A 72,089-nucleotide genomic window follows, 5' to 3' on the forward strand; every position below is an offset into this window, starting at 1 on the left:
AAATACTTAAAATGTTTCAAAAAAGAAAGTAGTAGCAGTAGTGCCGTAGCATTGTAATCATAACAATATGAATAACAATAATATACACACACATAATAATAATAATAATAATAATAATAATAATAATAATAATAATAATAATAATAATAATATTATTATTATTATTATTATTATTATTATTATTATTATTATCGCCACAAGTATCCTCATCAGCATTATCATCAACATCATCTTCGTAAATACCAGTTATATATCAATATGAATTTCCAAATAAATAAAAAAAACTTTTTTGATTACCCAGGAATTCCTCGCTCGTATTATTTTTTACTACAGCTGTAATTATAATCACTATAAACACGAATTTTATTATGGTGTGCATCCTGGCTCCAAAACAGAGAAAGGAGTGTGGAGAGCAAAATTCTGCTGGATAAAATCCAGACCTCAGTTTTTCTCACCTTATTATCCAACTTCTTTTTACAGCTTTTAGTACTGAGGACTGATTGAAACCAGAACAGAGACGTGCGAGACCTCAGCAGTTCTTAGCTGGGCTTATGAGGAAGCTACATCACAGTCTGTGAAGACGCTAGGTGCTGAGGTTCCCGCCCGCACAACAGAGCACTGCGAGAGCAGTGGTGGTTGCCTCGTGCAGCATCTTTCTCATTCCAGCACAAGGCTATATATTTGGCCTGTCTCACCACTTGGTATTCTGACATTCCAAATATCCATTTGTAACTGTGGATCTCTTTGCCATTGTAAACTTTGACGGACAGCAGTAGAACTGAGGTACAAATGGAAGAATAGCAGTAGCACAACCTTTGATTCCCCAGGTGAACATATATCACGCGATGATACAGCTAGCACGGCTCTATTAGGCCTACAGAGTTTTTTGTGTCTTTTCGTTAGGGGCTGACATCACAAGGCGCGGCCTTTACCAGGATTCCAGAAGACAACAAAAGGAAACGCTACACCTCTTGTCTCCTGTCAATTGTGGCCAAGTATATAGGCGCCAGTGCCAAATGCTTGGGTGCTGCTAAAACCAGGAGAAAGAAAGGGAAGAGAGCGAGACGAGATAATCTCATCCGCTCGCCATCAACAGAGTGCTGTTTAGATTAGAACAGCGTCTTCCTTCTCGGTCTCGAGCTGTATGTCTTCAAATGGGCAATTTGAGAGAGTGAGGCGGGCGGGGGTTTGGGGGGGCGGGGGTGCAACGAGTTTCACTTAACGTAAACACTTCGCTGCACTTATATTTCTTAAACAATGTGTTCTATTATTCTATAGTTTGTTTTTACCATGGTATTTTATATTCAAGGATTGATGACATAAAAACCACGTATAGGCCTAATGGTTCAGTGGCTTCGTTAATTAGGCTAATTAATTAATTAGTTAATACATTCGTTAATTGTATTGTTATGCAAAACTACTGTACGCTAGGCCTATTTCAAAGATACATGGATTTGAATTCAATCAATCGAATCGAGATCAGGTATGGTTACCAAGCATTGTCAAACCCTTGTTATATCATAACGCACCTTTAATCACTGAAACTACAACACGCGTGATGAGCCTCCAGACCGCGACTCTACCGATATCATGAATGGCCTCTGCGTAAGTATGTCCAGAACTTCCCATGCATTTCACAATGCGTGGATTGACTTGGTTAAATTTACACCATTACCTTAGGGTTTATGGATGCATTTCATAATACAATTGGATAAAAAATAGCATATTTAATGTCAGCACATTGGTGTGGGAGTAGGTCTTCCCTATCGTGTATGGCTGTACACACAGTCCATCGTCCTTCATTGAATCTGTTTTTAACTTGTCACATTTTTTTAACCTTCATTTAAATAATGGTTCTTGTTATCTTGTGGACTATATAACGCTGTGTATGTGGAAGGCTTACTAAGGCCTGAAGAAGGAGTAAGGGACGCTCTTATGTCATTTTTTTATTTTTCTCCCCCAAAATGGGTTGCTAATTAAAACAGAATACAGAATACTCTCTACCATGCTATACCAAGGTATGTTATTTATTCAGCACAAATGCAATTGTCTCATGATTGTAGAGACATATTCTTTGTAAATAACAGGCTTTTAACAAATACAATAACTCGAATATGCTTACAGGTGTGTGTGTGTGTGTGTGTGTGTGTGTGTGTGTGTGTGTGTGTGTGTGTGTGTGTGTGTGTGTGCTTTCACGTAGATTTTACGGTACACTGTATTTTCACACGGCATTTCACTATAAATTAAGTTTAATCATAATCGTAAACGTTCTGAAAGTAGTCGCTGGTAAAATGGCTTGACATTATGCGCCTACATTACATTATGCGCGAACAAAAAAAGTTGATGATTGGCACCTTAAATAATACAATCTTTAATGCGAGTATTTTGCTTAAATGTTTTATATCAAGTAGGGGATGTATGATTGTACCGAGTTCAAGAAGTTCGGCCAGTTTTGATAAGCATTTACATGTAGCTCCTGTCAATCAGACTATGCATTACCAGTACATGTACATTCAGATAATCTATAGATATTGTAACGTTGCTTTAACATTAGTTATACTATGTGATTTTGTTTCAGCTATCAGCTATTTGGACTGACTTGTTAGGTTAAAGTGGTTCTGTTTACATTACTTTGGGTTGTCTTTCTGGAAGAAGACCCTATATTTTTTCGTCCTGCATATTTCCTGCACTGCTCTGTATAATAATAACAGTAAAACAAATTGTAATAATAATAATAATAATAATAATAATAATAATAATAATCGCACGCTTAATACGTTTAGCAGCCAGGTGAAATAAGCAGCCAAGAAATATTAGCTGAAACGAGTTTTCTCTGTCATGATAAAATCTTCTCTGGAGAAATCGCCGATAAATTAGAGGGCCACTTTTATTGTATTATACAAAAAGGTTGGTTTATAATTATTTATTTGGTGGTTATGATCGATGTTTTATCACCAGTTACAATGATGTCATGCATCTTCCTATTTTTATGCCAGTGTACTCTTCTGTCTGTAAAGTTATACGATATAAACGATCGCTATAAATAATGTAATTGTGTGCCAGTGTCTATTTATGAAGTCTCTTAATTATATTTTGCTATCCCCTTCTGGTAAAAGGAGATTGTGAAACGGATTCTATCCTTGTTCGGGCAATTTACGTTTTGTGTCCTTGAACGCAGGCAGGGGGGTCAGAATTGCGCCTTTCACTGTTGAGCTACTGTTCTAGTGAAGAAGCACGTGAGGTGTGAGCGGCGTTCTGGGGTTTGTTTGGATAGCAAGGCAGCCGCCAGGACGCTAATAGCTCCATTAGCGTGAATGAGGTAGCCTATGCCTAGTGAACCGTGGAGTCTCTCTGACCAAAGCAGGCAGATACCTATTTCCTCCGGTAGTAACTGTAGGCATGCAAATGCAGACGAAAAAGAGCTGTTAACACTCGCAGAATAATTTTCGTAATATTATTTTATTAACTCCAACTGTGATTCAGTTAGGAGGGTGTGTGTACAACTTTATTATTTTACCACATATTGCATTTAAATTTTAATGATAAAATGAACCGGCATTTGCAGAAAGATAAAGATAATGTAAAATGTAAGTTTCCGCAGCATATAGGACAATTTATAGTAGCCTAAAGGAGCGACATATTGGTTGGCCATGTTTTTAACTGCAGTGAACCATATTTTCAGTTACAATGCGGAGGTCACAATTTTTTAAAACGCTATTGCTTTTAATTCAGCTATTGCATTGAGATTAAATCGATCTTCCCCCCTAAACTCAGATAAACTCAGAAAGTAGGCTAAATTATATTATACTATATATACGTTTTTTCAACACGTATATAGTTCTAACTAAACTATCATTGTTATGCTCTTATATATAATTTCATAAATTGCCACAAAATAACCAAAGGCAACCCGGATAGACTTATATTAAAAGGTTCATGAATTAATTTGCACAAGAGGACGGAGACATCTATTAATAGAACCGGAAACGCGAATTTGACCAGAATCGAAATGTGTGTCTAAAGTCCATAAATCTAAGTCTACCTCCAAAGAAATTAAGCTGAAAGCGACCTCGAAATTCATTTAAACAAACTGTAATAAATATATACTTCTTTTGTATAAACAAAGCGCGCATACACAGACATAGTCTGCACGTTTGTTTGAATAAAAAAACACTTGCCAATCTTCTTGGTAATGCTATTGCTTTAATACTTTTTAATTGTCACATAAATCAGGACTACCTCTAGCCAGTAAATACAACCATTTTTCACCACAGCTTGACGTACTCCCTGACTAAAAACGAGAAGCAGAAGCCCACTCACATAAACCATTCAACCCAACAATTTATACAAGCAAATTTACTTTTAGTATAATACGTTTTTGTGAGTCGTTAATATAATATGAATCACACGTTTACTTTAACATATACCTGATGTGTATGTAATGTAATCAGAAATATACTATATATCATAATAATAACTGCAATGAAATGCATAGTTTTCTATGGTAATGATCAAAAGAGTGGTATATTAGTTATTAAGTACCCGTGGTACAAGCAGGAAAAATTGGTATTTTACATTGCTGCATAGCTTTTAAATGTAATCTATAAATAATTTTTCTTAAATCGGTTAAACTATCAAGTAAACCAATCAATCAAAGTTATGTTTCAATCCATCAAATCTAACCTAAATCTATTTATATACACGCAAGCTGATTCCAGTGATTTAGACCTTGACACTTTGCTGCACTGTTTAAACACAATGATTTTGTATTTTTTAAATTTTATTTCAAAGGATGTTCAATGTCACCTGGCATTAAGAGAGAGAGAGATTCACAATAACAAACACTCACCTCGTGAGTCTATATATTTGTACCACCCCCCATCCCACATAGAAAGAAAACTAATAACATATAGAAAAAAATAATAACATTGATCATAACAGAATTAGAAAATGCACAAATATACAGTATCATATATAGATATTAAAGCGTTTATAATGTAAATAATACAAATGTAGGTAGCATCTTTTTTTTTGTTCCATGTTGTCATGAAAGAAAAAAAATGTATTACAATGGGCAATACAACTGATCTAAGCAACTTGGAAGTGATTGTTGGAGTCAGGTGTAATGGTTCACAGCCCTCCTGATTTCAATACAGCCCCTAAAGTTTACAGAGAATGGTGCAATAAACCAAAAACCATCCAGTGAGCAGTAGTTCTGTGGCCGCAAACACCTTGTTAATGAGAGAGGTCATATGCTCAAACAAGGCATCTCTGAACACACAACACATTGGCCCTTGAATTGGATGGGCTATAGCAGCAGGAAACCATGCCGGGTTCCACTCCGGTCAGCTAAGAACACAAAGTTGAGCTCACAGTGGGCATGTGATCACCTAGCCTGGGTGATTGAAGATTCAAATCTCAATTATTGCAGTGACATAGATATGGTAGGGTCAGAATTTGCCATAAACAACATACATCCGTGGATCCATTCTGCCTTGTGTCAGTGGTGCAGGCTGCTACTGGTGTAATGGTGTGGTTGCTTAATGTTGATTAGGTATCACTTAAATGCAACAGCATACCTAAGCATTGTTGATGACCCAGTGTATCCCTTTATGGCCACAGTCAATTAAAATAATTTTTTTAATTAAAATTTCCGGCAGCATAATGTGCCATGTCACAAAGCACACATTATCTCAAGTTAGTTCCATGAACTTGACAGTGACTTCAACTTCAGCGGTCTGTTCAGATCTCAATCCAATAGAGCACTTTTGGGATGAGATGGAATAATGTTCCAAAATTCAGAAGGAACTATATGATCCAAAACTCTAAGGCAGCATGGACCAGACTATTCTGAAACTACAAGGGGGGATAAGTGTGCCTAATAATATGGCCACTGTATTGAGGGGGGAGAGAGAGAGTGTGTGAGTGAGAGAGATGTTTTGTGGGCTTTATTTACTTTTTTAATGGTGCGTTATTGGGTATTTGCGCCTTAAGGTCACTCATTCAAAACAGAGACAACCGGATTCCCCCGCCTAGCGCCTATGTTTTGGAGAAACGTGAGTTTATCAGCTCTCTATCTCGTAAACAGCCCCTCGAGCTCCCCGCTTAGTGATGGTCTGGTTGTCTGTTTTACAACCTACAGCGAGCTTTGCCATTAATTATGTCGGCTGGAGTCAGGGTTCTTCTCTGGATCTCCTCTCCATCTGTGCTCTCCTGAAGTGCGGAGTTGCTGCCGGCCCGTGGCTGTAACCTACTTTATATATCCAAATTATGCAAAGAAACACCCATACGGGTTGAAATGACAATTTAATTATTGTCTCCCTGCTCCCTCTAAAACACCACATAAAACTTTACTGAATCATGCGTGAGCAATGCCTCTTCCTCCAGTAACATTTGGAATTGCACTATCCACTAAATCCCGACTTGAACGGGATAAATGTTTTACAGGGTCGTGCGTAAAATGGTTGTCACTTCTGATTCCACTTAAGATAGCAGTCATTAAAGCTCAATGCACATAACATCTTTAATTAGGTTAAGGATTCATCGATTTTACTTTATCTGATCCAGAATTTTCTTCCATTGTCTTTTATTTTGAAAAACGTGTTTTTCAACGATTTCAAGAATGGCGTAAATACATGATAGGCATTTAGGCACACACCCACTCTATGATATTCTGTATTCAGTCCAAAATATAATTGAATCTCAACTGGTTCAACTTTAAAAAACAGGCGTTGCCAGAAAACCTTTGTTTTTAATTACCGCAACACGCTTGACATTCAATATTTTAGAATTGTCATCGAAAAAGTAAACTAATTTCTAACATAGTTATGCTCATATCAATTTCCCGCAGGCTTTAAATGAATAAACGAAATTATTTGGCACAATCAATGTTGTGTGCCACAGATTTAGCCAAAGCACGACCTCCCAGGCTGGTCACGACAGTTCGCTTGTTCTGATTACAGTTAACGATCAGCTCAATGTACTCAGTGAATTATGTTCCGTTCCTTCCGATTGTTATCTTTCACTGTCATCCTGCTAGTCCGCAGTTTCTTCGTTATGCGTCTCCCATATGTCTTCCCTGACCCGCATTTTACCCCGACTGAGAAACTGTCTGACAGTGACCATAGCGTGCCAGTACCAGTCCGCAGGCCGCCTGACCAAGCTCAGTGTTTACACGGAGGAAGAGCCTGTTTCCTGGAGTGAACAAAACCCAGGCTCGTAGCGCAGTATTGGCGCGAGGCGACCGAAGCAGGAGGGACAAGCAAATTCATCATCTTAACCTTGACCTTGTGAAGGACAGGAGCTGAGCTCGCGAGAACCCCGGTTGATGGGTCAAGGACGCAAAGTGAATGGGAAAGTGTCTCTTACTAACAAACTATAACCTACTGTAGATCCCAGCTTGGCAAGGGCCTTTTCTCAGCGTTAGCCAACCTTAACCTTTTTTAAAACACCGTCAAGGAAGCAGCATTCCAGCTGTTTTTGTACTGTTAAGCGCTCCATAAATGCGATTGAAGCTGCACACCATTCACTTATTTTGAGGATACTTTGGTTTATATGGAGGTGATGGAATGCTGGTGTTCACCAAACATAAATAGCAACTATTTTGCTTTTAGATCAATAGAGTATATACATACATACATGAGGGTTTGCAGTCATGCTATTGCAAAATGTTGTTTTTCAGAAAAGACTGAATGTTCATGTGGATGTTCACATGGATTTCAGCAAAATTTGAGATTTATTCTCCCCCACCATTTATTTGTTTCCATCTTGGCTATGTAAAATATGGAAGTGTATCCCTCCCTCTTAGTTTAGAGCTTTGGTGTGACCCTGGATGACCAGCAGAGCTTCTCAGGACACATTACAGCAGTTACTCTGTGCTGCAAGTTCTGCCTTCACCAGATCAGGCGAATCAACTTCTCATCCAAGAAGCTACTTAGTTCCAAGCCCTTGTAATTTCTCAACTGGACTATTGCAATGCCTTGCTGGCTGACTTACCAGCCTATGTCATCAGGCCACTGCAGCTGGTCCAGCATGCTGCTACTTGCCTCATCTTCAACCTACCTAAGTTATTGCATTACATGTGAGTACACCCATTCACTGGCTTCTGGTGGCTGCCCAAATTCAGTTGGAGGTACTCACATTGGCATATCAAGCTGCACATGATACCATCTCCTCAAGCAACTGGTTCCCATGGTGCTGGCTCTTCATTGCCCTCAGCCCCTGCTGGTCATGAAATGAGGCCTTCCACCAATCAGGAAGGTAGATTCACTGGCTGTCTTCTAAAATCCCACCAATTCACTCTTCTCACCTTTATTAAATAAAGTACAGTGCATAAGCATTTGGAAAAATACTTTTTTTGTTGTTGTTTAGGCTCTATACTCCAGCACATTGGAATTTGAAATTAAACAGTGAATATGCGTGCAGACAGTGAACCCTATATTGAAGGCATTTACAAACATAAAAATGTGTAGAGGGGCCCCTTGTTAAACCCCTGGTCCCATTCTCCTATCTAAAGGCTCCCAAAAGCCTTGAATCTAGACTAGATACTGAAAGCTTGCACTAAAGAAGTGAATACACCTGACTAATCAGAAACAGCTGAGAAGACAACTGTCCAATTACTTTTTTATACTATGTATAACAATGGATGTAATTCCCTCAAGGATCACCCCATATTAATGCAAATACCCTCAAATTAAAGGTGTATGCATGTCTGTACTTTAACCTGATATTCATTGTTTCATCTCAGATACAATGTGCTGGAGTACAGTGCCAAAAAAACAGAAGTTGTACCACTGTCCAAATACTTATGGACTGCACTGTAGGTCTTCAGACATGCACCTTACCTTGCTTATCTCTACAGGCATTGCTTGCGAACCACATAGGTGTGGTGGTAACTGCAGTCACTGGAGGGCCAAAGTATCTGCTAGGTTTTGGCGGTTTTTTCATCACCACTGGTTGATTCAAGTCATTGATTGGATAAAGAGTCCACACACCGTATTGCCAGCTGATTGAAAGGAAACCAGAAAAACCCACAGACACTGAGGCCCCCAGGGAATGTAGTTTTACACCCCTGCCTCACCATGTTAAATGCACTTTTGGTCACTATGATAAAGAAAATCTGCCAACAGATTAAATTGTGAATTGTACCAAAAATATTAAAAACTTTCACAGGTCGTCTGGCCAATAAGCGTATGCTGCGGGTAGTTTTCATTTGCTGATTTGCGACCAAAACTCTTGGCAATCGGATCATCTGGATCATCCTCCACCCCTCCCTCCCTCACTCTTGAGGTGTAATGCCTTTTGCAGGTGTCCATATGCCACAGAACGTGCATTAACGTGAGTTCAGCCAGGAGCAAGGATATCTTGCAGTGATATTTGGGGTGAGAAGGTGTTTGGGTGGGCGGTATGGGATCTGCTGTTGGGTGGCAGTGCTGTTTGTATTGCGAATTTGTTTGAGAGGTTGGATCTGTGTAGGAAAAGTTTGTTTTGGTTATGTAATTGGGGAGGAGGCTAAGTAGTGGCTAGGGAGGTGATAACTGATGGAATTTGTGGTGTGCTGTCAGGGGTGGGGCAGGGATTGTTACAGAGTTGTTTTGGGTGTGCTCCAATAAGCAAGCAGTGCACAGTGGGAAAGGGATAAGGTAGGGCCCGTAATGATGGTATTTGCCGACTGTTGGTGATGGGCAGGGCAACTGTCATGTCAGGCTGAAAGTTTGATGCGTTGCTGCCATTTCTATTGCTGGATGGGTGTGGTTGGTTTCTTTAAGTGGCATTAAAATTATTGGATTTTTTGCTCTTGTGTCTAGTGTGATATTTGTGTCACAGTAGGATTCTCATGACATATTCCATAAAGATTTAATTAAAAGTACAGTGACCCCTTGTGTCACGCATATGAATGTACATAAAGACTTTATGAATGCTACATAAACCACATTTAAAGGTTACTGTGGGGTATATATACAATTCATTAGCAGTAAAAAGACTGGAAATTAAAACATCACCATATTATTACTGTTTGACATATTTTTTTATAAATGATTTTACCACAATTTTCTCCAAATTGGGAATGCCCAAACTGCCTGTTCTTTTTCATCACTGCAAACTTCCCTGTCAAGCACGCATTCCAAAACGATCAGTATATGTCAATCTGCTTCTTCCCTGTCCACCAGAAATTCAGTCTGAGGAAGGTGGAAAGTTCCTTTGTATTTTTGGGAGGCGGTCGGTGGACACCAGATTGATCAGGGGTCACTGCTGTGCAGTGAGATGCATTCCCTCCTTCCCCAGGCCATGCTACAAACAATTACTGTACACGCTTCCTTATTATATTATATGGAGTATGGCAGCAATAGTATTGCTTGTTTTTAGGCAAGACTGTGTAAGCTTTTCTGATATGATTGACAGCTGGACATAACTCATCTTTATGCAGAGGACAATGCTTCATCACTGAGGTGTGAGTGAGGTACTGCATATGCCATGGAGTCAACCCATCTCTGGCTGCATGAAGCAATTCATTGGTGGGTAAGTAACTCCATTCAACTCTGAGAAAAGGAAGGAGTTGAACAATGACCATTGAACTTGGAGGCAAACACTCAGACATGGTCACGTGAAGAAGACCTGCCCCTGCCACAGATGGTTCTAGAAGGTTTCTGGACATCCTGTAAAGAGATGCATTAATGTGTACACTGCCACCCACCTTGGCGGCTTGGGCTACGCTGACCATTTCATTGTGCTTCTGATCTGGCAGGCCAGCAGACAGACCTTGCGGCACTTTTCAAAAATGGTGTGTGTGTGTGTGTGTGTGTGTAAAGAATACGGGACCCTTGGCCACATCGGCAATGACAGAAGGACTTTCTCAGGTGTGTGTGTGTGTTTGTGTTTTGCCCCTTGCATGAGATCTGTGAGATCTGTTTATGTTTATAGTAGTGTTTTTGTCATTTTGTGATATATCTCAGAGAGAGATTGTTGGCTGTGTGGAAGGAAAACACCAGACCAGATATTCATCTTGTCTCCTACTGCTATGGTGTCCTGGCCTGAATTTCACCACACAAGAAAATAATGGGGGTTTGGGAGTTGTAAAAGAGCAATAGGTTGAATAACATTTAAGCAAGAAGGCCTTGGTTCACATTCCATCCTTATAACATCCCATTCATTTTACATGTGATTCAGATACTAAAACGAATAATATTTGCCCATAAAAACAAGAGAGGGGTTGTATCAAGTTCATCTGGCCAGCAGTATGTAAGCAATTGGGAAAACGTTTGTCTCGTTAATATCATTATAAGTCACTTTGGATGAATTGATAGTGTCGACCGTTAAAAAAAGAAAACAAATGTAAAGAGTTGACCTTTCCTTGAGTAAACTTCTTGCTGAGTGGGACTACAGTCCGTGTGGCATCTTAATCAAAATGACAATTTGTTTTCAGAAAAGGCAAGATGTCTCATACATAACTGGCCGCTTCTGTAAATAAGAGAGGTATGCTTGTTTTGGCTCATTTCCTCACAGAGGGACTGAGAGTACAGCGGTTTCTCTGCTGGGATAAGCAAAACCCCCGCCGCCCAAAGAAGGCGGGGTGTGTTCGGTCTTGTACATGGTGCTCTGTGCGGTCTTGGCTTTCTGCTGTCCTTGAGGAAGAACAAATGTGCCTTCCGTCCAGTGTGTGCAAGAGCACAGCTGGTCTGTCCTTCACTGTGTCTCACCAGTGGGAAGGGTATGGTGGAGGGGGGTTCCGGTGGCCCCGGGAATAAGAATTCCCAAGTTTCAATGCTAATTCTCACTACTGCCGTTTAACAGACAATTACGCCATTACAGAATACCCATTCTACATTTGATCCGTAGTTACTTGCATGTTCTTTCATCTATCTACCGAGTCATCGTATAACATTTTAAAAAATTGCTTCTGTTTGTACAACTACTTCATCTTTCCATTTAAAACAGAACAATTTTATAAAATACATTTTAGAACCCTCTAGCAAACTGTCAAAGTTTATCTTATTCATAAAATATGAATTGGCTGTATTAAACAGTATTTAATGAAGGTGTGTTGTTTGTCAGCTAGGTATTGTTTGAACAGTTGAAATTCAGCGAGGCAGGGCTTAGTATTGACCATGAGCTTTGATTCTGTTGACTAAAGTCACTTATACAAACAACAATATTAAACCATAGCATATATACAAATTGTACTTTTCAATTGCATGGAAAAAAGTGGAAAATTAAATAAATGCTTGAACATTAAATAAATGGGAAATATGAAATAAATCGCCTTTCAATCTTTTTGAAAATGGCATGATTTCCAGTGACTATATCCACATGTTTTCAACAGTACAAGAGAAATGACATTTACACAAAGGCTAGAAGATGCTGTGTCATCCCGAGGAATAAAGGAGGATTTAGACAATTATAATCATTTTTTTAACAAATGACTCCTCCTATTTTTACCATGCATGAGCACAGGGAAATAATTGTCTGATTAAAGTTTATGCAGGCCTTTTGTTAGTTATATTCTTCTGTGAAACTGACATACAGACCCAAAAGTAAGACTAGTTCTTCTAGTTCTAGTTCTGCCTCATGCAAAAAAAGTTGGCATGAAATTTTGTCCAGTATATTAATTTTATTATTTTCACAAAGCAATGACATTCACAACAAATTGGAAAACGGCAACATGGTTCTTTAATTTCTAGGCCTCCGTGCCTAATGTTAGCTTACACCTGTGCACATGTGTGAGTGTTTTTTTTTTGCATAACCCTTACCTTAACAGATGTAGAGAAAACTGGGTGATGCCATCTGGGTCGGCACAGGGTAAAGGGCAGCGTCTCTTACTAGCAGCTGCATTAGGATGTTTTTTTTTCCTTCCGAGTGTGTAGATAAGCCCGGTTTCTTGTACGGACCCGATGACACTGCTCACAGAAAACACACAACAGACACAGAGTTCAAAGGGCAATCCTTCAACACGTTTCTTCGACCTGGGAACTAGGAGGCTAATGTAGCGCTGATACACCGCGAAGGTCCCCCGACTGGAATGCTGTCTGTTTGTGTGCGTCTGCACGGATCACTGCCTCCCTGGACCCTGGCTTCTGTTAAACTAGACTCAACACACTCGCTCAAACATACCGTGGCCTCTCCTGTAGTTCTTTGAAGAGCAAAAAAATAAAAACATTTCAGGTTTTGCCGAATAAAGAAGGCTATTAAAATGAATTCAAAAAGAAGGGATTGAGTTGAACCAATGTCATGGCTGCATGGATCCGTACAATATTGCTGTTTGTATATTCAGGTTGTTCGGGGTGGGGTCAATTGAACGCAACTTTTTAAAATGGATTTGCGGCCTGAGTTACAGTGGTTGACCGCTCTTTCCCTAGGTTAACTTTGACCGTTCCTTATCTTCCAGCAGTATCCCAAACAGAACATATCAGAATGGAATCTGCACTGCTTTTTGTTTTTTTTATTAGTGTGGTTTTTAAAATAGAAGCTGCATATTACACAACTTCCTCTGCTAAGTGCCCAAACCCTGAGCCCATCCCCCCCAGCCAGCGGACACTTGTCATCTCCAGGCAGTGTGGTAATGCATGGCTGGAGGTGGGGCCTGGGGCTGGACGGAGGGTGGGGGAACGGAGGAGCGATCACTCCTGAACCTGGACAGCGTCTTCTTCTCTGGAGCCAGTGCTGTCAGCCTCGCTCAACCCCCCCCCCCCACCCATCCCACCCCCCAAGCACAGCCATGTTTGCCCCTAGCCAACCTCCCCACACACATCTTCGGGCCCTTTCGTTAGCTCAGTGAGCTCTGCAAATCTCATAATTGCAAAGCTGACAGGTGAGACGCGAGTTACCCTCACCCCTGTAGGCAGGAATGAAAACATCAATGGCAGTAGGCACACAAGGACTTGGGGGGGAGGGGAGGGGGGCACTGTGGGCGGGTGCTGAGTGTGGGGTACGCTCCCTGTGCAGGTGCAGAAGCTCTCTTCCTCCCCTCTCACATTGGGAATTCTCTTCCTGGGGCGATGATGACTGAGAACTAGCAGCTCATCAAGAGGCCAGTGGGCTCACGGCCAGCCATTCCATGCTACCCCACTGATTCTTGCTAACAGACAAAAACACTGCACGTGAACTTGCCTTGCCTTTTCAACTCTCCTGTCGTTTACCACATCTACCAGAGCCAGCGAAACATTTGTAACCCTGCTCTGTGTATTTCACTGATGTTTTCCAAGAAAGGAAGCACCTATCAGACCGCTGTAATTATCAGCTGTCCTGCCAACATTTGCTAATTGGTGCTACAGTCCACTAGTTGCAAGGCCATTCACTATTTTGCATCCTTTAACCAGCAGATCCTAATCTCAACTGCATTGTTGTGGACTGCTGCAGTGCCTAGTAGTAAAATGTTGCCATACCAGCAGCTGTGTGGATTGGAGTCTTAGTTTTGATGAATGTTTGTATGTTAGTGTATCACGGTTATCATTAAATAATTAATACAATTAGCAAAATGCTCATAAATATGATGCTGGCTATCTCTTGTTATGCAATACAGAGAGGAAATCTAACAGAAAGCATCATCTATTAATCACAAGGATCAGTAAACAATCTGATCTTAGACAAAAAATAACACATTAATTATTTAAAATGTGTTTAAACCAAAATTATATTATTGTTTGAAAGATTGGCTGAATCATAGTCTCAGCACAGCATGCATATTTTACTATTTGAGTTCCTATAAACATTTTTTTTTTTTAAAGTAGAACATTTTGTCCAATGCTGAGTAATTAATAAATGTAAAATCACAGATGCCAACAATTCAAACATTCATATGAGTTTGGTAGTCGTATTCAACATGAACCATCTCCCTAACACATACATTTTATTTTATCTGATGAGGGAATTAGGATTCTGAGACACATTACATTACGTTAATGGCATTTGGCAGACGCTTTTATCCAGAGCGATGTACAGTTGATTAGACTAAACAGGAGACAATCCTCCCCTAGAGCAATGCAAGGTTAAGGGCCTTGCTCAAGGGCCCAATGGCTGTGCGGATCTTATTGCAGCCAGGATTCGAACCACCGACCTTGTGGGTCATGTACCTTAACCATTACACTACAGGCCGCCCACACAGTTCTGAAACCAGTCATTCGGTGTCTGTGTAAAGAGATCAAAGATTCCAGAAATGAAGCATTGCATATGACAGACTCACTCAGTTGGCACTGACACAAACTACAGTACACTCCAGTGGTTTACAAGTGGAGATGCCAAAATGAGGAGGCATCAATTTATCAACCACTTCTGAGGAAAGCAAAAGAGAGGAGAGCAACCAAAATGCCTCCATGTTTACACAGTCTGAAGAGAAGAAATGTGGGTGGTTCACCTGGTAACTCTTCCCATGACTTGAAGCAATTTCCCTGTAAAAATATGTGTCAAGGTTTCCTTTTAGCATTGTACATTTCTGTCTGAATAATACATTTTTACATCTTGAGTGAAGTTTCAGAGAAATTTGAGATTTCAGGGGAAGTTTAATGTTTCTTAATACACATTATTTGATGGACAAAAAACCAAGCCAATGTTCTGATCCCATCTCAGCAGTTACAAACTCTCTAAATGGAGAAATACTGTTATTTGCTCGCTTTGTGTTCTGATAAAGTTAGCATGCTGCAAGGAGAGCAAGAGTGAGCCGAGAGAGAGGCCCAAAATACATCGCTGTCTCATTCTCAAATGCAAGCTTTGACTGCCACCTTGTGGAAGAAAATATGATGTACCTGACCAGACACTGAGATGGAAAGCTATAATTCAATAAGCCATTAGGCTATCAAACTGGGAATTAAATCCTATGATGAACCAGATGGAGAGAGAGAGAGAGAGAGAGAGAGAGAGAGAGAGAGAGAGAGAGAGTATAAGTAAAAAGTAAAACATGGATCTGGCAAGTTAATTGTAACTTGCAATGGCATAACAAATTAAAATGTTTATTGGCACCGCAAAGCAAAATGGCTGCAAAATGCCACCAACTGGTCACACTCTCGAGCCTCTCTTAAATATTTATCAAATGCTCCTTAAAAACGAACAAAACACATTAAAACATATATGGCAGCATTTCCACCGTTAATGTAATAAAAACAATTTTGGTATACTATAGATTTACAAAAATGATAAGTGATTCAATGTCATAATCGAACTAGATTGAGTCTACTGGCTTCCTCAATTTCAAAACCTAATGTAGTTCTATCCCTCTATAAGAACTGGAGCCAGCTTCCGCTTAGGCGCATGTAGGCTGCCATGTTTGAATATGGGCCTTTTTTGCACTGGCGCATGAGCACTTTTTGTTTGTTTGTTTTTGTTTTTTTTGACGAAGAAGAGTCAATTACGTTCCACGGTGGATGAACCAATGTTAAACGCTTGATCAATTACCAAACGAGAGCGCACTAGATTTTTACCTCAGAACATTTACTGGGAAATAAAACCATCTACATCTTAGTCTGTGTGCTAGGGGGAAAATAAAAATAAAATAAATAAAAATAAATTAATCAAAAACATGTATCATAGATGGAACATCAGTAGGCTATATGGGCGGAAATATATTTATTTACCCTCAAACATGAATGGAGTCCAATTATGCTTTTTTGAGCGAAAAGAGACCGACTATATCAACTGCCGAAACTAGTAGCTCGAAAGTTTCCCCCTTGATCCCAGTCATAGACTGTATGTCCCAATACTCCAAAAATGCATCTTCCTCTCCTCCACTCCACACTTACACAGTTCAACGTTTGCGCCGCTTTGCACACACAGCAGAGACATGCGCATTGCAGACTTCCGGGTGTTTCAACGTTCCGGGTGCTTCAACGTTTCCAGTTATTATATAAACACAAGGTCACTGCAATAGACTGTAAAAACTAGTGAGAGCTATGCACACTCGCTTGTCAGTCACTAACAGATACTTTTGGATGTATTAGCCATGTACGGTTTGTCCACGGTCCTAGCTCACCTTTGACCTTTATAAATGCGAAACTAGATTGGCCCGCGCTGAATGTTGTAGCGGTCGGTGAGCGCTTATTGGTTGACGTGTGACAGCCTATTCGACATTGTCCAAAACGTAGTTGAAGGTGAAAGTCGTCCCAACCACCAGTTCCAGCTTACTTTCGTGCTTGCGCTCCGGTTTTGGACAAGGTTGTCATCATGTCAGTGTTCAACGAAGTACCACAGGCCGCTCCAGTGGCTGTCTTTAAACTGACTGCAGATTTCCGAGAGGACAAAGATCCTAATAAAGTTAATCTGGGAGTCGGAGGTAAGAATCACGTAGCACTTCAGTCGGAAAGCTCATTGATTTATTGGCTTCTGCACAAATCTGCATTAGTTCATTTAACTAGCTACCTACTAAATGGTTAATTCATTTGTTGAGAACAATACGTTAATCATAACCTAATAACACTGCTCATGAGTAATGTTGTGCTTAACTTGTTAGCCACCTGTAAGAACGTATAGTTTAGGTTAAGTTAATTACTGGGACGTTTTGTCCCGGTCAGAAGTAATTTTATAGCACGTTAACTATTAGTTGGTAGTCGCGCTTTATTAGCTAATTAGTCAGTTTCTTCTTTGTCGGCATCTTTTTATTTCTTCAGAAAATTATGTTGGCTTTCACCGTCTAACTGAATTGCTTTTATTTCATTCTTAACTCAAATTCAGATTTGTAGTTTCATTTTGTGATCAATGTCAGCATCTGACCTTTTCAGAATAGCTATAGCTAGCTGGTTAGATATTACAAATGTGTAGAATACGACTTTAAGTTAATTTTAGAAGTCACGGGTGTGTGGAGTTAGTTAGGTTCACCCAATGTCTTATTCATCGCAAGGCTGTTCTTGACAATGTTCCATCATCACGATTTGATAAGTTAAAGAAATGATGCTTCGCTTTGAGTGCACCTAAATTCAATAATAATTGTGGTATTTTATGATACGTTTCATTGCAACAATGTTCCGCTTTTCGGGGTCTTGCAGCAGCGCTTTGACTCGCCACAATTTCAAACGTGCTTAGCTTTTGGAGACATGACTGCAGTCCTGCACCATAGATGTGAAGGAACCCAGACTAAACGCACTGATATCCTAATTTAAACGAGAGGGCAAAGGATGGCTCGTGAGCAAATTAGAGTGAGCATCTGGGGAACTTTATCTGTACCAGTTTAACTGTACGACTGTGAGATGTTTCCATACTCGGGTGAGGCACTGCAGCGACATGGTTCAGTTGGCCTCTGGTCTGTGTGTAGACGCCAGCCAAGTTAGGACAGCGGGTGATATGAGAGAAGGGCGCTCTGATGTCCTTGGCGTGTCAGATTATGTTTTAATGTTGCGAGAGCATTGCTGCATTGCCAGGAGAGGAGGAGTTAAAAAAAGAAGAAAAGAAAAGCCTTAAACATGCAATTATCACATGCCTTCCTGTGCGTCCTTCAGAAGCTGTTGCCAAATAAACACACTGTCCTTTTTTTGTAATGAACAGATCAAGTTGCTGCATATTCCTGAGCTTGTGAACTTTCTTGTGATCCTCACATTGCTCCAGAGGCCAGATGCATGCAAAGTTTATTCAGTGCTATAACTTTAAAGGTACAATAGGTAAGATTCTTGTGTTAAAACATTGTTACAAGACCATTGTAAATCCCTTCCTACCATTGAAAGTGGCTCACTGACATGTTGACTCACCCTCTGTCTGTGTTTATAGTCTTTAAATTCGGGTTTCAAACTATGCAGTTGACGGGCAGGCACTCTGCACAAAAGCATACAACTGTACAATAATTCAAGCTGATTGGTTGAAATTTAGAAACAGCCAATGGTGTTTCAATGTCAGCGTGTTCACAGAGAAGGGGTGGGATAAACAGTGTTGTGGTTTGAGCGTGTTTGTTGCTGCATTTACTGTCTTTGTCCATTAGAAGTTGGAAATTACCTTTTGTACCTTTCAAAGAAAGAACAGGAAGAAAAAAAGGCCTTATTTCACCAGCCCCAGTAAGACCCCTGCCCATATAGCAGCTATGGGACTGACTGAAGCAAAGTAAACTGACACCGAGACATTGCCGCCAACATGGCTGTGGATTGGCTAAGCAGTTTTTCAATGAACCACATTGACCTTCACATAACAGGAAACTTTACCCAGTGTGGCCTTTCACTATGAATGACATACATTACCATGTCACAGTGCTGTGCCGCTTGTAACTTTGTTCCTGTGCCGGCTGCCAGTTTGTTTTTCAGGCATTTTCACTGGTCAAGAGATGTTTGAGTACAATCATACTATGTAGTCCCACATACCAGGCATATATAATTTTTCTCCTCAGAGTCACAAGCCACAGTTGCCAATTGTGCTTCCGCTAGTACTAAATTAGCAAGTTAAGCTGTGAGAAGCCGTTCACTTCCACTTGACTATAACTTGCTTGCGCTACATCATGCTTGATCTTGAAGGGGAGTTGTCCTATACATGATTTTGGGGGCATCAGACGTGAACTGTTCTCATTAGGAAAATTATACTGGGTCTTTCCAGGTTCATGTTTTAAGTTCTTGGCTGTTGTTACTGGAACTGTAGCCTCAGATAAGGTAACTGGTTGATATGGTGTGAACTCAAGCCCTTCCATTGTCTTCAGCGTACAGGACTGATGACAACCAGCCATGGGTTCTGCCGGTGGTGAAGAAAGTGGAGCGGATGATCGTGGAGAACCAGAACCTCAATCACGAGTACCTGCCCATCCTGGGCCTGCCCGAATTCCGCTCCAGCGCCTCCAAGATCGCTCTGGGGGAAGACAGCCCCGCCATCCTGGAAAACAGGGTAGAGTTTTGCACTAACACTCTTTTTGGGGCTGGAGGGGTTGGTCATTCATTGAAATTCATTTTAATACCATTAGCTTACCGTCCCTGTGGAAATCGAGACTCTTGTCCATCCCTGAAAGGTCTGAGGGGAGATGTTCCTTTAATGGGCAGCGGTTGTACACTTGTTCAGCGGAGTTGGTCCTTTCTCACTCAGACCATTTTATTTATTTCAATGCAGCTTGTTTTTTTGGCATGGCAGAAACCGTGTTAAAGACGAACTGAAATGGAAGATATTGCAGAAGCTAGTGCTGCTTTATGATGTGTATGCGAGTGTAACGGCTCTTTTGGGGGGGGATTGGATCATGGAAATATTGGAAATGTAGATATTGAGGTCGTTATTCTAATAAGAACTAAGTTTATGCATGTTGCCCTGTGTCTCTGTTAGTGATGGTTGCGTTCTTCCTCTCTCTGTAGGTTGGAGGTGTGCAGGCACTCGGAGGGACCGGGGCACTGAAGATAGGAGCGGAGTTCCTGCGCCGTTGGTACAACGGCCAGAATAACACCGCCACCCCGGTGTACGTCTCCTCGCCAACATGGGGTGAGCTTGGTTGTCATAGGGTACTGTCTGGGGCTCTGTCGGAATGTCAGAGTCTGCCCTTTTGGGAATTCTAGCTAACGGTGCTGTCTGGTGGCAACAGTCACAACTTCAATTCACCAGCCTGAACCTGAAGTGTGTACCAGTTCAGAGCCCATCAAGTTAATATTATCTACATGCGAGAACAAAATTTAAGTTTCATTTTGCAGTTCACTGTACTTATAAAACAGTTTTGACTCATAAGTTGAATTTAACATTGAATTAAAAACTTTCAGTGCATAGTTTCAGTCATGCCTGTACATTTTCTGGTGCCTTTTTTAAAAGGTTGTAATTCCTTCTGTTACAACTACAGCTTCTGGAAAATCAACATGGAGGCTACATTATCATAGTATATATTGGGTGGTTGAAGGTTGGGTCCATTTGGTATGGCCGTGCTCTCATTGTTTTCAAAACTATTGAAAATGATGAGAGATTGCTTCTGTGTAAAATAAAGGCACCTTCTTGGCCCCTGTTCATATCCCACTCACTGCAACTGGGCGGTGTGTTAACCTGGCCTGTATTTTGGGAGGAGAGATCCAATTTGAGAATAATGTATTCATGTTGTTATTTTGAGCCCTGAAGGCGATCTATGACTAAAATGGAACGTTCCGGAGTTGCGGGACAGTCTGCCTACCTTCTGCCTGCTCTTGTTTGGCATCAAGTTTCATTGCCGTATGTTTCTAGTCCTTCAAAGAACGCTCATGGGGATTTCAAGGATTTCAGGAAGAAATGTATTGCATACTTTCTCCCCTTGGTCTATTACTATTATTTGGATTCAGATTCTACTACCTAAATCTTCCCACCTAAAGCTCAGCCTCTAAATGGACTTTTGGAACATACTGTGTCACAGGGCATACGTGATTGCAAAAATAATGTATCCCAGATTGATTTGTTTTTAAAAGTGGTATATTAAGTGTTTTCAAATGAATGGGAGGCACACTCTTTTCATAAATGGCAAGTACTTTGTGAGCTTGTTTTAATGCTGCTCTTTGCTAACTGGAGTGAAATGATTGTACAATCGTCATTGTTTTAGGAAAGAGAATCTCTAGCAATGTTCAAAACATTGAAACTTTCATCCTCAGTTCTAGAGAATGAATGCTTTTAACTTTGCCATCTTGCTATATGGCTGTTCCCCACTGAACTTTTGAAACAGAAATTTACCATTCATTATGTGATTTACGTACCATGAATAAACTCTTCATTCTATGTGATGTATAAATCTCTTTCAAAAGGATAGTATAGTAGTATACTAGTATAGTAACAGTAGAACGTGTGGTTGTATTCACTGTTCCGTCCCTGCTGTACTTTCAGAAAATCACAATGGTGTCTTCGCTGATGCCGGCTTCAAGGATATCCGGCCCTACAGGTACTGGGATGCTGAGAAACGTGGACTGGCATTGGCAGCCTACCTGGAAGACCTGGAGGTGAGGGAAGGAGCGTAGTTAGTCAATGAGGAATGAAGAGAATGAGTGAGTGTGTGAGGGAGCAGGTTAAGTGGTAAATGCACTGCATCCAAAGTGGTTTAGCCATGAAAGGCACCAACCAGTTTGTCAAGAGCAAATGCAGGTTAGGTGTCTTGCTCAGGGACACTTCAACACACCCAGGGCAGGGGAATGAGCCGGCAACCCTCCGACTGCCAGACGACCGGTCTTGCCTCCTAACGAAATTGGAGACTGAGATCGACAAGGGGAACAAGGTCCTTACAAACATGCCCTTAACTTTTGCCTGCATTCATTTGGCAGGTGCTCTGATCCAGTGTAACCAGTGTAGTAGTAATTATAATAATAATAATAATAATAATACAACCTGTAATAATTATAAAATGGTGCATATAGGGAGAATAACATAGTAGATGCTGAAATGTGTAGAAGCACAATTGAAACCAAGCATCATTCGATAAATGTACGGAAATAAAACTGCCATTTTAAGGTCTCATACTTGATGTCACTGATACTGCAAACATATTATTATCATGGACTACAATGAAGCGCTCTGAGATGTCCTCTCTTTGACTTCACCGGAAGATTGAAACCAGATACTGTCATCCTGTAATGCGAGCATTACTGCACAGTCCAAGCTATTTTAGGTTTCACGTCCATTTTAGCATACCAGTCTCCCACAGATTGAATCCTGAATCTAAATAAATATCACCTGAATATTGTGGCCATTGTTCTGCAGTTCTATAAGACAATCAGCAGGGAGGTTGTTCCAAGCATGTTGGAGCACTTGCCACAGTTCTTCTGCAGACTTTGGTTGGCTCCTTGCTTCTGATGTATGTAAAATGTAAAAAGTAGTCAATTGCTTACAGTAATGTTACTTTTTAAAATTACAATACAAAAATGTCTATGTACAATTAAATATTTTGGAAAATGAATATTTGGAAATGTCAAATGTGTTCTTTTATACTAACACACAAAAAAAGATCTATATTTTATATTTTATATTTTATTTATATACATAACTTTTTCCTATACATAGTAATACTATTTCTTTTCTTTCCCTGTATTTCTAGAACGCCCCGGAACGTTCCATCTTTGTGGTGCACGCCTGCGCTCACAACCCCACAGGCACTGACCCGAGGCCAGAAGAGTGGCAGAAGATCGCAGAGGTCATGAAGGTGAGGGTGGGGTCAGAGGTCACCTACGAGAACGTACAACCTGGCAGATGCATACATTCTTGCACATTCAGTATGTGACGATATTGCACCCTTTGTTTCCTCTTACATTGTCATTGTATAATGTTTGGAAAAACGCTGTCTCGTTACTGCACCTGCTCTCCACATTGTCTCCACTTGTAATTCCACAGAGGTTGGGTTTTTCCTTTTGCTTGTCACCCTCTTACCCTCACACTGTTCCACCTCTCCCTCCCTCTCTTTTCTCCATTTCTCCCTCCAGCGCAGGAACCATTTTGTCTTCTTCGACTCGGCGTACCAGGGCTTTGCCTCCGGGAGCCTGGCGAAGGACGCCTGGGCCGTGCGCTACTTTGTGTCCCAGGGCTTCGAGCTCTTCTGCGCTCAGTCCTTCTCCAAGAACTTCGGTCTTTACAGTGAGTCTCTTACCCCATGAAGGCTGTATGTTGGTGACTGGAAGCCAGATGGTCTACATTCCGATCTGATCCAACCAGAGTGTCTCCAGATGCAGTTGGAAACAAGATGTGGACAATTTAAAACCGTATTCCATTTCTTGCATTTAGACCACAATCTTGAAATGCGATGGTTTTGCATTAAATCTGATATGTCACCTAAAATGATTCCGCAGTGTGACTGCTGTCCTACAGTCTCTAAATGAGCTGGGTTCTGAAGTATTATGTCATTTTTATACAATTATTATATAAAAGTTGACGCTGTAATTAAAAACAACACCCTCATTCAACTGGTTGTTCCACTGTAGGGATTCAGGTTAAGTGCAATGCTTGAGCGCACATCAGCTGCAGCCTGCCCAGGACCAGCTGTGGATCTGAGCTCTGTGTGCTTTCCTTTCTTTTTTTTAAAGATATTTTTTAGGCCTTTTTCAGCTTTATTGGACAGTATATAGTATAGAGAGACAGGAAGAGTGGGAGCGACAGAGAGGGGAAGACATGCAACAAATGTCGGACGGTCGGATTCAAACCGCCGACGTCGCGGCTCGCAATGAGCATGCGGTCAGTGCTCTACAGGCTGCGCCACCGAGACACCCGTGCTTTCCTTTCTTTACCAGTAATTTTTCAGAGGTCCTAAAGCTCGCCGTTCTTTCACAGATGAGAGGGTGGGGAACCTCACCATCGTTGCCAAGGACGGTGAGAACCTGACCCGGGTCCTGTCCCAGATGGAGAAGATCGTCAGAACCACCTGGTCCAACCCCCCCTCGCAGGGAGCCCGCCTGGTGGCCATCACTCTGACCACCCCCGAGCTGTTCGCCGATTGGTACGGTTCGCCTTCTTCCGCCTTCTTCCGCCTCGTACTGCCACCTGGTGAATTTGTGTTCCTGTGTTCACCACACAGCTCTCTGCATGTCTAATCCTGGTGTCCAGGCCCTGAAGACCTGTTCGGTCCTCAGGCTGAGAACTGCTGGTTTTCCACCTTCCCTTTACCTGGTGTGAAGACAAGTTAATTACTCGAGACCTGGGGAGGGTTTGGATCTGAGGGCCAGATTTGATTAACCTTGCCCTCTAGTTAATCCAGGGGTGCACATTTCATGGCTGAACAATTTCAGGATTTAGTGCCAACTTCAGCTCTTAATTATTTAATTAGTTCAATCATATCTTCATCTGACACTTGTATAAGCTATAGCCACCGACTACAAATATGTCCTAAAGACTAAACTGTGCTCAAGTACAGGAGTGAACCAACATAGTGTGTAGTGTTGCCTTGCCATAAAACTAAAACTAAGATAACTGGTTGGAGCAAAAATCAGCCCGCACCCCTCCAGTACCGGAGTTGTGCACGTATGAGTTAAGCTTTCTAAACTGGTGTTACATTCAAGGATGTGTCCTGAGGTTCCCTATGTCCCATTATGCGCAAGCTAGGCTGCCAACCCTGTTACTGTCACTTGGCACGCCGGTTTTTACTAATCAGCAGCTCAACCAGATTTCTAACTGTGGAATGAGGTGTGCTTTGCTAGGGTCAGAGTGGCAACCTTTCAGTATGGTAAATCTCCTGGAACCGGTTTGGGTGGCCCTGTGTTATAGGATTCAGCTGGGCTGGGCTGGCTTGTATAGTCTTACTTTGAACGAAAGGGTATTTTGTTGCATGGCTGTGTTGCATATTCATGTTGAGTTGGTGAATGATTTGTATTGTGTGGAGCTTAGTTGTTGTGTATGGATGGTGTTTGTTTTGTTGCTTTGTGCTATATCATAGAGCTGAACTTGGACTCACCATTCTTGCTTCCAATTCATGACATGATATGACATGTCATGTCATAACTTGGCTGACTTGGCTATAGATATCTGTTGCTTTGTCTCTTATCTGACCTGTGTTCCGTAGTTGTTCAATGACCTTTGGCATGCACTTTGGATAAAAGTGTCACTTACAGCGTCATGTACAGTTTTTCTCAGCGATTTAATGCACCCGACAGAAAGGGCTTAAGCCAACTGTCCAATTACTTTTGGTCCCCTGAAATGGAGGGACTTTGTATAAAAAGGGATGCAATTCCTACATGGATAGCCCAATATGGACGTAAATAAAAGGTGACGATCTAGTCTGCACTTAAACCTAATTTCTCCAATGTGCTGGAGTATAGAGCCAAAAGAACAGAAAATGGACAACTGTGCAAATACATACGGACTGCACTGTTAATGACTGACTGGGCTGGGTTGCATTGTGTAGTTCTATCGGGTTGGGGTCTATGCTCTGAGCTGTTCCTCTTTTTGGCAGGCAGGGCAATGTGAAGACCATGGCGGACAGGGTGCTGCTGATGAGGGCAGAGCTGAAGGCCAAGCTGCAGGCATTGGGCACCCCAGGAACCTGGGACCACATCACCAACCAGATCGGCATGTTCAGCTTCACCGGCCTCAACCGTACGTCTCCCCCCACCGCGTAGAGCTGAGGTGGAAAATTCAGGTTCAGAAAGTAAAAGTCCTCCACAGTATTTTGTTCACCAAAATGTAGTAATTAGAGCTTTAGAATTGGGTGAAAATTTGAATTTACTAATTAGTTAACTAATTTAGAACTATTTAGTGAACTCATTAGTGAAGCTGGCTGAGTTTATGGGTGGAAGAAACACATGGCAGGACCTTTTTTTTTTTGCTTTCTGACTCCTTGACTTTCCACCTCTGTTGTAGAGCCACAGCCACGCTGTGCCCACCTTGCACTCACATCACATCACACCTCACCTCAACTCTTGTCTTGCTGTGTAGACTACAGGCTCTTGGAATGAACATGGAGGTTATTTCACAAAGCGGCTATCCTGCGGAAAAAATATCTATTTGCAGACAATTACTTTCTTTTGTCAAAATCAGTGGTCCTAACTCCTGGTCCTGGAGAGCTGAAGGGCATGCTGGTTTTTGTCGTTACTCAGTTGTAACAACAAACCTCACCTGGTTTCTTGGGTCTGAATGGGTTGCTGATATTAAGGCGAAAACAAAAACCAGCACTGTCCAGGACCTGGAGGGACGTGGTCTATTCTGTAAAAGATGTACCATTCGCTTCCTTTGTTAATGTCCACCCTTTGCTTTTTTTCCTTAGTTGTAGAACCTTCCTTCCTGTAGTTTGTTTAAAAGAAAGTTGTCTTGTGTTATGTTATAATGTACCAATGTGAAACTGTGTGCTCTCTCACTTTCTCCTTGCAGCCAAACAGGTAGAATACATGATCAAGCAGAAGCACGTCTACCTGATGGCCAGCGGTCGCATCAACATGTGCGGCCTGACGACGAAGAACATCGACTACGTAGCCCAGTCCATCCACGAGGCCGTCACCAAGGTCCAATAAGGGCCCGTCTGTAGCAGCCCCTCACTCTGGCCCCCGCCCGTGCACTAGCGATGGGGGCCTGAGGCTTCATGGACCCAATCACCATTATCTGTGAGGGCACAGTCACTTTTCAGCGCATTGTTGTAGTCTCTGTCTGACCTTAGACAGCGTGGTCTCCAAACCTGGTTCTGGAGAGCTACTAGGTCTGCTAGTTTAAAATCGGCACCTTTGTTGAGACCCAGGTAACCAGGTGAGGTAAGTTAACTGTAATCAACTGCTCTAATTAAGTGTAGAGTAACAACTAGAACCAGCAGACCTTTCAGCTCAACAGTACCAGGGTTGGAGACCACTGGTATCCAGTAACCACTCATCGGGTTAATGAAGTCTCACTCTCCCACCACAGAAGTATGTCCTGAACCAGGAGGGGCTGTTGATAGGAGTCGGTGCTCGATGCGTCATGTCTCTTTTCACCCATTTTATTAATTTCAGCTAATTTCAGTATTTTTAAAATTTTTTATTTGTACCCACCTGTAAGTTTCAGGCCATTAAATGAGCACATAGATCAGGAGGGTGTCAAACTGTAATCCTGGAGGGCTGCAGTGTCTGCAGGTATTTGTAGTTTCCGTTCAATCAGCAGCCAATTAAGGCCGTGGGAACAAGATGTGTGGATTAATTTCCCATAACCTTCTTTTGCCAGTTGCCGGAACCTTGAATGACTTGCTGGTGCTGAAACGCACAAAATACCAGCAGACACTGTGGCCATCCAAGTCAGGAGTCTGAAACCTGGGTTATGGCATGTCTGTAATCCACGTGGCCCCAAGGCCTTTCTCAAACTAGTTATGGCTCTAGTGAGTTGGGCTCGTCTTTAGAAAAGCTAGAAAACTACCTTGCCCTACCCCTCTTGATGAAAGTGTGATTTTTCAGTTGTCGGTTTTAAACGGTTTTAAGCACAATGGTCCCTGTTATGTAACTATTTTCAGATTGTACTGACTACCATTTCAAATACACATTTTGCTGCTTCATCTCATCTGTAACGGTAAATGTTTAATCACCAAGCCTTAAAAAAGCTTAATTTAATAAACCATTAGGTGGCTGCAGGTCACTTAATTGAGCATTGTGGGAAATGAAATCATTTCAATGTGAAAACTTGTGACACTTACTGATGTTGAATGCATGAATGTACATGGTGAGCTGGAAAGGTTTAGTTACAATTTCATGTCCCTGTCCTGGTCAATAAGTTCTGAAAGTTGATTTTTAACTAAGGAATTCACAATTCTCGCTTTCAGATTTTTATAAACCTTTTCTGTTATTCTTGCTTTTTCGGCTGTCCCTGGTGTTCTTGATCGGAATTTGCAATCCCGTCACTGCAACGTTCTCGTGAGTTCGGCAGTGCGCAGCCCAGAAACGCAGCAGCCTGCTTAAGCTGTTTCTCACTCTGCAGTCTACATCCTGTGTTGCACTGCCATTGGTTGGTTCACAGCAGAACACTGTACTTGCTATGCAGATGGTGCAGGTACAGTAGGCGCAATGCACCGAGTCACCCAAAGGGGTCGCCATTGCTCAATGAAGCGGGCATTATGCTGCTGTGTCAGGTTAATGACCTTGAAATACTCCCATGCAGGCAGCCTTGGTCATGCTCTGATTCTGCTGTGGGTGGCATTGGAACATTGTTATAGTGCTTTATATGCCACCAAGTCTAAACTGATATCATGTCTGAAACAAGACTACATTCAGGCTACATTCTTCCAATTGATATATTGAGGATGGAAAAACTGGAAATGTACAATATACATGAATTGATATATAGATATATATTATAGACGTATCTAGGCATGTGGATCCCCAGCACCTTAAAGCTCCAGCTTGCCCTTTTAAAAAATTACGGTATTTTGCAGTTTCGTAGGAACATTTTCTGATGTATGACCACGGCCATCTGTGAAACGGTTCTCCGCTCATTACAATCAAATGAAATTCAATGTTTCAATCATGTATGACTGAAAGCAAGCCGACTAAAATAATAAAATGTCATTGTATCCTATCCCATTTTGTCTCCCATGCTGACTCCCCCGGTCGGGAGAGCACCTGTGATGTCATTGTAATTGGGAGTTGCCTGCTGCTATGGTGAGAACTCAGGCCGGCCACCGTGTGGTTCTCCCGGGACGAGTGAATGCCCATGTTGAATGGTCCATCTGCACTGCTGCCAGTGCTCTCAATTAACCCAAACTGAAAGTCTTTATGGCACATTGGCAGACAACATTCAGCAGTACAGTGCGCTCAGTGCTGTCATTTAGCAGTACAGTGCTAGCAGTGGTAATGATGTGCCAAAGCCTATTGTTTGTCTTTCTTCCTCTCAGCCTCATAATGGCTTCCTTGACTTTCATTGACCCAGCACTCGTCTTCGTGTTGATAAACACCAATAACAAAGGCAATCAAATGCCTAAATCAAGACTAGATGGTAGACATTGAAAGCTATCTTTTACCTGCACTAAGAAGCAATTAAATACACCAGACTAATCAGAAAAAGTGTAGAAGTCAAGTGTCCAATTACTTTTGGTCCCCAAATATGGATGTAAAAACCCTCAAATTAAAGGTGACAGTCTGCATTTTAACTTCATATAATTTGATTAGTTTGAATTTCCTGGATAACATTGCATGCTTTACTGGGCATGTCTGGTGTATTGGAACCTATGAAATACTCTTTAAAAGTGCTTCTGGTCCTCTTGGTTGGCTCGGATTCGCCAGGCAAGATTAGTCGAGCACAGAAAAGTATTTGAAGGTCTGGCTGGATTACAGAGCCAAAATATATTGTCCCACTTTCCAAATACTTATGGACTGCATTGTAGATTAACTGCTGTGCCCCAAGGGAAGGTTGCTTGTTTAATGCAGTTGTGCTTCTGACTTACAGTACCCAGTTTACATATTGCACTGCAATATGTATTTGCCCATTGGCAAATCTTGAAATTGGTTAGCCTGTCTCACCAGTCACCCCATTGACACTCTTCCTGTGTAATTTAGTAATGCACTGCAAAACCCTCTCATCAAATCTGGGGCATAAAGCAAACATCAACCAATGATTATAATTAAGCTGTTTAGAGATGGGTTCCACGGTACTTTGCAATAGATTCTGAGCAATTCCATTTCTCTGGGAAAAATCCTCAGGATTACTAGATTATAGTCCAATACCACAATGATTTATTGATTTTGAAAATATATGGAATGCATTTAAAATATGTGAAATAAGAAGAGTTAAAAAATGTACACACAAAAATCAGTTTTGAAAGTTTCTTTTTACTGAGGAAGTTCATAATACATATTGTAAAATTGTTAAGTTTGTTTTCCTTTTTTAAAATATTAAATATCCCAAAAATCTATTTAAACATCTCATAAAATCATAAACTTGTTTGTCTCTAAAGCTCTCTCTTTCTCTCATAAAAAATGATATATTTGGGTATTCTTTAAAACCTCTAAGAATATAAAATCTATTAATCTATTTCTTGCCAAACCTCTTGACTGGTGGTGAATAGTGATGAGTGTTTCATATGACCCACCCCCCCTGTACGTACACACACACATGCACACGCAGTTTGCTTTGTCCCTTTGTCTCATCTTTTTCCAGTTTTTTTACAGTAACATTCAAAATAGCATTCCCCACTGAACTGTGAATTCACAACATGCTACCATTCCTGATGGTTTGCCCCCTAAAGGGTGGGATTTAGGATGGAACCAATTATGAACAGGGCAGGGTGAGCTTGTTATTCTTAATACTCTTTGTGTGTGTGTGTGTGTGTGTGAGAGAGAGAAGCAAGCTGCACAACCTCCCCCCACAGCTGCAGCTGTACCACTGAGATGCATTTCTTGTTCACTCTCACCATGTGCTCTCAGAGAAGAGGTTTGGCAGTTAGTATTGCACAATAGAAAATTGCTTGACGTGTCCTGTGTGCCACAGCTGATCTGACAGACCCATTGCAGCAGGGAAAGCGTATAACACAAGAGGACGAGTCCTCGTGTCTCACTCCCTCCTGCTTGCACCCAAGCTGACTGACAGCATGTGCCGTTTAGTAACTCAGAACTGTAAATCTAAATTTTACATTGCAAAATGCCTTCCTATGATTTACATTTTGTTATTTAAACAAAAGATATATGTAGCTTTTTTTTTTAAAGAACCCTGAATAAATAACAGTTACTTGTTTGAGTATTTTAGAAGAGCATATCTGTCAGGGCAACATTGGAACTCAGGCCACATCCTCACATGCTGAGGGCCGAGAGTTGTTCTAACCTGTTTCACTCCCTTCCCTCTTGCTTGTGTACCACCACAAAACCCCCCTCCCCCCTCAAACACCACCCATTACCCCAACTTTCCCGAGGCTGAGTGGCCTGAATTGCCCTAGTCACAAAGAGTTCCTACATCATGCTTATCTGTACCCAAAGCATGCAGAAACAAGAGGCCCAGTTCAATTGGCTTGGCATTCCCAAAGCTCTACAGCAAAACAGCACCCCCTCCTCCATCTCTTAATGCCTTAAAGGGGTTACAAACACCCCAACCCGCGAATAAAAAGAAAACCGTTTTGGGACTTGGGGCTGAAAACTTGTTTTAAAATTTCAGAACCATGGCTAAATCAAAGAATGAACAAAAGACACAAAATGGGTATTGTTAACAAAACTTGATGTTTTACAGAATTTCAGATTTTATCTGTAGTAAGTCATCATGTAGAACAAAATTCTGATCGTTCAAGTCTTTGGTTGCAGTTCCAGCTGTGGCTAAATAGTGATCATTGTATAAGGTGTAGGAGAAAACCTAAAACCACAGCAGCCCCCCAACCCACAATGCCCAGTCTCACATACCCAAATGTGATGGTTAATAATGCTAGACACCCCATCCTTTTTCTCTGAGGGTTTTTTAGAGGGCAGGGAATCGATTTGACTGATGTTAAATGAGGAGGGGGAAGCAGAGCCCATGGCATGAAAAGATACTGATTGGAGGGAAACAGAAAATTGACAGACATTTGATCTAAATACATTCCCACTGTTACACGATGTCCTCAAATCTCTTAAAATCTTGTTTTGCAGGAAGTGAATGGAAAAATTGTAGGTGTGAAAATACACAAGTATTAAAATGTTATCACATTTTTTGGAATATATACTTTAAGATGTGTCCGTATGATTATGAAGAATTGACTAAATTAAGGAAAAAGTGAGTTTTAATTTCAGCTTGTCTTTAAAGAGCTACAGCCCCCTCCCTACTGATGCCTCACCCTTTGCCTCTTTGCTGAAGGGAGGGCATGGGCAGTCTACTGGAGGACTCTTCTGTGAGGTCATCATTCAGGGAAGATGGCCACCCAATCAGAGTGGACCTATGTGAGAGAAGTCAACCTAGTCATTTGGTTAATAAGTCAGCAATTAATCCATACAAATCTCAGTCTGTCCATCATAGATCTCAATATGCCAGAGAGCTCCTGAGATGTTTTAACATTTATGCGGTTTTGGCACATTCATTTTACTTGTGCCACTTTGTTCATTTTGTTTTTGTTAAGTTTGTGAACAGAACTGGCTTTTTAAAATGTATTCCATTCAAGCTTATGGCTTTTTGTTCAAATATAGGCTATGACATGCGTCATATTATTATCAAGGAAAAATATAAATCTGTTGTTATGTTCATGTAAAATTGAGAGAACATGATTTTACCTGCCGTAAGTGATGAATGTGAGATGAACAGAAAAGTGTTGAAGAAAGCCTGCCCTTGAAAGACTCATAAATTCTGCTTGCATTCCAGGTGGTCCTGTCTCATCGGTCACATAATGTCAGTTGCCTCTGGTTGACTGTTGATTGCCGTATGTTGAAGTGGCTATGGTATAATACTGCCAGGTACAGTATCAGCATTGGTGACTTCAACTGAGAAGTATTCCTCCCAGCAAGTCTCAGGGGCTGTGTCCCAATACTCTGAAAACGCATCCTCCATTCCTCCACAACCACCTCATCTCCTATCTGGAAGTATGGGGGGAGGAGACAAATAGAGGAAAATAGGGTACATTTTTTATAGCAGTGGGACACAGCCGTGCTCTGATAATGGAGAGCAGCAGTGCACATACATACTCAAACTTCCCAGAATCCTCGCTTGGCATACAAAAGTCATGTGACTAATCTTGTTACTGTTATAAATTAGCACAGGTAATGATGATAAAGCTCAACCTAACATTTTATCACTATCAAAAAAGAACTAGAACAACCTGTATGACAGCACTGCTCCAGCAGCAAGACTGCTGACCCCTTATCTATGCCTGTTAACAGCACCCCCCCGCCCCCTTTCCTCGCCCACTACGCTGAACAACAGTTCTGTCCCACTTCCTCCTCCGCTTGCAGCTGCAGAGATCTGCCGCTAATCAGTATTCAATCCGCTTCGCCCTGAGCCCAGCTCAGCATGCACGGCTCCCGAAATTTCCGTTCTTGGGACTTTGTTATCCTGTCCATTAGCACTGGTCTCTTGGTCACAGTTGCCAAGGAGGTTCCCAGCGGACACAGTTCTCTCCCTGTGTCAGGTCAACACAGCTGCCAAACAACCGTTTATGTTTTCGTGAACTAGCTACATGTTAACACTGTTGTGCTTATATTTTGTATGTTTCACAGCCAAAATCTTTTTCTTGATTTACAGGATTGATTCAATACTTGCTGGGTTGATCAGATGTATTCAGGCCCCAGCTTACATCAACCTAAGTCCTCCCCAACCCTTCTAAATTCATCATTAATATTTCCAAACTAACTAAAAAAACCTATCTGGTAAATGCAATGAATGAAAATAGTTGTTTTCATGTCATTCCAATCACAGAGGAAAAAAATATTGGTGATTTGCCTTTTGCCCATATATATATGTAAGTGCATATATATAATTGATTTCTTTCATACTTTTTATGCCAGCAGTCAACCAGCAACTGGTGCCTCTAAGAAAGTCTTGTTGATATTATTCTATGTAAAAAATATCTATTCAACCCCACCCCCCTCCCTTCCACCCACATGACTTCCTGCTAGGTCTTCACAAGGGGCTGTTCTGAGTTGTCATCAGGAGTCCTTTCCCCATCCTTAGATCTTTTTCTCTTCTTATGGCCTGTAAAAGCAGGACATTTTCGTTAACATCCTCATGTTAAAGAGGACTGAGCAGACCTGAATTGCACAAACAAAACAATTAGCATTAATGCTATGCGGCACAACTACAGTGGGGTGCTAGAATGTGGGCACCCCTGGTTTAAATGTTTGTTTGAATGAATCTGTATGTGATCAAAAGCAAACCTGTACTCTAAATGGTACAGAGTTAAACATGAGACCTTTCTGCAATTTTTAAAGCAAGATTGCTTTTTATTTTAATTTTTTAAGAAAAATTTTAAAGAAAAGTTTGGGAACCCTTTTGGATTATTCTCAGATGATTTCTGAGGCCCAGACCCAGGTGATTTACTTGTTAGGGTGAGTATAATTCCAGGGCTGAACTTTTTATTCTGAAGTAACTCCATGCCATCTAAAGTATACAACTGCAGTGACTGTTCTGTCTGGTGTTAACAACCATGGGTTACTGTAGTTGTCCAAGAATTTCAGGATGAAGATGGTTCATTTCCACCAAGAAGGAGAAGGCTACAAAAACTCTCAATATTTCAAACTACCTATTCCCACTGTCAGAAATATTATTAGAAAATGGAGAATAAATGGAACAGTTGAAGTCGAGGCAAGGTCTGGAAGACCAAGAAAGATTTCAGATAGAATGGCCTGAGACCTGGTGAGAAATGCTCAGAAGAATCCACACATCACTGCAAAAGAGTGTTCACTTAGATATTAATTGTAAAACCATTTTTGACCATGGGTGCCCACATTTTTGCACACTACTGTATTACCATTATAACTGCTACTTACTTCAAGAACACATAATACTACATTTCCCACCAGCCTTTGAAGCTAGAGCTCGTTCGCCTAACGAGTCACTTTCGATAATAAGCCCTTAAAACAAATGAAGTCCCTGTTTGACGCATTGGTAATCACTCAAGAGATTCCAAAAGAGTTTCCAGCAGCGAAATAAGGAAGGAACAAAGTCTCCTGTTGATTAACAAACTAAGATGAAAGATTGCGCTGCATGGAGTGTTCATGGAGAACCTGTTAGGATACCCCATGGCAAATGCCATTTTGCTCTACCTCTGTGTGCTGTAATGGGTAAACAGACAGTGCAGCTGTAGGTGAACTGTAGATGCATTTGGGTACGAGGGGCAGGGCTGGGCAGTGGGAACTCACTTAGTTTGAGGAGCAATTTCTTTCCCAGCGTTTCCTCTGATCCACTCAATGACAGAGTGCTGATGAAGGGGGAGGAGGGAGCTTCCGTCTCCATGGGAACAGCAATGGTGTCTGTGCGGGGGAGAGAATGAGGGGGTGGGGAAAAATGAAGGAGAAAGACAGAGACACAAGCCTTAATGTTGCACCAAATAATTCTCTGTCACACACAGGTGTGAGGGTGTCAATGGTGACGGAAACGGACCAAAACAAGGAGTGTATTTCAGTGCTCTTTCCCAGTCACTGTTTGAGCAGTGCATGCTTCAGACAGGCCTTACGTTCTTTGCACCCATTTTTGTCCAAAACATACCTCTCGCTGAAATTGCCCTGTTACAACTGGTCTGATACTAGCGTGATTGGTAAGAGCTTTCAAAGGAATTATGGATGACAAATTCTCACTCATTTCTCACTACTATTCTCATTCTCGTTGATCCCTTAACTTGTGTGACTAGATTGTGCTAGTGTCAGACCCTGACCAGTCATGCTAGTGCGGGTGTGTTTTGGATGAAAGCAGATAGAAAACCAAAAAAACACTGTCAGTTGTCAATTCACACGGCAGGGCTGAGTGACACAGCATTGTATTTAACAAATACACATTCCCTGGAGACATTTACTGTCAACACCACAGACTAAAAGAGAAGCTCCACCATGTGTCTAGTTTGGCTTATATTTGGCACTTCCTTCTGGTTCAACTGAGTGCATGTGCTGTCCAACTGACTGCCACTTCACAAAACCATCTCTCAAGTGTTACTTGTGTTTCTTGTTCGTGCTTATAAACACATCATCTCTGCATGTGGCAAGAGCAGAAATCAGGGGTTTGTGGGCCATACCCATCAAGGGTGTAAAATCCAGGTTCAGAAAGTAAAGGCCTCCCCAGTATTTTGTTCAAATCACCTGGATTGGCCAGTTTAGCACAGTTCTTCACCCTGGTGGTAGAACTAATTAGTGAACTCATGTGTGAGTTCATGGGTGGCAGAAGCACATGGAAAGGACTTTTACTTTCTGACTCCTGGACTCTCCACCACTGGTAACCATTATCCAGAAAGGCGGCTTCTGGTTCTGGTTCTGGTTCTAACCGTTCGTAGTGGCCCTCACCGTTTTCTCCTTCGCCTTCGGGCCGGTCCTCTCGGATGTACGGGATCTCGTCCATACGCAGGAACACCGAGTCGCTGGGGCTTTTCTGCCCATCCGACTTGCTGCCTGCAGGGGGAGACAGAGAGGCAGGCTCACCACACACTCAGGGAAGGAAACTATTGACGCAGCACTGTGACCATTCAGATAATCACCCGGTTAATGTGCAGACCAAGCGAATGTTATTAAGGAAAACCCCAAATGTTTAGTCTCAGAAGCCTGTGTAGGCGAGAATGAGTATCACAAAATGAACATCCAAAAGCTGCGTTCGATATTCCGGGATTGCACTGCTATGCCTTAGCACTTAGGCTCAGTGTCTGAGATCGTAAAACTATGCCATAATTGTGGGCTGGGATCATACACTTGTGCCTTCGTTGATGTGGAAATGTGTGAAAAGAGGAATGGCGTGTCTCTGGGATAGTGTTCAGTGTAGCCGTATCTCAGTGTGTCTGTGGGAATATTCTCCACAGCTTAAGCTCTCATTCATCAAACCCACGGTTTATCTCAATGACTGAGAGGATTCCCCACGATTCATAACCCCTGAGAAGAGAGAAGCGGGGTGGGAGATTACAGGGGTCCAGGGCGGGGCCAGGAGTCAGGCCCAATCCCTTAATGTGTAACGTGGACCGTTTCCACATGCCCCCCCACCCTCGCTCTTCTCACGCAAGCTGGCTCGCCCATAACTGATGAGTTCTTCTTTTTTCATAACTAAGAGGATTTCAGCATTGCCATCTGTGCTAAACCACCACCCCCTCCTCCAATCCGTATACTCTGCCCATGTGCCAATCCCCATTTAGGCTGTGTGAAAGACAGCCCCCCTCCCCCCCGATGTAGGCCACAGACCACACGTGCTGCCGCCATGACTTTTCAGACGGGGGGGGGGGGGGGGGTTAAGGAGAATGACCTCTACTGAATTCCCGGCCCCTCCCACCCCTTGTTGTAGCAGCTCAGCTAGGCTATGTCACGCACAGCGGTGCTAAAGACAACACTATGTAGGGGACAGGATTGGCTGGCTGGCTCCAGTGCAGACTGTTTACATCACAGGCCATGAGTGATACGAGATGTGATCTCCTGAATGAAGACTGTGATACTCGGCCCTGCAGATATATAAGTCTATGCCATGCCTCTCACCTCAGACTGACCCATGACCTGACGCTACATATTCAAACAAAACCGCTTTGTGAGGTGAAACATGGGTTAGAGGGGGAATATGTTATAAACGAGAGAGTCCAAAGCTATTTGTTTAACTGTTGTCAATAATATGGGAAACAATGGTGGAAAACATTTTTTAAAAACAAAGAGACAAATCAAAGCCAGAAACAAAACAAAAAAACTATGTGTCACCATGGAAACCCAAAGCGTGTCAGACCCAGAATTCCTTCTCCATAAACATCACTCCTTACCTACTCTAAACACTTCACAATTTGTCAGGTGAAGTAAACGTTAAATGCTAAAAGTCTGATAAAGAACGAAAGACAGAGGCGCGCAGACGGGCGGACAGACTCACGGACGATGCGGTTCTTCTCGTTGAGGACCGTGGTGCTGTGTGGGACTCCAGACTGCTGCGGGCGGGAGCGGGCGGAGCTGGGCCGAGGCTCTCTCTGCGGCAGCGGGGCGTGGCTCTCCGGCGCGGGGGCCTCGGGGTCCGGCGTGCTGTCCTCGTTCATCTGGGCGTCCGTGTCGGGCGTCTGGGGGGAGCTGTCCATCCGCGTGGCCGTCAGGGCGTTCTGGTAGTGGCTCCTCGTGATCTGTCCCAGGGTGAGGAAGAGTGTTATTGACAGCTACGCTGTAATCTCTTCCTTAACATCCATTTTTATTTTTCTCCCCATTCGAAACGTCCATTTTAAAGGCCAAGGCTGGGCTCATGTCCACAAACCTCCTCCATAAATTTTAGAGCTAGCCACAAAATGGCTTCTTCTGTGATATACAACCAGCATGGCTGAAGACAGAATTTTCGGTAACACTTTACTTGAACTTCTTGCCATAAGGCTGACATAACGCTGCCATAAACATGACATAGCAGCTGTCACAAGATGCCATAACAGGTGATGTCAGGTTATGTCAAATAACATAAAACTTTTATCTGTAAATTTTATAACAGTATTAAGGTATTACAAAATGTTCTGTGTGTGGTCACTATATACTGCTTTATGTTGCATTTCATACATAAACATTTGGTCGAGTACAAATGAATTATTCACTTATTATTCAACTATGTGCTATCATCAGTTATTCATACCATTATGGATGCATTCATTATTTATCATAATTTTTAGCTCTTATTCTGTACCCATACATACACTACGTACATACATAAATACTAGTAGCACTAATAATAATAAACAAAATGAAAGCCGGTTTATTATGCAGGTTTATTTATAGTCATATGCTCAATTTACAAAATTGTTAAAGGAACTGTTTAGGTGTATTATTTTATTACTTGAAACAAATAGATTCAAATAGATTTTGAAACATCCCTCCTAAGCACACCCCACTCAACTCATCTTGTACGTTTCATTTAGGTGTCATATGTAGCATGTTTAGTAGACTCTCCCATTACTGGCATCGCCCCTGCAGCACAGATTCTCTGAACCCATACAGGTCATCTTCATTTTTCCCTTAAAGAGGGAATTTTATTTCAGTTTAAGTGTATGTTTTGCTCTGCAAAAGTAATGTTGCCATTCAAGCTGCTTTTTTTAGTCACTTTAAGCATATTTTCCTGCTTTAAATCGCAATGCACAATTTCATCGCACTTAAAAAACTCCTTCATTTGGGAACTATCGCTTTAAGCATAACTGCAAATGGTTTCCACAGCTGTTTTACATCATTTGACTTCTCTCTGCAGTTCTTTGTTTGGTTTATTGGTTTTTCCATTCCGGTAGTCATCTTGTTTATGACATTGTTAGCTCTCTGCGTCGGTCTGTTATTTTGCATTTGTTGCTTGATGCTATTTGCGCTGTTCTGTTGTTTTAGTTGACAGCTTCCTACATCCTGTTGATTTATTACACAGCAAATTTTTTGTCACTTATTTTTCTCCAAACCGCAGTTAATAGTTACCAGAAAGAAGTTTGCCGCACATTTTTGGGAGTGGGGTCCATTGTTTACAGAGACACTGACTGGGGGTGACCAATGTTGTGAAGCAGGATTGGTTGAGGCGCAGTACCTTGATGATCTGCAGGTCGGTCAGCTGGCGAACGGAGTAATCGGGCAGGTAGGCACTGTTAGTGGTGTTCAGCTGGCTCATGCTTCCCCCGTACAGCATGGAGTCAGAGCGGTTCAGTCCACTGCTTCGGGAGGGGGATCTGTGGACTGAACCAAACGGGGTCGTCCTGAATGAGTTCATGTTCCAGTCATGTTCCACTAAACCAAAATCACAACGACAAAGTATGTATGTACAAGTATGCATAAATATTTGTTCATGAACAGCCCAGAGTGTTTGTATGCATGTGCCTGTGTATGTGTGTTTGTGTGTGCTGAGTACACATACAAATGAAAATTAAATTTAAAAAACACACTGTTTATATTTTAACATTTATTTATAGCACTGCATTACCACATTTTTGCGGTATTCACAGATGTCTCTGTATCAGTGTTTGTGTACATAGGTATGTAGGCATTTGCCTTTAGGGTGAATGTGTGTTGTGGAAATGCGTCCCTCTCATAGCATTGCTCTCACCCCATTCAATTTATCTCAATTACAGGCTGATATCTGCTTGTGAGTGCTGTTTAACTGCTGCAGAATCTAATCAGACAGGGTTACGGGTGAAGGGAAATGGCATAGGGACTCTTCCCGCTGGGGGATGGGACGGGGAGAGGCGGGGGACTGCAGTGGTGAGTGTTGCTGTCAGCAGCCACAGGCATTGCTATTCCATCTGTGTCTCAGACTGCAGGACACAGGGGGGCCCCTGATTGGCTCCCGCTCAAAAGGCCCGCGGTCGACGGCCAATCGTTTTTGGCAAGGGGAACCATGTATAAATACAAGGGGAAATTACTTGAGTCAGCAGATCGAGGGAGCAAGAAACAGGGAGGAGGGAGGGAGGGAAGTAGAGAGGAAGAGAGAAAGAATGAAAGACAGAATGTGCCAGGGCTTGGAATTGCCTGGCGGTGTTCCAGCTACATCTATTTTCTTCCGGAAAGACCAAAACATTTTCCGTGGAGAAGGTGTGATTTAATGTAGGGCAGACCTTCCGTTCATTGCACGTTCCGGCTCTATGTAATTGTGTGTGCGCCAACCGGTTGATCCCCAGTGCCTTTAATTTAATTAGATCATCTTGTTTTATAATTAACACAGCTGCTGCCTCCGCTGTGTCCCGTGGAACTTGCGGGAGAGAAGAATAGTCCCTCACTCCGATGTGTGGCTGCAGACCCACACGAAGCCCACTCCACACATCTCCAAACCCACTCTGCACATTAGCCTGGGTCACCGAGATCGCTTGAGGTCTCAGCAGAGGTGTAAATTCAGGTCTAAAAGAGGTTGGAAAGCAAAAGTCTTGCCATGTGTTTTACATCCGTTAACTCAGCCAGCTGAGTTCACTAATTAACTCTACCTCTGAGGAAATGGGCTAATTAACTAATCCCGGTTATTTGAACCGGGGAAGTGGTTTACTTCCTGAACCTGGATTTTCCAGCTCTGAGGTCAGAGGTTGTGACGGGCAGGTTACCTGCGGACAGAGTGGGCATGATGGCGGGGACGCCATAGTAAGCAAACGCCCCGTTCTCGAACCGCAGGGCTTCCTTCCCGAACTCCACCTCCACACGGCCCTGCAAACATAGGATACGGTCAATGCAGTCCTATAAACCATGCCAAAAAAACCACCTTTTTTAGGTTTTGAAACAGCTGGTAGCTTGCTGACCAGTTCATACCTGGCTAGACCAGTGTTATGACCAGCTTGACCGTGGTGGTTGACCAGCTCATACCCAGATAGACCAGCTTATGACCATCTTGACCAGCTCAATTTTTAATCTGGTCAAGCTGGCATAGCTGAATTTTACAGCAGGGTAGTCTATTGTATTCTTTATTTTACTTATTTTACTTCCATTTCCAAGTAGGTCAACCGAAAACTCACTCATCAATTGCAGTGATAACATTCGGAACCAGTTATATGTAGGGGGATGATTAGGTAGCCAGATGCAAAGAGCCAGTTTTTCATGGAATTTGTCCAGGATGCCTAGGTTAAAGCTCCTGCCCGTTCCATCAGTGATATGGGATTTTTGAGGCAGGACCTCCGTGTAACATCTCATCTGAGGGATGGCACCTTATACAGTATAGTAAACACCATGGTTTCAGGCTCAATACGTAAGATCGATATCTCAGTTCTAATGGGCTTCTGCAGTCTGCCTTTGCCAGCAACGAAATGATAGCCAGTGTACAGGTGAGTGATAAGAAGCAGTGGCCATTTGGTGAGGAGAGGGAGCATAGTGGACTGTGCTTTTCTGAATGGAAGGCAAGTGGGCCTACAAACACTTCTGAGCATTGCAAAAACTGACAGAGGGAAAAGGGAAGAAAATGGGGTAAACGTTTCTCATCTCCACAATGGGCAGGGAATTGGTTATGGGTAGCTTTAGATGGCCCATATGAGGAGGGAGTGAAAGGATAGATAGATATATTGTTGCATTTATATAGAGCTTTTCAAGACATTCAAAGCACTTTACAGCGATGGGGGGAAACTCGCCTCAACCACCACCAATGTGTAGCACCCACCTGGGTGATGCCCTGCTGCCATTTTGCACCAGAATGCTCACCACACACCAGTAGAGGTGGAGAGGGAGAGAACAATGGTTTTGCCAATTGAATCAGGGTACGTTTGGTGGCAGGTTGAAAGCCAGGTTGGGAATTCAGCCAGGACACCAAGGAACCCCCTCCCCTACTCTTTGCAAAGAGTGTCTTGGGGTCTTCAATGACCACAGTGAGTGAAGACCTGGGTTTAAAGCTGCTTGTGTGAAGAATGTCATTTACCTGAAGCACCAGGACAAAGTAGTCCACCGGCTTGTTCCGCACAAACAGGAAGTGCTGTGGCGCCCGCTTGTTCTTCTCGTCGAACTTGAGCTCTTGCACCACGCTGGGGTGCTTCAGCAACCGCAGCAGGATCTTCTCTGACAGGTGGGCGGGCTTGAAAGGCTCCACCTCTGGCAGGAGACCAATCACAAAGCCACAGGGGGTTGGGGAACCAGTGGGCAGTGTTTCAGCTGAAAACCTCAACACTTCCATTCTTTACAGACAGCATTTCAGAAAATATGTTCTGCGGTTAGGCTTTGATTTACAACATAAATTACACCTTTTAATATGTCTTGTAAAACTCGTGAATTTTGATGCTTTTATGTGCGTAAGTAAGTTGCTAACAGGCTGCTATATTGAAACTACAACAGTTGTGGCATGCAGGTGGGCTTGTGTGAAATTTCAAGTGGTGTTTGATGGAATGCGATCGATGTTCTAGTTTCAATATAGCAACTTGTTAGCAACATATTTTTTTAAACCACATAATAGCTCTGAAATTCACGGTTGATATGCAAAAGTGACATTTCTGTTGTACAACAAAACAAGAAAGTATCTTAGCCTCATGTTAACCACAGGCCTCATTTCCAGCAGAAATCAAAATCCTTATGGGAAAAAAGCATTGGAAATCTGCCGAGGGAACCCATGACTAAATAACACTAACTCACTTCCGGGTTCTGTGTGTGGCACAGTGATAGACAGAGAAATAAGCGGAATGAGATAGCCAGCTTGCAATTTTACCCAGGATATTCAAACGAGTGAGGGTCTAGATTTGTTGATTATATGATTACAATTGCCTCACATTAACAATCGACACTGGAACCCCTCCCACCCTCTGCCATCACCCCACACAGCAGCCTCACCTGTGGACAGGAAGCGGTGCGTGGCGAGGAGCAGCTGTGGCGAGATCTTCACCTTCATCTCGTTCTCTGACAGCTTAAAGATGGAGAAGTCCTGCTGCTTCCTCTCGTGGTGGGACACCCTCCTCTTGGTGCGGTTGTCAGCTGTGGCGGTTGAGAAGAGCGAGCGATGGAGATGATGTTGAAGATGAAAGGCTTCTATAGAGCACTGTCACAGAGAGCTCTCACAAAGTGCTTTTACAGTGAGAGCCACACCTCAACCACCATCAATATGGGCCACATACTCACTGTCCACCCCCCCACCCCCCTTACGGCCCACATTGAGGTTTTCCACTGACACGTGTAATAACTGCAAAGCAGACAGTTACAGTATTTGAAAAAGAAGAGTTGCCTATGATTTAATTTTGATTTGCATGACATCCTATATAAACAGGTCCCATGCACTCTACTGACTAGTAATGACTCTCATACTCCCAGTGTGTGCAGTGCATCTCCCTACAGAGGACATGCAAGATAAATCTGGCCGTTATGACGACACCCTGCTGGGAGAATTCGCACCCGGAGATTCAGGTGCTAATTATTTTGTACATGATTAGCGCATCGTTCCGGCTAATTATCTACGGATTTCAGTTTATTGGCACTTCCTAGCTTAGGAAGCAGGTGGTCTGATCAATTTCTTTGAACGGATATGAGCTTGGGGGTCAAACCAATCCATACGTGTCCTTTTTTTAATTAAGGGATCGATTCTCCTGTGTTCAGCTGCCATTTTTTTTTGCGTGATCATGTTGACGGTGAATATGTGAATATTTTGGGTCACCAACACAGTGGAAAAGAAAGAGGAAAAATCATTGCCATCACACCTGAGGGCCAGTTCAGCTATCTTCTTTATCTTTCTCCCTCTAATAGAAGCTATGAATCTCAAGCTTGGCCAGCAGCTGTGGATTTCTGCACATTCAGCGGGTGTAAACTATATACCTCCAATGGGGTCTCTAGGTTTATATTTTCACCTATAAATCTACTTTTTTACTAAATACGACTAAAATATTGTCAATGGGGTGAGAAAATTTGACTAATTTTAAGATTTTGACTAATTTGACTCATCGCCAACTTTCACTTGTCAAGCAAACAGTAATTTTAAGCAAGCTCATATTTTGTACTTTTTTATTTTTTAGAGAGAGAGAGACAGAGACAGAGCAAAAGATTTGAAGTCCCATAACAAGAGTTTTGCATTGCAGACCAGGTGGCGGACTACGGGTACGTACTGTAGAGGTCGGTCTCGTCCAGGATCTCGGACTTGATGATCTCCTCGATGACGTCCTCCAGAGTGACGATGCCCATGACCTCGTAGAAGGGGTCGCCCTCGCCCTCGTTATTCACCCTCTGAACGATGGCCAAGTGAGATTTACCTGCACGAGAGTCAAAACCAGCCAGACTGTCACCTGTTACCGAGAAACAGGCTGCAGACATGCCCAGCAGCAGACCGAGCTCACCGGTGCTCTCTTTCCTCATAATGATGTTCCAAACTGTTTATTTTGGAAAGCCTATTGTTTGGCCTATGCCTCTGTTTTTTCTTCGTATTTTTCAGCCTCATAATGGCTTCCTTGAATGTCCTTGGCACAACTCTGGGCCTCAGCCAATAACAGACTCCAAAGGTGATCAAAAGCCCAGAATCAAGACTAGACACTGAAAGCTTTCTTACACCTGCATTAAGGGAGAGATTGAACACACCTGACTATTGAGAAGCAGCTGAGGAGCCAACCGTCCAATTACTTTTGGTCCCATAAAATGGGGGGGAGAGGGGCTATATATAAAAAGGAATGTGATTCCATACCCAATATGGGAATTAAAGAGATCCCCACTGCTCAGCTCAACATCTGGATGTTACAGATGAGTGACAGAGGAATATACAGCTCATGCTAATTTTAGAATGCCATGTCTTCAGATGATATGTAATAAAGTAGCATCTCTTCTGGAAATAAAAAGTAATATTTTATAACATCTCTTAAAAATGGTGCATTGAAAAGTACACATTGAAAAAAGCATTAGTAAAAGATTTACAGAAATGTTTAGAACAAAGGAATATAGCAAGTACAGTATAAACCAACATTCAGAACATCAGCAGCAGAAGAGCAGCAATAAAGGATTATCCAAAGTGAGTTTTTCAACAAAACCAATATATAACAACTCCTATTCACAAATGCATGCACAGCTATGCCATCCAGACGTGGAATTAAAGGCACGAATACTGTGTGTTCTGTGCACTGCGTCTTTCACCATCTGGTCCGGGGAGGAGGGCAGTGTGAGGCCAGCTGGCAGGGTGGGGCGGGGGGGAGGAAGGAGAAGGAAGTTTGCTCCTGCATGCTGGGACATTTCATGCCAGCCCTGACCCCCGGGTGCCACAGGGGTGTGCCATGTGGGTGGTAACCCTGGCTGCAGATTCACAGAGACGGCTCTGCTGAGTGTGGATAGGGCAGCCTACGGTCACAACAGTGACACACGCATGCACACACAGTGACACACCAGACTCCCCCATCCCCCCAATGGGCACACAGGCTGAAATAAAACCCAATTAGTCCATTGGGGATTCTCAGTGAGTCACTAGGCCAATAACCATAGCCTTTCCAAGCTAGGCTCAGGAGAGGGATGTATTGAGAAATAATTTTTTTACGCCCCTGTTTTTTAATATCCACATATAAATCCTCATCACAGTGGGAGACGGGAGATTTCTTGAGAAGGTTCTGAGGGCCAAGCCTTACGTAAGTATTGTTTTCAGAGGATTACACAATAGTTTGGCAAGAGGTACCCATGTTGGTCCCCTGAATTCCCCATAAAGTCAAATATTTGGCTTTTTAAGTTTAAGATCAATAACTTGCCACAAGCAACAATTCATAATGCAATACGGGGTTCCCACTCTAAATCTTTCAACACCAAACACAAAAACAAAGATGCCACGGATACAAGCTAGATCAACATATCCAACATATTCATTGTGCAACCTGTCCCAGACACAGTTGCGGTATCAACGCAATTCAAACTGAGGAGATTCTACTGGCCCTGCATTTCAAGGGGAAGGTGACTAATCTACCATGGCAGCCAGTTATCAGTTTTTTTTTGCCCATCACTTGCTAGGCAAGCCTCTTACTCTAAGACTGGCTGCAGCAGTAATGATGTCCACTCACTGAGCACTTTATTAGGTATTTCTTAGATTTCTTCTGCTGCAGCCTATCCACTTAGAGGTTTTTACGCATTGTGTATTCAAAGATGCTCTTCTGCATACCACTATTGTAATGTGTGGTTATTTGCATTACTGTCACCTTCCGGTCAGCATTGACCAGTCTGGCCATTCTCTTCTGACTTCGCTCATTACCAACGCGTTTCTGCTCACTGGATGTTTTTTGTTTTTCGCACCATTCTCTGCAAACTCTAGAGACCGTTGTGTGTGAAAATCCCAGGAGATCAGCAGTTTCTGGGATACTCAAACCACCCTGTCTGGCACCAAAAATCATTGCACTGTCAAAGTCACTTAGATCATATCACTTCCCCGTTCTGACATTTGGTCTGAAAAACAGCTGAACCTCTTAATCATGTCTGCATGCTTTTATCTGTTTAGTTGTTGCCACATGATTGGCTGATGAAATATTTGCTTTAACAAGCTGGAGTACAAGTATACCTAATAAAGTGCTCACACGGTGTATCTAAGCTGTCCTGAGAACAGCTCTGATCAATCACTGGCATACATCTGAGGAGGGGCTGAGGACTGAGTGTTCCTGCTCTATGAACCAGCTTAAAGTATCAGAGGGCTTTTGCGCAAGGTTGATTTCCCGGCTTGGCAGCGAGTTGCAGCCAGGGTTTACGTGTGTGTGCCTGACCGCGCGGGTGTGCGGCTGTGTGTGTGGCGGACCGTATCCATCGCGTGCAGACTAAACGCGACTCCACCGGGTTGGGGGACGGGAGTGTGGGGAGGGGGGTGCAGTCTCAGCGGCTACCCAGGGAGACTGCAGACAGCAGCTGCCTATGCACCGGGCACACCATTACATCACCCAGCCATTACATAACTCTACCCACTCCTCCTCCTCCTCCTACCCTCTCTCCCCACCCGCCTCCTACTCCAAGTGCTGGTGCCCATACAGGCAAAACAAAAAGAAAAAAATGAGTCAATCGAAACAGGTATTTTAGTCTTATATTTAGACTTCAAATCGTATTTCTATTACTCACCAATGAGGTGAGACTGACTCATTTGAAGGTTTACCAATGGGGTAAGAACATTTCACTGGTTGGCATTTATATAGCGATTTTATCCAAAGGGCTGTACAACTGGTGCTTCTAATTCACCCATTCATATACACACTCACACACCAATGGCGATTGGCTGCCATGCAAGACACCAACCAGCTTGTCAGGAGCATTTCCTTCCTTCTGGCAGACGCAGTAGAGCTGCCCCCATACAACAGCTTCAAATGCTAACTGCTGTTATGTGGGCCACTCAAAATAAACACAAACCCGCCTGTTAGCCGTATGAGAATGGGGGCTGGCCATTCCAAAATAAACAGGCCAGTCAACACGCACGGTTTTGCCACAACATTAGACCTTCCTCTGTCTCTCTGTATTGCTTTAAAATGATCAGCTCCAGGCAATCTCTCAAGTACAGCTCAGGTTCTTATAATTTTTAATGGAATTTTATTTTGTTTTTGAACAAACAAAATATGTAAACCAGGTTAAGTGTGTTGCTGGGTTGAAACAATATTTATCAGTAGGCCCTGATTAGAGCTTCCATCTTGGTTTGTGCAGAGGACACCTGAAGAACAAATGTTTTGCAAGTAGCTTGAAAATAATTTGAACCTCCCTTTAGACACAAGTGATGCATGACAATAATAACATGAAGCACTGGTCTTGGCAAAGAGAACAAACTACAGTGACCCTGTGGTGTCAGGTGGTTTGCACATCGTGCCGGCAATATCCTCAAGATTTATCCTCTAGATTCAATGCACTCTCAGCAACAGCCTCCTCTACTATAAATCAGGCTAAATGCTTGTATGTACCGTACAGCGTGTACCACATACAAAATGTTGTATAGGCTACGGCTGCAATGTGGCAATTCAGAAGATTTATTTCAAAAACAAGGTTCCATGCCGGACAGATTAGAAAATTTTCCACCTTTCACAGCACAAGTATTTAAATGATTGTAAATCACCCTCTTGTACAAGGCCAGCCTCATAGTAACGTGTGTTCCTTAACACCACAGCAGGCAAATCTGGGCTCTGTAGAATGGGGCAGAATGTTTTCTTTAAAATGTCATTAAAATATCAGGCAGTAGAGGTTGTTCAGCATGAAAAAGTACCTCAGGGATAACTACACTGCAATATCATTAAGAAAAACTCAAGAAATCAAACTCCAACACTCAGTTTTCTTATATTATTCATTGATATTCATATCTTCATATCAATCTTTCATTAGGTTTCAGTACACGGCAATTGCATTAGGATGTTTTTCAAAACATGTTAAAATGCACTATACATAAAACACTCATTCTTCCTCTACTGGTACAGCTCTATAAAAAATAAAACAAATAAACAAATAAAAAAACAACTAAACATTGTATTTTCAAAATCATTATCCATTATCCAAAATGCAAGGGGAATATTAAATTAATTTTGCCCATGTATTTTGGATGTTACACTATGACATAGAAAATATAATTCAATTTGTCAAGGTGGAGTACAGTGACTTTCTCCAGCCAACCCAGCCCTCCAGCCATTGTTCACCCTGCTGTTGAGCAGGGGAGTGGGGTGATAAAAGCCAGCACCATCAACACACAGCCCCCACCTGGGTGATGCACAGCTGCCATTTTACATTCACCACATATAGCATCGGCTGTGGTGGAGAGGCAAGCGTTTTAGGGGATGATGAAATGGCTGGACTAAAGAACCAGGCAGGGAATTTGGCCCAGCCTCTGTGGGAGCAGTCCTAACTTTTATGGCACGTGCCATGGGAACCGTAATGACCTAGGGGCATATTGGTCTCCGACTCTCCGTCGGTGCATTAGCAGATTGGTTTGCTGCTTGGGCCAGGGGAAAGACTGGGTTGTGATAGCTCTGCCACACCACTTCCAGAGACAGGCAGGGATTCACCAGCTGGTCTCCCTTCACATAGAAGCACCAACCCACTTCAACTTTAGCCACGATACGGCTAACAGGGCCGTATTTTATGACTGTTTATAGTAGGTTGCCTTTCCCTTATGAAAAATCCATGTGTCCAAAAGCAATATGTGAACACCAAACATGTGAAGAGAACACATATGAACTATAAAAATGGCATGTTTTTGTTCACACGTGAAAATTGCAGTTCACATTTGAAAATGCAGAATTTCACATGATTTCATGTCGTAGGTTTAGTCACATGTAGAAGTTTTCATTCATATGTGAAAATCTTTTAAATGTCCAATTCATGCGTGACAATTTCTGTGACACTTCTTTTGACATGTAAATATTATGTCAAATTGTGATTTTCACATGATTTTTCCAAGGTTTTTACAGACCTTCCGATCGAAAATGTGTACACTAGATCATAGTGAACTAGCGACTGCAGGTCACTTCAAGCACAGCTGGCAGAAGACCTGACATTTCACACAGAAACATGCCCCCCCGCGTGCACACACCTGGTGTGGTCCATTTTTAGAAGGTGACATTGAAGGCAGAGGAAGCGAGGGAAAGTTGGTGCTAAATATTTTATGGCTTCCCTTCTGGGTGCTTTTTGAGCAGAAGGGACCACGGGGATTTGTGCTGGGGGGGGGGGGGGCTCCCAGTAGAGAGGGGGGGAGGGGGGGTCTTAGCACAAAAGTCCCCTCACCCCCTCCTCTCTCTCTCTCTCTCTCATTCACTCCCTCTGCCTCTCTCTCTCGCTCTCTGTCTCGAGATTTAGCTTTTGATCTCACAGTAATAAGGGTGCCCGGACACCTGCCTCACTGCTCTCTGTGAGCTCAGGATAAGTCCTCAGGTCTTATTAATATACTGTGCACACAAAGCAAGATTTAAATTTAGATTTCCAATCACATATTTGAGCTTCTTGTCCTATCTCCATCAACAGTGGATTATATAGAACAGAATAATACTGAACATTAACAACCTGCAGGCTTGAACAGGAGGAGGTTGAAAAACATTACTGTGAACCTACCAATTTTCCCGAATCAGACTTTGATAGTTTGGTTTGACCAGCAATCAAACATATCTAGATAATAATTGCTTGAGTGGTTCAGTCATTAAAGATTCTCAAAGTAGGAGTTGGGATGCATTAACCTCAACCTTGCAGGCTCAAGCATGAGCTATAGCCAAAGCAGGATGCAGGACGCAATTCTTCATCTTGTAAGATGTAGGGTGGATTGACAGTGGGCTTCAGAATTACTGGCACCCCTGACTGGCAATGCACAAAAATACCTTCAAAAATCAACAATATGAGGAGCTGCGGTGGTGCATGACTAGCAAGTAACAGACTTTGATGCAGGCATTAGTTCTTAAACAGTTGCACACCGAGGACCGGGGTTCGATTCAGCCAAAGCCACGTGGAGCAGCATAATTGGCTCGCCGCTCCGAGGGAGGGACTCAGCAGGGGTTAGTAGGGGTTTGCACACAATAGCGCCCCGGGCGACGAGGGATGGGGTCGTTCACAGTGCATCCTCAGCCAACATCGATAATTGGAATAGATAGGGTACAACTGCCTACCAAATTGGGAGAGAATTGGAAAAGATTTTAAAGAAAATTTGAAGAAGAAAAAATAAACAATCTAATTATTGAGATAAATGCAAAATGCCAACATCTGGTCTGATTTGGTCTCATTTGCTCACTTACAGTAAATTATGATTGAACAAAGGTGCAGTCAGTACCAAAATGTAATGTTTTGGTCAGATACAGCATCGGCACGTTTGGAATTGAAACAGAGACGCATAAAAGGGGAGGCACCTCATACCCATGGTGAAATTTCATATAATGATGTTTTTGGGCTCTTTCAATTCCAGAGGTCCTGGGGCACTGGTTAAAATGATTGGTATAATGGATTCCAAGAAGTATCACAAAATTTTGGCTGACAATTTGGTTGCCTCTGCCACAGGGCTGAGACTTGGCTGTAGGTGGACTTTCCATTAAGAAATGCTTTCTTGACAACAAAATCAATGTTCTGCAATGGCCATCTCAGGCACCAAACCTCAATCCAATTGAAAACCTGTGAGCTGAACTCAAGACGGCAGTTGGTAAGCGTAAACCCAAGAATGTGAAGGATTTTGCAAGTATCTCTGTAGTGGAGTGGTCCAAATGTGCTCCGTAACCTTATCAGGCATTACAGGAAAAGACTCCATGCTGTTATCCTTGCCAGATGTGGATGCACCAAGTACTAAACCAGGCGTTCCAATAATGACAAAATCTTGATTTTGGTGAAATATGTTTTTTTTAATTAAATGAATGTATGATTTTGGACGGTTCCATTGAAACATACATAAAATACGGTAATTCTCACATGTTGACATTTCAGGTTAATCTCAATAATTAGCCTATAGTGTTCATTTTTAAAGTAATTTTGTGCATTGCCAGTCAGTGGTGCCAGTAGCCCAGTATTCTGGAGCCCACTGTATGTCAGCCTGTTCCTTGGGTTACTGCTGTATTAGCTCCTCTCCTCCCAACCATGCACCAGATAGCCATGGGTTACAAGTTTTCATTAGTCAGTTTTATGACTCTCCTCAGACTGGTGCTAGCCTCCTTGTAATACTGTGCTGTGCAGCCTGTGGTGTGGAAAGCCAGGGTGACTGGTTATTCCAAATTTGGTTGATTGAAAACAAGAAAATGAATCTACAAAAAACTATTTCCCATCTGCATCCTGTTACTTATTTCTAATGTGATGACATTAAATTGACATCACCTAAGAATTGTAGCCTATTTATTGCATAGGAGACAGATATAACGTAATATCGATTAGACACTGAAAATAGCTGAATGCAGCCCTCTCCCAAATTATTTCTTTATAGCCCAAACAACAGAATGTGAAGCCCATCACCTACAGCAATGTTTGCTTAAATTTTTTCTACCACATCAAAAGTGTTCAAGAAAAACAGCTGCTGCTGATTGGGGTATCTCTTTAAATGGATACATTGCTTCATTACGAAGAATATCCAGAAACCATGACAATTTGGCGTTTTAACTGTGCCTTTGTAGCTTCGTTTAACTGTACATTTGTAGTTTTTCAGCCCAGTGAATCCATTGCAGAAAGGGACTTCGTGACAAATTGCTGCAGCGCATGCAGTTACCTTGCGAGTCATGCTAACCCCCTCCAAAGCTTTCTGCAGCGATCGCAGAATGTACCCGTCACTCCGAATTACGCATGGTTACATAATGTCTCCGTCTGTGTGAATTCCACGCTTTCGTTTCCCTGCAAAATAATCTTCAAGGACAAAAGGGATCCCACCTGACTGCTTCGAGCAAGGATTGCACATTGATACACGGGGCCATCCCGGACATTGCATCACCCTTGTGTGTTTAATGTATACTGGACCTGCGGAAGCTGCAGAGCAATCTTCTTTCTCATTTGCACAGGGGACGGCCGGCTGCAGTCTTTAAAAAACCGAGTTAAAGGGACTCTTTAGTCAGCCGTTGTCATGGTAATAGCAGCAAATTATTCATAGTTTCTGAGTTGTACGCCATCATCATGTTCCCCATCGGTTTTCCCTTAAGCCCCAAGATGTTCATTCAGAATGTTTTTTAAATTCGTATTCTGTCAACATATCATTGCCACGTGCCGTCGTGATAAACATTCTGCTTAATAGCAAACGGGGAAAAACAAGTCAAGCTCAAAGGACTGGTTACTTCACCACCACAAAGTTAATTTTAATATGCAAAACCAAAAAATCGAAACTAATTGATAACTTAATCCTTTCCACTTTGCCCCCTAGAGGACTATTTCCACCTATGTAGTGGTTCTATAAATATTTAAAAATCTATAAATATCTCAATATCTCAAAAACTGTGTACTGCACACAAATGATTGAAGACGGAAATGAATGAAGAGGTTTGTACCATTCAGAAATTTGAGACAGAACAAATTTATGTCAGAGCAGGTACATACATTGTACATAGAATATACACTAAAATATAAAACAATGACAAAACACCTAATGTTTTTATAGTTTAGCACTGCATATCTCAATTTCTGAGTGACAGACCAACCCAGAACTAATTTATATTCATTATAAATTTATATTACATATTCATTCATTATGTTTTATTCACATATGAGAATATGTTTTTTATAAAGCATGCCCAAAGTGTCCAAAAAGCTCAAAAATTACTCACCCTAATGCTTTCTAACCAACCTGGATCACATTTAAAATTGAACTTTTAAAAGGTTAACCAGAACCCTGTTAGACCCATTAGCAAGTACAATTACAGGTTTATCTTTCTGCTTTGCGAATGCAGCGATATACCTAAACTGTTCATCACCTGAATATGACACATTATACCTTGTTGGAAAGGGTAGAAAACCTGTACAAGAAGCTAACCATGTTTTATATTAGTTCCATACTGAAATGACCTAGCAATGCATCTACTCACTAACTGTATGTATTTGCTTTGTAGTCCTAGAGAAACTACAATATTCACAGTGTAATGCATGATATCCTCAAACATCATTCCTTACTCTTATATTGCTTCCTACTCCCCTCAACTACTCAATAACATGCACAAGAAGAGATCATATGCTAGAAAGGCTTTTTTGTAGGGCTGGTTGAGTAGAGTACAGACTACGACCACTTTTAGGCAAAAATAACCTGGACCAACAGTCAGCAGTATCTGCACAGTGTAAGAGTCAGTGTCAGTGTCTGAGTTTCAGTTTGGCCCAAGTAAAGAGAAGAACTCACTCATAAATCTCAGATAGTATAATAAGATGGTGGAGCCCAATGAGGCATGAGGTTTAATCTAAAATCCAAGTTGCAATAGAGTTATTGATCACTCTTTACCAGAGAGTGTTTAATCCTCATGAATCTTGTTCTCCAACTAAACCCCTCTGTCTCGGTCTGATTGCCCGCTGCTGAATTGGAGTGGTGCATAAGAATCTGATACTAGGAAAAGCTAATAGACAAAGAAAGCAGATTTTGTGGCATTACACATCAGATACTCTATATAAGTGGTTCTCAAGTTCGGTACTGGGCCCCTCCCTGTGCATGTTGGTTTTTGTTCCATGCTTTTTTCTTAATTAGGTTGTTCAACACATTATTTTTTCCCCTTTAAATATATTAACACAGTGGTCTGGTTCATTATCTTTTGCTTTGTCTTTAAATTCTTAATTTCTTCCTGATTATTAGTTTTTGTTGCCATGTGTCCACACTTTCACAATTAGGGGCAACTGATTCAACTCAGCCTTTGATTTCATCAATTATAACTTTTTAAAATCTCTCTGATCTTGTAACTCTTTGAAATATAGTGCAATGTGAATACTGTGAATTTAAAAAATGAACAACTTGTTTTCTGATTTTGCAATTGTGCTTGGAACAAAAACCAACATTCCCAGGACCAAAACTTGAAAACCACTGCTCTACATATGTAAAAGGTCAACGGCCAATATTGGCTGTGTCAAATTATATGGACTACCTTTGCTTGAACAAAACCTGACTGTAACATATCATGTAGCTTGAAACCTTTATATCAGTTGATGAATAATCGTTTATTAAGAAAAGGAACTGAACAAAAATGAGTGTCTGGTGTCTGAATTGTTTTGATTTTTTCTGTCCTGTGCTTTCAAAGTGTGTTCTCACATTGTTTTACTCGCCATCCCAGCAGGTTTACCATACGCCACTGCACAAACCCAGCAATACCAGCTACATAATTCTGTATGACTGTAACCCACTTAACTTAAGGTCACCGTGCTGCATTTAGTCTGTCAGCATTGGGTCAAATGTTCAAATTCATTCATTAACAGTAGGTTACCGGACAAATTATTCTCAGCTAGGAGGCTTAGGCATGGGATAAAGATAAACTATTAATGAAATGCCTTTATCTAATCAGAGTTTGAAGCTCTCCACAACTGTCTTCTCCTCAAAATGCTGGACACACTCTATATGCCACCCTCAGATCTAAGGATACCCCACTGAAACAAATTTGACAGAAATGTCAATACATTTGTTGGCATACTTCTTTCACACGGGTAACAGCTATTTTGTTCAGTTAAAATGACTGATGACTGGTCTCAATACAGAATCCTATTTGAAAAAGGTACTGACAAGTGTTATCAGATAGCCTTTTAACAGCATAAACAACACAGTTGCCAAGGAAAACTAACCACACAAGCATAGATGCAAATCACTCTGTGCATTTCACCACACTATCTAGAGAATAGGCTGCTGGAGGAGCATTGATAACATAAATTAATTTCTGTCATCTTAAATCATTTTATAGCATTATCACTGACTCCTTATAACAATTCTATTTAGCATCTTACCTTTCTTGAATTCTTCAAGCATGGCATCTAACTTGGTGTCGTTGAAAACGCAGTGCATGGGGTGTTTGTAGAACTGTGTGATGGTTTTTAGAGGAGTGCAATCGTCAGGGTCGACAAAGGCCAGATCTTTGACGAACAGGATATCCACGATATTAGACCTCTCGTTCTCAAACACGGGGATTCGGGTGTACCCGCTCTGCATAATTTCGGACATGGTGTTAAAATCCAGTACAGCGTCGGAGGCCAGCATGAAGCAGTCATTCAGCGGAGTTAACACATCTTCCACCGTCTTGGTCCTAAGTTCTAAAGCTCCCTGTATAATGTTCAGTTCCTCTTTCACCAAGTCGTGGTATGGGTCGGTTACTCGCAGCATCTCTAGTAATTTCTCCCGGGTGTAAAAGTTACTGATTTCTTGGTTAAGAATTGTGTCGAGCAGCTTGCTGATTGGGTACGAGATGGGAAACGATATCACCATCAAAAGCCTGGTAACCCAGATGGTTTTTGAGGCGATAGCCAGCCCGTGCCTGGATGCCACAGAGTGCGGTAGGATTTCACCAACAAAGAATATACCGAAAGTGCAGATGGCAGTGGACAGCCAAGTCATTCCAAGAATCTGACACATCCAGACCGCTAAGGATGCATTGATGAGCGCATTACCCAGCAGCAAGGTACAAAGTACATAGTTTCCGTGTTTCCGGACAGACTCGATTCTACGTGCGTACTTCTGCTCCTTGTCAGTGCCGCTGTTCTGTAGCACCTGGAGCTCCACGGGGTCTAGCGAGAGCAAACTCAGGTTGAGCCCACTGAACAGCGCCGAAAGCCCCAGCAGCACCACGGAGATAAGCACTTGCAGCCAGAGGTCAGGTTCCGGGGATCGCTCTACCACAGCAAGCCAGAAATCTCTAGTCCTAAAGTGCTCCCACTTTGCCCCATCAAAGGCACACATAGAATAATATTTGATTTTCTCTCCTCTTCGTAGGTCTTTGGCGAGAAGTTCCACCAAGACCGAGTTTTGACTGGAGGCGGATCTGAAGGAGCCCAGTAGTTCTATATCAGAAGTCCTGGCGTTCTTGTCCATGCACAAGTTTCGTTTCGGGTGGACCTGCCCCTCTCTTCCCGGGCTGGGCTCCTCAATGAAAGCGATCCAAGGCGCTGTGGCCGCGTTGCTTCTGCCGGTCACAGTTCTGTTGATCCTGGGCTGAGAAGCTGCATAGTACACGCGCAACATAAACCGCGTCCCTTCGGTGGCCTTCAGCACCCCGTCCTCCACGGACAGCTCTCCTCCCGTCTCCTCTGGGCGGACACCGAGCAGTCCGCGGGCTGTGGCGGGGAAATAAGTGACCAAAATCAGAAGAAGGGACAGGAAACGGGGTGGCGGGATGCGGACCGGAGAACAAGTAGCCGCAGCATCCGCAGCCATGATGCTCGGTGTGCTGCACGAGCACATTGGCGACCAGAATCACGTGGCAATCTCTCGCTCTCATCTGCTGAAATCAGGGTAATAGCTGGAGTCCCCCCATAATACAGCAGAGCGAGTTGACCTGACTGTGTAGGCTACGATGTTGGATGCATTTTAGAAAATAAACCCTGCAGTGACGTAATGCAATTCCTCAAGAAGATAGGCGAGCCATTTGTCACAGAAATAGCAGAATGAATATCCAATAAGCGAAGGACTTCGCTCCCAGCAGAATTGGCCAGGACAATAATTTGACCAGGCACGGACGAATAGCATTTGTCCAAAATATTTTCGCTACATCTCCATCAGGGTAATATTTGTCGAAGTAGGTTATCAGTCCCCCGCTTCTTCATAACGAATATTTCTAAATATCCTTGTTCTCGAAATTTTCCAGAATTGCATTTGGTGCGGCGCTCTGGTCGGATGTAGCCTAATATCATCAATGAATAAACATCCTGTTATGTCGAAAGATACCAGAAATAATCTGCAATATAGATAGACTATACCGTTTAAATATCCTCGTTCTGGTGCTTCGTGGCCTATAGGCTACGCTTTTTGAAAGCTGTTTTAATGCCACTTTATGAGAGTCACCTTGAAAAACGTGTAGCTTACACGTATATCATGGTGCAAGAATGAAATCCTCAGGGAATAAGTTTCAGACTCGGATTCCTTCAAAGATTCTAAATGGCAGAAAACATGACACTAAAATAAACAAATGTCACCGCACAAACTTAAAAGGGATGATACATTAATTAACAGCCTATCGGTAATTCGCCTTCGTACATAACGCCATGTAATGTTGTACAATAGGCAATGGCCTATAATGTAGGCTAATTACATGTTGCGATTGTGTCTTTTCCGAGAAATATATGTGTAAATATGTGATTTAGTTCAATCTCATTTGAATGTGAAATGATTGTGCTGCCTAGGCAACATTGATATATAACAGCAGGTGTGCATTTTCATGAGTTGCGCAGCTGATACATTTATAATAGTTTATAGGAATAAATAAATGAATAAATAAATAAATGAATAAATAAACAGCATAGCCCAAACGCATACCTAAGGGTTAACAACAAATTACATTGTGGCTAGAGAAGTCGAACATACAGGCGAACTTGGAACATTTTCCTATTTTGTTAAATAGCGTAAACGGTAATTCAGTTTTTATCAGGGGAGGCGCCAGGGAAGAAAAGATGGGGCCCCACCACCCCATGCGACCATATCCCTGCACAGCACAATTTTTGAGGGTCCTCGGAATGTTTGCAATTTTTTTCTATTGCAAACTGCAATTTAATTCCTGCCCGGACATAAAACCAACAAATAGGCCCCACTCATTACAAAATAATACATTTTGACACTATTCACACACACCATTTGCCACTAATTACACTTCCGTCATTTTATTTTTTCTTGAAAAGTACTAGCATTGTACCCTTTCTGAGAAAGTTATTTTTGTTATTATATTTGAAATACATGTTATCCAAAGAGACTTACAGTTGATTAGACTAAGCAGGAGACAACCCCCTTGCATGCCCCAGTCATGTACCCATAATAGCAAGAGGCACACTTTTACAGAAAATATATGCGCATAAATCATGTATGTATGTACATGCGTTTTATTGTGGTTATGAAAGGCCCCATTTGCTGCTTTCACCAATGTACTTCATTAAAAAAATACATTAAAAAATGTATATGGCATCTGCTAACGAGTGCGTACAGCCTACACAATGTTCCACAAGGTGGTAGTGTTTTCACCAACTTGCATTTCAAGCGTGTAGAATTATTTACTAATTTAGAAATTAGATTGTATCTAATATCAATCGCGAAAAGTTTTTGTCAGCAAATTGAATGTGGAGCACTAACACTCATAAGCATATTGCTACATAGCTCCAGTTTTCTTTGAGCAAACCTTTCCCATAAGCACACATATCAGTTCAGAAGCTTTATATCAGCATATGACGACAGGGAATCAAAAGCATATTTTGTTTTCTTTTCAGATATTTGCGTCCAAAATGTCTATCCTGTGTCAACATATTCACAGCGTGTATCTTTGTCTTTGTACTACACAAATTGGTTATTTGCATAAATTCTATATCAATGTAAAACAGGTGGAAAAAACAGAAAGGAAAAAGTCCTTCCCAGTATTTTGTTCCTATAACCTGGATTTGGTAAATGGTAAATGGTTGGCATTTATATAGCGCCTTTATCCAAAGCGCTGTACAATTGATGCTTCTCATTCACCAATTCATACACACACTCACACGCCAACGGCGATTGGCTGCCATGCAAGGCGCCGACCAGCTCGTCAGGAACATTTGGGGGTTAGGTGTCTTGCTCAGAGACACTTCGACACAGTCCGGGCGGGGGATCGAACCGGCAACCCTCCGACTGTCAGACAACTGCTCTTACTGCCTGAGCCATGTCACCCCCAGTTTGCTAATTAGCATAACTCTTGAGCCAGGACGTAGAACTCATTCATGGTCGGAAAAACCCGTGGCAGGACTTGCTTTCTGGTCCCTGGACTTAACACATCTTCTGTAAAATAAGCCAGAACAAAGACAGTGAAAAGGCTTCCCCAAAGTAAAGTCACGTGATAAGTTGTGCCCCCACCAAATGTCCGATCAGCCGATGTGTCCTGCGTATTATATTTGCATACACGTTTTCCCTAATTTACACAAGTATTTCCATACCATCTAATTTCCAGCTGCCATACCATCATGCACCCTGCTCCTGTATAATGGCTGAAGGCTTGGTTAATAATTGGACCTGGGAAAACTAAGTTTCTGCTGGAAGTGGCGTTGGTGGGTCAGTAGGGTGATCTTCCCTCAGGTTAAACAAACCCAAATGCCCCAGTGCAGCAATGGGGACACTGTGCAGTAGGATATTCCATCTTTTGGATGAGACCTGGTCCTGGGCTCATTCTAATCACTTATTTTTACTTGCTCCTGACCTGGAAATCTATCCTGGTCTGCCATCTTTAAGGACATTCCTGTTAAGTGTTCCTTCTTGGAGCTGGAAGTAGAAGTTAGGAACTCCCAATCTTCCCTTTGAGCAAGAAAACATCAGCACATCCTTTGCAGAAGTATTTTTCCCAGAAAGCCTGATATATTAATGATTGACCTGTGGATCCACCTCTCCCCATCTGCCACTTCTGTAACTGACATGGCTTTGAACTGAAGTTCGAAGGAGCAAGGACATTCCATTTGCCAAATTCCCTTTTTCTTGATCTCCCCATCTTAATTTATTTTTCTTGTTACTTTTCCTAGTCTCTCCTGATCGGTGGAGCTATGAATAGAAAAGATAGCAAGAAAAATAAAAAATGATGAGAAAAATAAGTGATTGGAATGACCCTGTGACTCACTGTGGTCATTAATGACCCCGTGACACAAATGCAAAGAGTATGGGGTTCCCATACCTCCATATGTCCTGGTTAAATTCCTATCCTGCCACCTAATCATCCCCTGATTTAATTAAAAATGTTCTCTCCCTCCCCATGTCAGCTGAGGTGTGGTGAGTGTTCAGGCATAAAATGGCTACCGCATCTCCCGGGTGGGTGCTATACATTGTGGGTGGTGGAGGCAAGTTTTCCCCTCATCACTAGAAAATGCAATGCATAGGTGATGGTATCCCCATTTTCCCAAGTTAAACTCTAAATATATACAGTGGGATCCAAAAGTCTGAGACCACATTGAAAATCTGTCCTTTTCTCATGTAATCTTGGAGATAAACTGAAAGTTTTAGGATCTTTTAAAAATTAGAACAAATTAAACTTACTTCAAAGCTTTGCAAGAACTACTCGAAGATCAAAGAAGAGCAAGGAGCGCTGGACAATCCACTATCACCTGACCTCAACTCCATTAAATATTTATGGGGGCACTTGAAGATTGACAAAAGCCAAGCATTCAGTAACATCACAAGATGCACTTTGGACCATTGTCAAATAATGCTGGGATAACATGAATCATCGGGTTTTGCAGAAATGTGTGGAGTTCATGCCAGCTTGAGTGCACGTTGCCATTAAATCAAACAGTGGACATACCAAATACTAAGAAGATTCAACTTTTCACAAAAATTGTTATGCTGATAATATAATTAGTAATACAAAAGTTTTACATTCGAAAAGACTGCAAAATTGAAGCATTTTCACGAGTCTCAGATTTTTGAATTTAAAATAGAAAGTGAACTGGTACCAGAAACCACCACAGGGTGGCAGCATATTTCCATCCCAACAAGAAAATGTCCAAGTGGACGAGAAGCAATATTATTTCTGTGAATCACAATCTTGTCACATCAGCATGCTCAGTGTATCTACACAGACACCTCATATTTATTGTCAGCACATCCACACACATGCACACAAGCCTCACTTCAATATGCTCAGAACATCAAAACACACAGAAAACCTCACACTTAACCAGGTTTGGTGCATCAGTACACACTGCATATTGAAACAAACCTATCCGAGCTCCGCGACTCATTTCCTCCGAGGAGCCGGGATGAAAAGGTCCCATCGTTTTCTGGAGGCCAGGGTCAGCCATGTGGCATTCTAATAGCGGAGCTGGACTCCCACCCACAGGCTGTGGAGGCACTACGCTGCAAAAAATGAAAATGTCTTAAATTTTGACAAAAACATTTTTTCTATGACTTTTTTTTGCCAAATAAGACAAAAAATTGCCAATGTGGCGACACAGTTCGACTCATTTCAATATTTGCCAATGGGGTAAGAAAATTTCCCTTGTCATGCAAACAGTAACATGAAACAAGCTAATATATTCTATCTGAGGGAAAAAATGATTTTCAGTCTCATTACAAGACAAAAAACACTTCTTAAGTGTGCTTAGCCTTGAGCAAGGGACCTCTCTCCCCGGTTTTCCCCATCCGAATATACAACTAGATTCACTCCATTATCTCCCTTTCCCTCCACCTTCATTTAGATCTTCCGATGCCTCTCTTCTCTCTTGTTTTCCTCTCTCTTGCTGACTCTTCCTCTTCACAGTTGGTAGCACACAGTACACAGAGGAAAGCTGCTGCCTTTGCACAAATGCATAATGTGCCCATTTTTAACAGAGACTGAATACTATGTGCCTCCATAGGAGAGCTTTTCATTCACTCTGAATGGTTTCTAACAATATTGCACTGTGTTGCATTGCATAATAACAATACAGATGTACAGGCATCACAGATAAAGTCCATCATGCGTCATGGCGCACAATGGTGGACTTTGCGTGTACGGGAGCAAATGACAATGGCCGTTTAAGCATTTTGTACATGCTTTTAGCCAATGCGAGTTACAAAATATGCATTTAATAAGGTAAGCAAAAAACAGGCAATGTTACAGTAAAATCAATGCTGCCCATCAAGGTAAATGCCACAAGACCTGGAAGAGGAGAGAAGAGGTTTACTATTTTTTTTAATAATTGAAAAAATAAATTTAGCACAAAAGTGTGGGAGTGTTACATAAGTGCACTTTCTGCAGACACTCAAGTGCTAATGATTTCCCAGTTGTCTGAACAACACACACATTTTACTTATGTATGCAGAGTTCACAATTTATTCATGTATGCTACGTTATTACAGGGATAATGATTTATCATGACAGTGTAATCAATTATCCTGTGAACACTGGTAGCTGAAAAGCATGGCTGTTCACCTCGGTGCAAAAAACACTGCACAAACTGAAAAAGAAACACTGGTGAGAAAAAGTCACACTTTTTAATATTTTTATTTAATCTAACATTAAATAAATGTCCTTCCTCTCTTGTACTCTATATTCTGTGAAACCTGCTATCAGCCAATCAATCAAAGTTTATTTAACATGTAAGGGAATTGCACAGAAAAAAAATATATCCCCATATACAATCATTGTGCACTGTACACCTACTTATTCATGCAAACATCTAATCAGCCAATCTTTTGGCAGCAGTGCAATGCATAAAATCACGATTTCGATTCAGTAATTTCGATCGGCATGATTGTTGGTGCCAGACGGGCTGGTTTCAGTATTTCTGTACCTGCTGATCTCTTGGGATTCTCTTGAGTCAGAATTTGGTGCCAACAGCATGAATCCATGGACCTGACCTACCTTATGTCAACAGTCCAGGCTGGTGGCATTGATGTAATGGTGTGTGGAATGTTTTCTTTGGGCCTGTTGATACCAATCAGTCATAGCTTGAATGCCACAGCCTATTTGAATATTGTTGCTGACTATGTGCATCCCTTCATGGCCACAATGTACCCATCCTCTAATGGCTACTTCCAGCATGATAATGCACCATGTCATAAAGCAAGTTATCTCAAACTGGTTTTATGAACATGACAATGAGTTCAATGTTCTTCAGTGGCCTTCCCAGTCACCGGATCTGAATCCAATAGAATACCTTTTGGATGTGGTAGAACTAGAGATTCGCAGCATGAATGTACATCTGACAAATCTGCAGAAATTGCATGATGCAATCATGTCAACATGGAACAGAATCTCAAAGTTTTCAACATCTTGTGAAATCCATGCCACAAATAATTGAGACTGTTTTGAGAGCAAAGGGAGGCCCTATCCAGTATTTATGTTTCTAATAAAGTGCTGTAAACAGTAGGTGTAAATTGCAGAACAGCAGAGCTGATAATTGGATTAAATGGAGTATTGAATTCTATTTAATTAAGAGATCTATCAGTGGTGGACTGTGAATAAGATGGAGTGAGACATGAGAGTGCTGCATCTGAAAACAAACTCTGGTCACTTTGAGCACATCGCTGTGAACACTTTGATTCTAAAAGATTTCCCATATACGACTTCTAATCTATAATAATCCCCCAGAGTCAAGGATCCCCAGATTGATTTGATTTGACACAGTACACAAAAAGAATCGGATGCGGTTTCAGTGTTCAGTGTAATTTCTCTTGAGGCCGACACTTGGAGAATCTCAGTCAGGCTTGTGCTCACTGTTGGTTTGAGCCAAAAACCTGTCAGAGTCCTTCACATATGGGTCAAGCCGATGCAGAATCTTAAACAGGCTCTTGATTGGTTCATGCTCTCATCACTTGCAATTTGCTGGGAATTTCCCAATTAATGGTGCGTTCACTTCATCCTGGTGTATCTACGGTTTCATTCGGTCATTTTCCTGGGATTTTGGCCCTGCTGTGAAATCTACGGATTTGGAACTGTTATATATTGTTTGATTCTCAAAACATTAATCTGGGGTGGATCTGTATTTGTTTACACTTGTCACTCACACTCTTTCTTGCTTTCTCTCTCTTTCTCAATATCTCACACACAGACACACACACACACGTAAATTGAACTCAGATTGCACATATTGTACAACGGAAGATCAAAAATGAATGAATTAACCAAAATAAGAGCAACTAAACAATCCATTGATGGATTCATTTGCAGCACTGCACAGACGAGGGATGGAATAGTTCAGCTGACAGTCAAGGACGTGATTCATTGACAGTGACTGTAAGAAATTATACACATACACCCACTGAGCACTTTATTGGGTATTTATTAGACTTCTTTTTTGACTTATTGGTCTGCTGCTGTAGCCTATCCTCTTATAAGAGGTTTGATGTGTTGTGTTAAGAGATGCTCTTCTGCATACCACTATTGTAATGTGCGGTTATTTGCATTATTGTCACCTTCCTGTCAGCTTTGACTATTAATAACATATTTCCCACAGAACTGCTGCTCAGTGGATGTTTTTTTGTTTTTCATACCATTCTCTGAAAACTCTAGACTGTTGTGCATGAGAATCCCAGGAGATCAGCAGTTTCTGAGATACTCAAACCACCCTGTCTGGCACCAATAACCATTCCTCAGTCAAAGTCACTTAGATCACATTTCTTTCCCATTTGGACATTTGGTCTAAAAAAACAGCTGAACCTCTTGTCTGCATGCTTTTATGCATTTACTTCCTGCCACATGACTGGCCGATTAAATATTTGTACAAAAAAGCTGGTGTACAGGTCTACCTAATAACGTGCTCACTGAGAGTATACTGAAGAAGATTATTTAAAATAATTTAATTATATTAAATGTAATCAATTTAATCAATGATACATGTTCTATTTAATAATTTACGGACCAATTGCTTCCAGTTCAGGGCGGTTATTTTATTATCAGGATTAATAATCCTTTATCCTGGATAACGTATTCTGTGCTTTAATTGAATAGTTATGCACCCTGGAATTACTACCTCTGACTTCCTGTGTGCAAGTGAGCGAAGGTTTCCAGGTTAATTAGCCGCTAACTGTAGGATTCCACATCCCCCTCCCCCATCTCCACTTCCCTTCCCCGCTGTAACACCCACAGATAACCTTCACATTATCATCTTGGCCCTCTTTAGATCCCACATCATGTGGGTTCACTGTCAGATTTTAATTTGATTATTCTCTCAATCTACATCTCTTCACTTATTCTCATATCCAGCCTCCAGAGAAGGAGAGCGACAGTGTGGGGTTAGGTTGGGGTCGCTGTTACTGCCTTAGCCTTGTCACAGAGTCTCTGTTCCCTCTTCTCTGAGGTTACCCCATGTGGAAATGTTGTTCTTTTTCAAGGCATTAAAAAAGATTTAAAATGTAGTTCAATGTATGAGTCATTTCGAAATCAGCCCTTGTGGCTTGATGTCTGCGTGTGGTATATTCAACATCCAAAATCTCCCTTGGGATTTTCCAAATACCAAAGTGTGAATTCATTTATTTTTTCAGGGAACATCCCTTGGTACCCTTTCAAGGGAGCAGGAGTGTGCATGTAAGAGTGGGAATCATGGGGTCTTTTTCTTTCACTGCTATGTAATTTTTGATGAAAATGTATCTGCCATTTCATCAAAAATTACATAGCGGTGAACTTAAAAGCCTTAGATTTAGGTAAAGAGAATTGATGTGCTGACCTATGTATTAGTCATTATCTCAGAAAAAGCATGTATTCTGCTTAAAATGCATTACTCCACCTTGGTCTGTGATCAAATCTGTGGCCGGTAGCTCCACAGGACGATGCACAATTGAGGATTTCATTGCCTAGTGTACGGGAGGGTCCAGTCGGTTAGGAGTTTGTGCTTCATTACTCTCTAGCGACCCCTGCTGCTGAATCAGGTGAACTGCATGCCAAAGCCTTTAACGAAAGGTATTACACTGACTCAATACTACACCAGCTTGACCGGTTTTGGTGGTGAACCACAGATGTTTACACTCTCCTGAAATGGAATGTGAGGTTTGGGCATGAACTTTAGTTAGTGGGAATGGGACAGATCCAGCTGCACAATGAGTGCCATTATTTGCATAAAAAAAGAAATAAAAATAACATTTCTTGTGCAATACTCAATTCATAAACTATGATGATGGTGATGAGGTCCAACAGAAAAATGAAGACTGAACAAAATAACATATATCTGAAGATTAAACTAATGGGAACTAGCATGCACATGATTGTTGCAGCATGCATTGTTAATAGCCCTAATTCTCACTCCTACATCAAAGTGCAAGTACAATTTCAGTTCCAGACGAAAGTTCCATGGTGTCAGAAATGTAATTTGGATAAAGTGGATTAAATGTTGAAGTACATTTTCTCTTCATCAATGCAGCCTAAATATGCCACTTATCGACAAAACATGCAATAAACTACAATGGTCTGCTTAGAAAAACAGGTTTGGGTGGGTGGTTGTTGCTGAACAGGGGCATAAAGCCAGTGAGCACCCTTTTCTGCACTCATTCATTTCTGATGGAGTAAAATTACCCTCAAACATATTAGTGGAATGCAAAACAATATAGACGCAACGGTTAGGTGACATCACTTTTAAATTAACACTAAAAAAAGGCCTATTTGTCTTTTTGTTTTAATTTTGTCACGTGGGGCTGATATTTAGGATTGTACTTTTTAGATGATCCCTTTCCATTTGAAGCACGTAAAGCCAGCTGGTCTGGGGAGAGGGCAAACGTGTTCTGATCTCTGAAGATGTTATTTATAATTTTACTAATGTATCCAATCCGATTTACTTAGTCGTTTAGAAAAGTATAATTCGTCAGTGTTTTAAATAAGTTACGCTTACATTGTCGATAAGCAGGCTACTGTGAACATGCCATCAAGTTGGTAATTACGAACATCAATATTTCACCAAACTTAAATTACTTTGTTCTTAATCGAAAGCGAAGCGAAAGTAATCATTTTCAAGACAAAATAAATTGCATGTTGCCATTTATTGCAATATAGCTATTTGCACGTTGCAGCCCTACAATGCATAACACAGCAAATGAACAAGCAACCAAATGTAGCTAGTTAGCTAACGAGAAGTGCAGTAACGCGCGGTTGGAAGCAAAACCAAACAAAAATTGCGTCCAGTGCTCAGATACTCGCAACATTTCGTTTATATGTAACTTTCTATCAGTCTGCTAAGTTGCTTTTCTTTTTGGAGCAAGTTTGCCCACCCAGCGCAGAGTCAATATTTAGATAGCGGCGTTGTATATTAACTGGGAAACATTTAAATAGATTACCAATAAAATCTGCTTTTAGTTAGTTGGCGTCGTTGCTATAGTTTGCTATTGTGGCATAAACTCCGTGAGAATGCTTGCCTTCTTCAGAAAAGCCCATTCGATTACGTATAGAGGAAGCGTTAATACAGCATGGAAGCGGACCAAGGCCCACATTTCTGGAGCTCAGAGATTGGATATTCGAGGAATCTACCCTCCTATAGCCACACCGTTCACCGAGAAGGAAGAAGTGGACTATCAGAAACTGAATGCTAATTTAGAGAAATATGGCAAAATCTCTTTCAGAGGTAGGCCAATACAAAAATGGACTTCAAATTGTTTTGCATTTTCAGGCTTCTTCCCTCCTTCCCCCACCAATTTCCAATTGCTATGATTCCATGTATATACCTACGACAGACAAGGGAGTAGAAATAAATTTACTTTGTGTTTGGTTTATGTAAAATTACACTCTTGACTGTCCTTTCAGTGGCCTAAGTCAGTGGTTATCAGGCTTGGTGCTGGGGTACCACTGTGTATGGTGGTTTTCTTTCCACTCCCAATTGCAAAAATGGTAAAAAGATATTATTCTTTCTCAATTATTCTTTTCCAGAGGTATTATTTACCCTCTTAAACCACATTATGTCGGAAATAGCTATACATACAACAAAGAATAAAAGTCTGTATTAATATTGTACTATTGCAAATGATTAAATAAAGAGAGGTCAAAAAGTGACACATTTGGTTGATAATGAAGAATTCAAAGACAAAGCAAATGCTATCAGGTCAAACTTCCATTTTGTTAAGTTTAAGGGAAATAAGCTAAACTAATCTATGTCTGTGAAACTGGCCCAATGTGGCTTAAGTGTAAGGGATTGGAAGCACCTAGTTAAGAAATATGGACAGCATTGAAGTACCCACTAGTGCAGAAAAGCGCACTGCTCATGTCTGTACGTTTTCTGATACAAAGGAGTGGGATTTATATGTAGTAGACTACTAATCCTCTGATTAGTCTTTCAACTTTCAAGACCCTACTAATCCTTACTAAGAGACAAGGCGAAATTATTTCAGTTATTTACAGCTTTAATAGTGGCTTAGTTTCTCCGCAACTGTCTGAAAGTCAAAGGTCAGGGTAACATTACACGTTGTGCTGAATCAAAACGTAACAGCACGACACTTTGGGAAATGGGGGTGCGTCCCAGTACTAAAGTATCCTCCTTTCCTCCACTTATTTCCTTTTTTGGGACACATTTTCTTTTTAGTATTGGGACGCTGACAAGGTAATTCCACACCTCGAGCAGACACCCCTCTTCCGCAGTTCAAACTGAGCTGGCACAGGTGGCCCCCTGATGGACTAGAGACAGCACTACACAGGTCTACACGGTATTCCCAGAGCCATTGGTTTCCTCTTGCACAAAGCAAGTGTTTCTGACAAAAGCCAATTTGACAGTATTCGGAAATGACTTTTGGGGAGCTTACTGTTGCATTTAAATGATTGTTCTCTCTGACATTATAAAGGTTTGATTGTGTTTTATATTTCCTGTGTTGTTGCAGGGATATATGAATTATTTTGACTGCACTTGGTTCTTTCTTCTTTCAGTCTTTATAGACATGGAAAATATTTTCCCCCCGGATAACCCTGTTGGATTGGCATTCTTTTTTTCCTTCTTTTCGCTTATGCTCAGATGAAGGTCAGCCATTGTTGCCATTATACTGTAGAATGAAAGTTGAGGATGATTCACGCCAAATAGCTGTCTGTGAGAGTTGTGTGTTCATTTCTCTCTTTTTGCACCCTCACACACATTATTGAAACTTCTCAATGTCAGTTTGTGCTTGATTGCCAATTGCCACTTTGATTTAGTTTCATTTATTGATCAATGAAATGCATTCATTCTTCAACCAGAGTTGTTCGTTATCCCTTGACTTGTGAGTATCTTGGGCACAGCTCCTGGTTGGTGGGATCTGTGTTTTTATTCAAGTGCTGATTTCTAGTTGGCCTTCCTGTTCTGCTTTACCATAGAAGCCAACCATGAAAGAGACCATGGACCATGGGCGACTTCATATCATTACATTACAATGTTCACATTTACTGGCATTTGGCAGACGCTCTTATCCAGAGCAATGTACAGTTGATTAGACTAAGCGGGAGACAATCCTCCCCTGGAGCAATGCAGGGTTAAGGGCTTTGCCCAAGGGCCCAACAGCTGTGCGGATCTTATTATGGCTACACCGGGATTAGAACCACTGACTTTGCGTGTCCCAGTCATTTACCTTAACCATTACGCTACAGTTGGAAGAAGAATAGCTGGAAAGCTGGCCCCTTGACTCTGCCTGTTGTTTGTGTATTTTGATGATGCCTGGTGCCCCTGCCTGTTCCCTGTGCCACAGGCCTGGTGGTGCAGGGCTCAAACGGAGAGTACCCGTACCTGACAGTGGAGGAGCGGGTGGAGGTGGTCCGCAGGGTGAGGCAGGCCCTGCCTCAGGACAAGCTGGTGGTGGCTGGATCGGGCTGCGAATGTGAGTGTGATATACTGTAGCTATAGCACGGCCTCTCACCGCTTCACTCAATACTGCGGCTGCACGATATCGGGAAATATTGAACTGCGCACTGTTCTAATGGCTTTCAGCTTTAGGTACACTGGCAACATAGACCCTTGACAATGAATTGATTCAAGGATTCAATTCATTGTCATTGTTGTATTGATTGGCTGTTCATGTACAATTTGTTCAATAAAAGCATGTCTGAAATAACGTTTTTAAAATTTTTTATTCAGTGGGCATAGGCTATTCATCGTCTGGGGTCAAACAGTGTACCTAAAGCAGAAATACATTAGAACTGCACACTCTGATATTTATTTATTTATCGCAAGTCGTATAATCTTCATGATATTCAACAACGTTATGGCGTATTGTATATTTTCCTCATACCGTGCAGCAGGGGGGGTTGTGGGTTTGTGAGGTGAGCGATCAGGACTATGTGCGGTAACAGTGGGCCTGTCCTCTCCAGCCACGATGGCCACTGTGCAGATGAGCCAGCTGATGGCTGGCGCGGGAGCGGACGCTGTGCTGGTGGTCACCCCGTGTTTCTACCGCGGCAGGATGGACAGCAGGGCCCTCGTTCAGCATTACACGAAGGTGACCGCTTGCGCAGTCCAGCTAGCTGCCTCCTACTGCTGCTGCCTAGGCCTGCCATTGAACTGCCTGTACTTTAACTAGCAGTTGTACAACTGTAGTACGTTAGCACTCGCTAGCAATTCACATTGCACTCATTGCAAAAGAACCTAATGTTTCACACCAAGAAAGATAAAGGGCAGGTTTCACGGACTCAGATTAAGATTAGTCTTGGACTAAATCAAGTTTTGTATGCAGAATCTCCATTCTTAGTCTATGCGTGAAACTGGCCCAATGTTTCTGCTGTCTGTCGAGCTGAACTAGTACAGTTGTACTTTAGATGTGCACGTGTTGCCCAAATGACACCAGCTATGGCTCACCTCTGACATGTTGAGGGACTGCACTGAATAAAATGACGTTTTAGTCTTGTAAGATATTTTTTTCTCTAAAGTTGAGAATATTAGCTTGTGATATTTTCTTATTCCACTGGCAAATCCTGAAATGAGTCAAACTTTCTTACCTCATTGGCAATGGTTTTGTCTTCATTTGCAAAAAAGTAAAAGACGATGTTAAGTCTCAATGTAGGACTAAAATACTTGTTGAAATTGACTTATTTTTTTGTTAGGTTAAAAAAGTAAATGTCATATTATTTTCATTTTATGTTTTGAATTAAATTCTTATTTCTGTTACTTTTTCGCTAAATAAGGCAAACATATTGCCAGTGATGTGACACAGTATTCCCCTTTTCAACACGTCATCACACTTGTCAAGTATAAGTATATGTTACTATAAGAAAGCTCAAATTTTCTGTCTACATGAGAGAGGGGAAAAAAAAGTCTCATTGTAAGACTTGAACCTTAAAAAAACCCCCCAAAAAATAATGAAAAAACGTTTAAAAGGCTATTTCCAGTGCAGGCCTAGTTTGTGGAGCACCAGGTTGTGCATGAATGGGGTAGGTAGGGGATGGCTGACACCCCCTCTGCATTGCCCACTGTAGGTTGCTGACTCCAGCCCGGTGCCAGTGGTTCTGTACAGCGTGCCTGGAAACACAGGCCTGGATCTGCCCATAGACGCGGTGGTCACCCTCTCTCAACACCCCAACATAGTGGGGCTCAAGGACAGTGGTGGGGATGTAAGGCACCTTTTTTTTAAAAGCAAAAAAGAAATACATTTTATCTTTTAGCATTTCATGTGCAAGGGTGATATAACAGTAAGTGTAATTTAATCAAGTACTTTTTTTAAATTCCATGTCTCTCTTCTTTTTTCTTTTCTTTTTTTTTGCAAGTCCAGTTCCCCTGAGAGTTACTTGACAGACTGTTAGCGGCAGGCTGTGATTATTATTTTTTTCTCCCTCCTCCTCTGACAGATCACAAGAATAGCTCTTATTATTCACAAAACGAGCTCAGAGGATTTTCAGGTTCTGGCTGGTTCAGCGGGTTTTCTCATGGCTGCATATTCCGTGGGTAAGACTCGGATCCCTTCCTCCTCCTCCACCACCTCCTCCGACAGACGTGAATCGGCAGTTCTTCTTCGGCGAATCTCAGTGT

General features: G+C 41.9%; 3 protein-coding genes across 3 annotated transcripts in view; 2 read left to right on the forward strand and 1 right to left on the reverse strand.

The window, feature by feature from the left end:
* Positions 1-17,039: 17,039 nt before the first annotated feature.
* Positions 17,040-27,880, forward strand: LOC133115379 (aspartate aminotransferase, cytoplasmic-like). Its single transcript, XM_061225262.1, has 9 exons — positions 17,040-17,254; positions 19,589-19,770; positions 20,226-20,349; positions 21,697-21,809; positions 22,898-23,002; positions 23,280-23,430; positions 24,121-24,286; positions 25,736-25,878; positions 26,650-27,880. The coding sequence occupies exons 1-9, from the start codon at positions 17,146-17,148 to the stop codon at positions 26,787-26,789; spliced, it is 1,233 nt and encodes a 410-aa protein (XP_061081246.1). The 5' UTR covers positions 17,040-17,145; the 3' UTR covers positions 26,790-27,880.
* A 2,156-nt stretch (positions 27,881-30,036) lies between these two features.
* Positions 30,037-56,964, reverse strand: LOC133115371 (metal transporter CNNM1). The gene is made up of 11 exons (XM_061225250.1): positions 55,518-56,964; positions 44,312-44,455; positions 43,053-43,193; positions 42,154-42,323; positions 40,859-40,958; positions 39,361-39,506; positions 37,705-37,945; positions 36,162-36,266; positions 35,031-35,141; positions 33,774-33,864; positions 30,037-32,750 (listed from the first exon to the last, which is right to left on the reverse strand). The coding sequence occupies exons 1-10, from the start codon at positions 56,962-56,964 to the stop codon at positions 33,785-33,787; spliced, it is 2,685 nt and encodes an 894-aa protein (XP_061081234.1). The 3' UTR covers positions 30,037-32,750; positions 33,774-33,784.
* A 9,913-nt stretch (positions 56,965-66,877) lies between these two features.
* The window catches only part of hoga1 (4-hydroxy-2-oxoglutarate aldolase 1), a 7,172-nt gene continuing 1,960 nt past the window's right edge, over positions 66,878-72,089 (forward strand). Inside the window, exons 1-5 of the mRNA XM_061231919.1 lie at positions 66,878-67,742; positions 69,820-69,948; positions 70,439-70,566; positions 71,540-71,674; positions 71,909-72,005. Coding sequence (XP_061087903.1) covers positions 67,529-67,742; positions 69,820-69,948; positions 70,439-70,566; positions 71,540-71,674; positions 71,909-72,005 — 703 coding nt within the window. The 5' untranslated portion in view covers positions 66,878-67,528. The remainder of the gene's footprint in view (positions 67,743-69,819; positions 69,949-70,438; positions 70,567-71,539; positions 71,675-71,908; positions 72,006-72,089) is intronic.

The sequence above is a fragment of the Conger conger genome, chromosome 2 (genome assembly GCF_963514075.1).
Source record: "Conger conger chromosome 2, fConCon1.1, whole genome shotgun sequence".
NCBI lineage: Eukaryota > Metazoa > Chordata > Actinopteri > Anguilliformes > Congridae > Conger > Conger conger.

Excerpts from the sequence above, each read along its gene's own strand:
- LOC133115379 (XM_061225262.1), top strand. The coding sequence starts at position 17,146 with ATGTCAGTGTTCAACGAAGTACCACAGGCCGCTCCAGTGGCTGTCTTT. Across the intron at positions 23,003-23,279 it reads AGATCGCAGAGGTCATGAAG|CGCAGGAACCATTTTGTCTT; the intron begins GTGAGGGTGGGG and ends TTCTCCCTCCAG. Across the intron at positions 23,431-24,120 it reads CAAGAACTTCGGTCTTTACA|ATGAGAGGGTGGGGAACCTC; the intron begins GTGAGTCTCTTA and ends GTTCTTTCACAG.
- LOC133115371 (XM_061225250.1), bottom strand. The coding sequence starts at position 56,964 with ATGTGCTCGTGCAGCACACCGAGCATCATGGCTGCGGATGCTGCGGCT. Across the intron at positions 37,946-39,360 it reads CCGACCTGCAGATCATCAAG|ATCACGAGGAGCCACTACCA; the intron begins GTACTGCGCCTC and ends ACCCTGGGACAG. Across the intron at positions 35,142-36,161 it reads CGAAGGCGAAGGAGAAAACG|ACACCATTGCTGTTCCCATG; the intron begins GTGAGGGCCACT and ends TCCCCCGCACAG.